The 72,089-nt window shown below is 36.9% G+C and overlaps 1 protein-coding gene across 1 annotated transcript; it reads right to left on the bottom strand.

The window, feature by feature from the left end:
- Positions 1-22,729: 22,729 nt before the first annotated feature.
- LOC145067333 (uncharacterized) lies at positions 22,730-24,810 on the bottom strand. The gene is made up of 4 exons (XM_079014500.1): positions 24,131-24,810; positions 23,692-24,037; positions 23,126-23,592; positions 22,730-22,973 (listed from the first exon to the last, which is right to left on the bottom strand). Exons 1-4 carry the CDS (start codon positions 24,808-24,810, stop codon positions 22,730-22,732), a joined length of 1,737 nt encoding a protein of 578 aa, XP_078870626.1.
- Positions 24,811-72,089: the final 47,279 nt, after the last annotated feature.

Raw genomic sequence — 72,089 nt, 5'->3', positions numbered from 1 at the left:
ATTCTTTCACTTGTGAAAAGGATTAGGAGTTGTGAAATGAGTATGATTGGAAATGTGTTCATTTGATCTATTTCACAAAGTAAGAACCATAGGTAAACATTGTGTGTATGCTAGGAGCATGGGACAAGTGTTGTAATAATTCAAGTAAGAAGTTGATTACAACAAATAATGAGTAATCGATATGGTGATAAATAAAAGGTGTTTTATTTATGCTCAAAGGTTTGAGGCCATATGGGACTAGTATTATTCTTGTGTTTCACTTTGCATGTTTTGACTTCCTAAATAATTTAAGAACAGTCAAATTATTCGAACGGACCACAGTCGTTCATATGTTGGAAGTAGGTATGAATGAAGACTGTCATGAATTGGTGTGTGGAATGTCTAAAGAGTATTAGACATAAGCAAATGTTTGCTGCAACGTTCATGAGTGCTTATGAATATGATTTGAGCATTGGATTAAACCCATGCTCACTTGGATCACTCCATGGATTGTATCACGAGTGATTGGTGAGACGATAACATCTTATATTCTTGAAACCGAGATGTGTGAGTTGTATCTTGCGAGTCGGTTGCATATTGATAATATGTAAACGCACCAGTAACTTGGTGTCATAAAACATATTGTTGTGTGTAATTCGGTGAGTGAGTGCAAGCAAGCATTGTATCAAAGTTTATCCGTTCCTTTTATCCAAAGTAGGATAAAAGCGATATCGTTGGGCCCCTCGATGATTTAGTGATGACAAACGTAAATGCTCGGCCGGGCTAGGGCTAATTTGATTTGTTCAATTAGTCAGTCGTCATAATTCGGAAGTCGAGAAATAGTATAGAGAGAATGATTAGAAATCATGTCTCATACGATATCTAGAACGGAGGAATATATGATCCCTTATCTAAAGGACATGCGTATCTGATAGGATCAGAGTTGACAGCGGCTTTGGAAAGCTACGATTGCAGATCAGGATCTAAAGTCATAAGCATAATAGTTATTAGACTTATCCAAGTGGGAGACTGTTGGATTAGTGTCTAAGTCCATAACTATTTTGGTATGTACTTGACCCGATGGTGCATGGTCCTTTTGGGTTGCCTTCACCAAAGCAACTTGATTGGGTGATTTATGGAGAGAAAGGATTAAATATAATTTATTAATATATTATGGGAATAATATATTAAAGGAGAAATCATATTGTTTAATTAATATTAGTCAATAATTAATTGGTAATTAGTTTTGTGACTAAAAGAGATTAATTAAACTTAAGAGACTAGAATTGTAATTATAAGATAATTGCAAATTGGGCTATGGATTGCCATATATTGAGGAGTGGACGAATTCTATGGGGAAACTCATAAGAAATCGTCCAAGGCCTTAATTAAAGGAGTCCATGGGTTGCTTAGGGCTTAAGCATCCAAATTAGGGTTTCCTTGTTCTATAACCCTAATAGCCTCACTATATATAGAACCCTTAAGGCTCAAAAACGTGGAGAACTTCTCTTCTAGGGTTAGAACACGTTTTGGGCAGCCTCCATCCTCTCTCCTCCTCATCCTCTTGCTCTTGGTGTTTGTGAACCATTAGAGGAGTGACATTTGTGACTCTAAGCTTTCTAAAGTCAATACAAGAAGGATTTGGGATTGTTATTACTATATAACAATCAAGGTAATAACTTAAACCCATTCTTATGTTAATATGATTACTTGTATGCTAGAATTAGGGTTTATAGCCTTGGATAACTTGCATGTACAATAGAGAAACCTAGATCCAAGCATTAGGGTTTGTATGAGCACATAGGATGTTCTTATAGCCATAACCCATCATGTTTTTCTAAGTAAACATACAACATTGAATAACAAAGCAATAAACCCTAATTGACTAGCATACAAATCTAAAATTAACATATGATTAGGGTTAGAATCATTACCTTGATTGTTATGTAGCAATAACAATCACAAACCTCCTTGATCCTGACTTCTGAAAGCTTAGTGCCTCAAGTGTTGCACCTCTAATAGAGTCACAAACACCATATGCAACAAGACGACTTAGGAGAGGGAGGAGGAGGCACCAAAAACGTCTAGGGTTACTCTTAGAATGTTAGCCACGTTCTTAGGAGCCTTTGGACGATTTCTATATGGACTCTCATATAGAGTTCGTCCATTGCTTCCTTGTGGACTCTCATATAGAGGTCCTCCGCAGGTACTTAATCTCTTTTGACCACAAAATTAATTCTAGATTAATATTAATTAAATAATATGATTTCTCTTTTAATATATTATTCATATAATATATTAATAAATCATAATTAATCCTCTCTCTCCTTAGTTCATCGTATCAGTTGCTATGGTGAAGGTAACCCAAAAGGACCATGCTCATAATCGGGTCAAGTACATACCAAAATAGTTTTGGGATTAGACACCTAATCCAATAGTCTCCCACTTGGATAAGTCTAATAAATATTTTGCATATGACTTCAAAACCTGATCAGCAATCGTAGCTTTCAAAAGTCGTTGTCAACTCTGATCTTATCAGTAATGCGCCCTTTAGATAAGGGATCATATATTCCTCCATTCTAGATATCGTATGAACCGAGACATGGATTTTAATTATACTTTCTGTTCATGTGTTGTTTCCCAATTTCTGACTTATGTTGACTGACAATAGAATACAATTGAACACTTCAACTTAGTCTAGGCTTGGCCAAGCGCTTAGGGGTGTCATCACTAAATCATTGAGGGGCCCACATATATCGCTTTTATCCCACTTTGGGTAAAAGGAATGGATAAACTTCGACTAAAATGCTCGCTTGTACCTATTCATCAAATCACACACAACAATATGTTTTATAACACCAAGTTACTGGTGCGTTTACATATTATCAATGTTCAACTGACTTGCAAACTACAACTCACACGTCTCGGTTTCAAGAATATAAGTGTAACAACGTAAAATTTTCAAAACAAATTTTTCTCATTTAAAAAAAATATATCTCAAATCATCATTCTCAAATCCACAAGTGTCTCAAATGTCAACAATAAAACATAAATCCCATAATCATAAAACAACTCCTCGCCAATGTGTACAATCACGTCGGTGTCTTGCCGCGATCCTCAGAACTACCTGAAACACATAACACGGTAAGCGCACAGCTTAGTGAGTTCCTCAAAATACCACAGGCAACTCGTTAGCCACTCGAGGCTATAACTCAATAAGACCCTCCGGTCAATGTGTCTCAGTGGGACCCTCCGGTCCCACAACTCAGATGGACCCTCCGGTGCCTCAACTCATCATCTCAATATAATACACAGAAAGCATAACACAAAGCAAATAGCAGGATATCTCATTACATAGCTCATACACATAAGACCCTCTGGTCACACATAAAAATTACCACCCAAGGTAAGTATAGTGAGAAGACTCACCTCGTCAGCTAATGGATGAAAATCTTGCACTCGGGATCTCGATCTCTACCCACCGGTCTAGCCTCCGCCTAACACATAATAATTATCCCTAATTAATATTGGCCCACAAGAAGCTAGACTAACCCTTCTGCAACTCACAGAAGGGTAAAAGACCATTTTACCCCCAAGGCTTAATAGTCCTTAATCTTGACCAAACCCTGAAAGTCAACAAAACTCAACAACAGGGAGTACACTGCATGTTCCAACTCCCTATGTTGGGCGAACTCGGCTGCTTACAGAATTAGGGGTGCTCGACCCCAACGTTGCGTGTATTGAGGTTACGCCCAACGTACGTTGTAGATTCACTCTTCTCACATTTTTGGTCTTAATCAGTTAAGACATAAGCTCATATCTCATATCTGGACCTTCTAATGTCTCTTACTCCATAAAGTCACTGACTTTAAGCCTTTGCAGAGCTGGAAAGTCACCATCCTCCAAAAATACACTCTTTTGTCCCAAAGGCCTCATAACTCATGCATGGAATGATTTCACCAACCAAGATTGGATTTTTATGGCATCACACTACTCATACACATAAAAGGAGTTGGTCCTAGAATCTGGAGTTCAAGATCTCATCAAGACTCCACCTTTATGGGACAAAACCCTAAAATGCTCAACATAACAAGCTCCTAAGAAGGAAAGGCAAAGTCTGAAACTTTATACCTCAAAGAGAAGCTTCACACCCAGATTTGCTCAAATCTAGAAGCTTGGACTCCAACTCTCCTTCTTCAAGGTCTTCTCTTCTCTTCAAAACCACACAAACACTCTTTCAAATCTCAAACACACACACACAAGCTCTAGAATGGAGATTAGGGCACTCTTAGGGTTCTCTCTCTGGAAATGATGGCCAGAAATGAGGCCATTATGTTCCTTATATAGGGGACTCACCCTAAATTGGGGTTGCATTATGTGCCTAGTACGCCCGACGTACTCACGGGGATGCCCAGCGTATTGGGTGGTCTCCACGTTGCATGCATGCTGACGAGTACGCTAAGCGTACCCTCAGGTACACCTCATGTACTCGTTTCTCACTCTTTATTTAATTAAGGCCAATAATGACAATAGCTCAAAGATTAAGGTTATCGAGGCATACCTGGACTCGGGATGTTACAATAAGATATTATCATCTCACTAATCACTTGTGATAAAATCTATGAAGTGATTCTAGTAAGCGTAGGTTTAATCCAATACTCAAATATTATTTCAGGAGTACACATGAACACTCCAGCAGACTTTTGCTATGTCTAAAACGCTTCAGACAATCTACAGTCGGTTTCATGACAGTCTAGCTTCAATACCTACTTCCAAAGTATTTATCGACTGTGGATGGTTTGAATAATCTTATTATTCGGGAAGTCAAAACATGCAAAGTGAAACACAAGAATAATCGAATCCAATATGGCCCCAAACTTTTAAGTATAAATAAAACTCTTTTTATTTAGTCACCATATTGATTACACATTATTCATGGTATAATGTTTTGGATAATCAACTTATTACTTGAATTATAACAACAGTTGTCCCATGCTCCAAGCATACATACTATGTTTACCTATTGTCCTTACTTTGTGAAATAGATCAATTGAACACATTTCCAACGATACTCATTTGATAACTCCTAATCCTTATCATTAGTGTAAGAATACCAAATTCTTGCCATTGTTAGAATATGTTAGATTCTAACATTTTATGCAACGATCCCTTCGTAATGTCACAACATCAAAGCCACCAAGACTTTGCCAATGATATTACAAAGTGCTCTATTGGATATTGCTACAAGGCAATTCCATAGATATGAAGTCTCACATTCAAACTACATTCCTTTGAACATCCTTCTTACATAAAAGTTTCTAATCTAGACATAGATTCTAGATATCCAACTCCCAATATGGAAACATTTCCATATTTGCCATACGACAACTCGTTATTAATAGAATCATATCTAATCATAATAATGTCATTATGGTCCATTCGTTACTATACTTCCAACTGCCCACAAGTGACCAATCCTTGGCAAACCTTAGATTGTCCTTGACAGTTGTTTAATTAATTTAGTCAAATCCGATTCTAGTCCTTTTTCCCTCTTAATGCCTTAGGCATTTGGAAAAGTAAGAACATTCGAATATTACATCATATGTCATCGATCCTATACCCGAAGCGTATGGATACGATACGCAATGGAAATGTGATACTTTACTAGTCTCTTGCCATAATATTGTCATATATAGAATTTCCTTATGTTGAATCTTTTCAACATATCATTTATATATGTCTTTTTAACTAAATTTGATTAAAATTTCTCGATCTAAGATTTTAGATTTGAAACAAAGTATAATATTCTCTCCCTTAATTATAGCAAAACAACTTTGGAAAGTGAAACTTTTGTTTTCTATAATTAATATTGCTAACTTGCAACACTTAAAATAATAATCATGCTTCCACTAACATGATAATTATATCCATACCAGCATAACGTTTATGCTCCCACTAGCTTTGACATGTATTCAGAAAACAGCTAGACTTCTAGAAATCAATACTTATTGACTTCTAAAGTTCATATTTCTAATAAGAGAAGCTTCAATAAACCTTTATCAAGCTTCTCAAACTCATACACCTTTCCTTAGAAAGCTCATATGTGTGTCTAAACCATTTTAGAACTTATAGGAATAAGTCTAAATGCTCAAACTAGTTTCCAAATCTCACAATTTGAACTATGAAGAGGGATGCCGTAATCATACTCGAATTTTAGAATGCAATTTACACAACAACTAACTCCTTAAAATCGTCCAAGTGAAAAAGTTTCCTCACAACCATTTTCATGAAATGAGAGAGAAACCTTATGACACTTAGATTTTATGGTGTATGTGCTCCTGTCCATGTGAATTATTCATAACCACAATCATAAGATAATTTTTGTGACAAATCCAAACTCTTATGGATAGAGCTTGTTCATTCTTAATTTTTTGCCATCAAGGGTCCCACCATTGCTTCCAAGTTATTGAGCAGCTCACCCCTACCTATCAATGTACTTTCCATTGATCATGGTGCCTTGCCTCTTTGCAATCAATTGAGAACTCATAGGGCTCACATGCATAGTTGACCAAACTGGAATGGCACAGAAACAAGAATATGTCAACACAATAGGTTACAAATCTCAAGTCGTGTGCTAGTGTTTAATAATAGGTTTACTCTTGATTAGTTCTTGAAACTTTTCAAGATCATTTAGACTCCCACTGACCTCTTGACATATAAGATTCTCTTGTCAAGAAACATTTCTTGACAGACAAATATTCAAGAGTTAGTGCGGATTCTTATCAAGAGAAACACTACACACAATTGGTCTCAGTTGGTCTTTGTCTTATCCAAGACATCACAACTTACTAATTTCAAATGTGCAAGAGTAAGAAAAAAACATTTTTCTACTCCACGTTTGATGAGTGTGTTAAAAACTTCTTAATATGTGTTACTCAAGTCACAATCTTGGAGTATGACTCTAAGACTTGATTTTGGAACGAAGTATGATTCTCCTTTTGATTTAACCATCTCAATAATTCCCGATTCCTCTTCTTTGCCATACTAGTGCACTAAGATTTACTTAGAGGATCAATTGTGATATGGTTTCATAATAAATGAGACGATCATAAAACATGATACTTAAGTACTCTCCCATCTTTTTAGATTCGAGAAACTTTTATCTTTCTGCCTAGTTGATTCTTCTTATTCGTTCTGCCATTCATTAAAACTTTTCAATGATTCAGAATTACACTTAATCTTGTAAGCATAATCACATTTACCAGACTTTTAGTAAATCATGACGAATAATCTTATTGTTCTTTGTGGCGGACTTGACCAATGCACAACATTGTGTTTTAGTCCTTTAGTCCTTCACTTGACTCACATACTTATCTGAACAAGGAATTAGTTTTAATTTCCTAAGTACCAAGATTTCCATACATCACGTGATTCAAATCATATGATTCCAAGCTTCTGTCCAATTGAAACTTGGGCGATGGGAATCTTTCCTTACTTAGAAATTTTCAACACTACCATAAATAACATAACTAAGAATCACATCCACTTAATATTGCTTATAATAGAAAGACACAAGCATCAATTTTCACAAATGATATTGCAAGGAGATATAAATAAGACAAAACTCAAACTTTATTTTATTTACAGAAGGTGCGGAAAACTTGTCCTTACAACATAAATTCGAATGAAAACTATGCTATTACATATTCCTAAGAAATCTATCATAACTCTAAGCAACATCTCAAAAATCCGATCATCAAATCATGCGATCGAAATCCATTTCTTCGCGATTAGACTAAGCTCACCTCTTCCTTTAAGCTTCCTTTCTTTTCTTTGATCCTACAACAAATCAAAATGTAATCTTATCACATCATGTATTAAGAATCTACAAATAAGAACTTAATATAGTTAGGTAGTGGATTTTACGTGAAGAAGAGTCATACATCTTGACTCTCCCATCTCTTAGATCTCTTAGGTAGTCAGGGCAGCTTCGTAACCAATGCCCCTTCTTTTGGCAGTAGAAACATATGGATTCTTCTGGAATGGTACATGGGACTATCTCAGAATCAACCTTTCTCTTGCATAGAGAAAACTTTTCTGTACTTCTAATGTTGTCATTTTCCATATAGCGATGGGACATTGATTTACCAGACAATTTGCTTGACCAGTGCGCCAAATCATCGTTGATTCAGCAGCAATAAGCAAATAAGTCAAATCAATGAGGGTCACATCATCGTCCATCATATTGTACTCTCCAATGAACTCACTATATGATTCGGGAAGTGACTGAAGAACCAAGTTAACAACCAACTTCCTTGAGACATCGTCTCCCAACATTCCCAATCTATCAATATGTAACTTTATATCCAAGACATGAGCACATACAGACTTTCCATCTTTGTGTCTTTTTGTCAATAGGGCTTGAGTGACCTTGAACTTTTCAAGTCTTCGAACACGTGGGTCAAGGAGAATTATTGGATGAGGTGGAGGAAGTGAAGAATGATTTCCATTTCCACAATCCAATCGTGGAACATCATCCTCAAGTGGAAAACCTTTTCCAATGGATCCAGGAAGACGATAGTTGTTAGATTTTGACATCTACAAAACGGGAGAAATTCAAGTTAGTTGATAAAATCCTCAATATAGCACCCAAATGAAATATTGAGGCTAGGATCCAATACAATATTCTACAATTTGGAATAGGGATGCCGTAATCCAAATTGCAGAACATTTGACGGTAGGTAAATGACAATTTACCAATTTCCACCATGAAAAACAGAAATTGAAAATTAGGTTTTAAATGAATTAAAACTCCTAGATCCTTTGAGATTCATTGAACTTTTCAATGACATGTTTAAATCTCGATTGTGCCTCCAAGTTTGTGACTTGGATGCCGAGGATCACAAATAAGGTGTGGATACCCATTGTCATCCTTCATTGTCCCATATTAGTGTGTCGGTTACCACACACGCTCCACTAAAGACCAACAAGGTGCAATGTGCAATTTCATGGATTAGTACCAACTCCACATTTTTTCTAAAATAACTAAGATTTGGGAATTTTATAAAAGTGTTTAGTTACTTCATATTTTATTATACTTATAATGGAAGGTTGTGTCCTATCCTATCCGTTCGGATAACGATCCTCTACTAGTCAAGAGTGCGGTGGGTAAGAGTGGATACCCATTCAATCACCATTTTATAGGCAATTTCCTTAAACACCCCTTATAGACCGGCTTCGTGAATGAGACCTACTAACGCTAAGACTGATATTTAGTTATACATATATAATATTAAACTATTAATTCTATATAGTATAAGGGTGTATTTTACACTTTTAAAATACTAATTGGTTTAATTTATTAACAAATTATACTTTAATTTGATTAACTTAAACCATATAATTATGGATTTACTAATTATCTCTTTTAATTAAAATCTAAATTAAATTAATAAAACCATAAGGGTGTAATTTGAACTTTTCAAAATACTAGGGTCTTAGAATTTGATATTTCAAAATTAATACCTTTTAATTAAATTTTAAATTCCAAAACTTGAGGACAAGTTTTGAAACCTTTCAAAACATTAGGGTTTAACTATTTAAATTTCAAAAACTAAAACTTTTAAGTTTAAATTTAAACTATAAAACCTAAATGGTGTAAATTGAAATTTTCAATCTTACTATGTCAAATATTTGACTAATAATAAGCATATATTATCTATATCTAACCAAATCTATTCATTTTGATGAGGATAACCATTCCAAACTTAAAAAATCGGATTTTGGCAAGAAAAACAAGTTTTGGCAATTATCCTCAACAAAATCTGGTAGAAAAATCGAAAATCCCGGCACCAGAGCCCTGGACTCGTCGAGTAGGACCTACTTGTCGAGTCCATTCATGGACTCGGCGAGTCTACCAGTCATAAGGAAAAAATTTCGATTTTCTTGAACTTTGGTGGTTCACTTTTGCATCTATTCACTAGAAAAACGACCTAGGCTATGATACCACTGATGAGTTATGAGCATAACATCATTCCTATGGTGTTCATGTTATCCTAATTGCTTTGATCTAGTTTTATATAAGTAAACATACAACATTAGATACCAAAGCAATAAACCCTAATTGACTAGCATACAAATATGAAATTAACATATGATTAGGGTTAGAATCATTAACTTGATTGTTTTGTAGCAATAACAATCACAAACCTCCTTGATCGTGACTTCTGATAGCTTAGTGTTTCTAGTGTTGCACCTCTAATGGATTCATAAACACCATAAGCAACAAGACGACTTAGGAGAGGGAGGAGGAGGCACCAAAAATGTCTAGGGTTTCTCTTATAAGGTTAGCCACATTTTTGGGAGCCTTATGGGTTCTTATATAGTTGGGGTTACTAGGGTTTTCAACTTGGAAACCCTAATCCAGTTGCTTAGGCCCTAAGCAGCCCAAAGATCCTTCTAGAAAGCCCCTTTGGACGATTTCTATATGGACTCTCATATAGAGTTTGTCGATTGCTTCCTTGTAGATCTTAGACGCAACTCTACAACTATCTTATAATTACAGTATCAGTCCCCTTGATTTAATTAATCTCTTTTGACCACAAAATTAATTATAAATTAATTCTTGATCAATATTAATTAAATAATATGATTTCTCTTTTAATATATTATTCATATAATATATTAATAATCATAATTAATTCTCTTTCTCCTTATTTTATCCTATCAGTTGCTATGGTGAAGGCAACCCAAAAGGACCATGCTCATAATCGGGTCAAGTACATACCAAAATAGTTATGGGCTTAGACACCTAATCCAACAAGTTATTCCTACAACATCTCGGAAAACTATTCCTCCGAGAAAAGTAGTATCCAAAGAACTATTGGTTGAATATGACTTTTAGATAAATAAAAAGACCCTGTCATTCAACTTTTTTCTAAAAGAATCTCGGAAATAGTCTTTCGAGATTCCAACTACTCAGAAATCACAAACCAAGTCCAAAGCCCATGCTAAAGTCCATAAATCTAACTTGGAGGCTTAAAACTCCAAATCTCACTGATTTTGAAGGCATTTTGTGCTCCCGAACATGATACAATATGGTATATTGATAGTGCTTGTTCCATGCACATGACTGGGAAGAAAGACTTTATGTCTCTAATATGGTGTATGTAGCTGATCTCAAGCATAATCTGATAAGTGTGGCTCAAATCTCTGATGCAAACCAGAGAGTTGAATTCTTCAAGAAGCATAGCTATGTTATGACAGAAGACCGGAATGAATGTCTTATCAAATCAAATCGCATCAAAAATATGTATCCTTTAGACATCAATATGATCATTGGAAAGTCTCAACTTTGTCTTCTTTCAAAGGCCATTCCTGACATAAGTTGTCTTTGGCATTGAAGGCTCGCTCATCTCAACTTCCTGCTAGAACGACAAACGAGATAACAAGTGCGGAATCTGAAGAATAACCATGAAACAATCATCATAAAGTTGCAAGTGATCTGTCAAATTTTTTGTATATCATTGATTTTGAAATTGGATATACAAAGAAATTTTATGAGGAAAAATCTTACCTAACAAGCTAAGCTAATGACTATATATAGGGAAAATAAAACATTTACCAAAAATACAAAACCCTATCAATGCTAAAATGTCTTCAGAAATGCCAAATCAGTTTCAATATCTCAAATACTCAACAATCTCCCCCTAGATGTTGAAAGTGATGAAGATCATGATTTCCAATCTTCTACGCATTACCCCCCCCCCCCCTCTAAATTGTGAGACTCATCGGAACATTGGGTCTTAAAAGAGAGAGAATCAAATATCGTCTTCCAAATGCGAACTCCCCCTTAAATAATCAACACTCCCATTGAATCTTCAACAAATACAATGGAGAGAATCCGGAAAGTTAAGAAGAATCACCAACAACCTACTTTATCACAAAGAGCAAGTTCGCTAATATAGATCTCTAGCAACCTACTCTATCTCAAAGAGCAAGTTCGTTAATATGGGTCTTCAAAACGCATCAAATTTGAACAAATGATGAAATAAATTCTTTTTGGATTTTCAGGTTTTTGAGGTTTAGACAAAAAGAAAGGAATAAGAAACAAATATTAGAAGGGTTTGGAAAGAATTTGACCAAGAAAAAAATAAGAAATAAAAAATATTTTGGGTACAAAAGGTAAAAGTGGTAAAACCCATAAAATTGTAAAGAATTTAGAAAATGGGTTAAAACAGCCAAGATTATAAAACTTTGAGGAGTGAACTTGAAAAATTACCCATCTTCTTCATCTGATCTGATTAAGAACATGCGAATTTGACTGAAAAAGTCAAACTCGAAAAAACAAACTTCCGATTCGCTGAATTGATCTATGTTTGTTCCGATTTCCTGTGTAATTCTCATTATAAGACTTCGATTTGTGTTGTAATTCCGATCTCCATTAGAATTCCGAATCAATCGCGAAGATGAAATATGAAGAATCGAAAACGAAAACAGTTAGCCCTGAAGTTCCGATCACTCCTTCAAGTTCCGATTACGATTTACCTGTAATTCTGAATTCGGTTTTGATTATGAAAGACTTCCGATTACAAATCTCCAATTCCGAAATCCTATCTCCGTTAAAAGTTCCGATTAATCCAATTGAAGAACCTACGATTTTATAATCAATTCCGATTGCAAATATTAGGTTGCGACATTCAATTCCATTTGTGAAACTAACGTCTGAACCGAACATGCTTCATCATCCGATGAATTCCGATTCTTAGAAGATGAATAGTAGAAACTTTAATTGGGATTTTGATATACCAATACCTATTTCGGTTTTTGATGATGATCTTCCGAAACTAACACCATATTATCCAATTCGGAACAATATTCAAGCTAGAAACAATAAAAGATCAATATGAGATGAATTAAAGACAAGAAATGACAATGATCAAAAAGGTATTGAATGATTATTAATCACATCAATAGAATACTTCTTGGAGGCGGAAGCCGAACTATTCTGAAGTTGCTTCAAAAGTTGTTAACCCTAGAAGATACATGCACGTTATTTATAGACTAAACCATACATCAATTCCGAACATGGACAGGCCCATTTAGAGTCCGAATCTAAACATAAATCTGAAACAAAACATTTGACACAACCCATAAGTTAGGCTTAACAATCTCCCTCTTTGTGTCAAATTGGAAAGAGTTCTTCATTGTTGTCTTTGCGCATCAAAAATCTTTGGCATAATCTTCAGAAGTGAGCCTCGGATAGAAGATTCATCCCACACCGACAACCGCATTCCAACCCCACTATCCAAACCCCATCTTAGCATAAATCACTTATCCCTCCGAAAGAATGAACCTTAACACTTTGCCCTCAGCCAATGAAAGAAACCGAACTGCTCTGGCTAAGAACTGAAACAACTACCTTACTCTACCCAACTGGAAGACCTCAAATCACAACGAAAACCACTCAAAGTAGGAAACTTTACAAAAACTGGAACCCATCAGTTTAAACCCCAAAACTATTCCCTAATACTATAGATCATTCATTCGTCGTATCCGCCCCTAGCCCCTGACTAGGGACACCACTCAACCATGTACAAGAAATACTCAAAATATACCGATCATGAATTTCACCCAATCCCAATCCAGAGATTGTGCCCAATAACCTTAAATATGTACTTGATTTTCTGACAAGACATCACCAACCCATTGATCCCACGAGCATAAGGATGGTCAATCCAAAAATTCTCATGTTGCATTGAAATCCCTCATCAGCTCGGGTGTACATCCACCTGAAAATACACTCGAGACATTTACAACGAACTCCATGACTTGATATTTCAAAACTAATACCCGATGTTCGTAACTAAGCTCCTAATTGATGGCCTACAAGAAAACAGGGTTCATAAAGCAAACATTCAACAAGAGACTTCGATGCACCATTTATACTCCCAAAAAACTTTTATTATCTCCATGATCCAAACCAGCTGGTCACTGAGTCACCTAACTCCCAATCAATGCACTAACACCCAAACATGCCAATAAGACAAACGGTCCAAGACCTAAAATTCTCAATCAAATGACTATCGGGTCCTACCCATATGAATCATACAATTGATGGTTCACGATACATTGTGGCACCTTCTAACCAACAAAACAACTGGCTTATGGTACTACACCGATTTTTATGACATTATATCATTGACCTAAAGACTCACGACCAGCACCACATGGGTCTAAAGATACACAACCATCAACCCACCGACTTGAATGAACCTAATATGTAACACCATGTTTTGAGTCGTTTCATGATTTGGGGTTGTGACCCGAAGATCAAGTATCATAAGGCTTTAGGATTTGGGTAAAGAGATGTTTAGACCCATTTGGAAGTGGGTAATGTGGATTACGTGATCCAAGAGGTCGGTTTGTGCTTTGGAGCCCAAGGGTATAATGGGAAAAGTGGTGTTTCAGACTTCATTTATGAATTAATGATTTGAGTTAGATGTTTTTAAGTTAAAACGAATTAGATGGGGTTGTAGAGCTCCTCAATGCCTTTCTGTGGATATAAATATCGTCGAAATCGGTGTTGAAATGAAGAAGTTATGACCGTTTGAAGTTAGGAAGGTTTTGGGTTAAGTCGAGTACGTTGGGCGTACATGGAAGTACGTTGGGCATACTAGGGTATTCCTGAGTACGTTGGGCATACGTGATTAGTGCCTAAACCTTATTTATGTGGTTTGAACCCTATTTAAGCTCTTTAACTTCCCCAAACTCATTCCATCCTCAGCCTACACCTATCCAACACCCTCCTTTGAAACCCTAACCCTAGTTTGAGTCTTGTGAGAAAAAGAAGGTGTTTTTAAGTGCTTTGGAGTGTTCTTGGTGCATCTTCGCGAAGAAAGAGCTATATGGAGAAGTTTTGGTTGCATTGGATCTTGTAGATCCAGAATTTGTTCACTTTGTTCTTTCTTCTAGAAGTATTAAGTCTGAATCTTGATGATGCATTTGATAGATCTAGCTAGTCTTGGGTGTTATGAGCTTTTGGTCGCTTTAGTGCATAAAGTTTAGATTTTAAAAGTTTACGACCTTGTTATGGATAAAGTTAGAAACTTTATCCATCTAAACATCAGATAGATTCAGATATAAAGGTTTGAGACTTGGACTTAATGGAATAAGTTGAAAAAGATGCTCTTTTGGTCCCTTTGAGACTTAAATACTAGATCTTGGTTGTTTGGACCTTTCTAATGGATAAAGTTGGAAACTTTATCCATTATAAAGCTATTAGGAACCATAAAAATGTAATCTTGGTCCTTAGTACTCCTCCATGCATGTTCTAGGATGCCTTAATGAGTTAAGAAGTTAGGGTTTTTAGTATTGAGCATATCCTAGCCATGCAAAGTCATTAAGTTGGAAACTTTATGACTTAAGATGTTATTTCAGGACTAGATCTGCCTTTGGTCGAAACTACTTAATGGATCTTGAGAGTCCTGATTGTGGATCTTGAGTACACCAAGCGTACAAGATGAGTACTCTGGTGTACTCAGTTGAGTCAACTCAAATGACTTTTAACCTTTTAACTTTTTTTTACTTTTGACTTGACCAAGGTTTTGACTAAGTTGACCTAAGGGTATTTTGGGTATGTTAACATGTTGTCTGAGTTTTGGTCATTATTTATTGTAAAGGTGATCGGTAGGGTTGGTATTTGAAGCAGTGTGTGGTAGCAGTTATTTCATCTGACTGTAAGATGAGTCTCCTCACTATACCCGTGGGTCGAAGGCACCAATGCCTGTCCGCTAGGATCTGTTATGCTAGTTGTCTTTGTGACTCTTGCATGGTATGTTGGGCTAGGCCCATTTATATGTTGGGTTGGGCCCATGGATCAGGAAGGGCTAGGCCCAATCTATGTTATATAGGATGATAACTGTCTCTTTGACTCTTGCATGGTATGTGAGGTTGGGCCCATTATATGAGGGCTAGGCCCATTATGTTGGGTTGGACCCAATGTGAGGATAGGCTTAATGGTATGTATGGTATGTGGTATTTTGGAGAACTCACTAAGCTTTGTGCTTATAGTTTTATGGTTATGGTTTCAGGTACTTCCGGTTTGAAAGGGAAGGGTCCGACTTGACCGCAGCTCATCCACCCATGTTTCCACAACTAGATGGTTTTGGGATTGTACTCTAATAGCTGTCTTTATTCTGAAATACATATTAATGATTGGAAAAAGGATAATTGGTGTTTTTGGTTGAATTAAAAATGAAATTTTTTCTGTATAATTTTTGACAAGTTACACAATAAACATCTCTCTTAACACTAACCAAACACCCCATGAGTCACACCCTTCAATAATGCACAATTCCTTTCACAAAATAGGCTACAACCAACACAAAATCAAACGAAAACATGATCACACACGACCAGAGAATGAGATAGGTTGTTGTATGCAAAATCATAGATAGTGACATCCCAATCCATCCGCCAATCACTCAGCCTCCAGCTGTAATCCTCGACCTGATCATAACAATCGCTTCCTTCTAGATTCTCACGACTTAACTGGCACTACCTCAAGAAAGGCCCTCTAGGTATGCACCATTAACCCAAACTGACATGGCCACTAAGGCCCAAAAAATCACCAGGCTCATCCTCAGCCTGAACAACCTATACTGATAAACCGAATATAACGGAAACATAATGCATGGAATCATGGTACCAAACCATACAGTCTACCCTCAATCAGCTCCTTAGAATCCTCGAAATTTTCCTCGATTCAAGTACGGATCATGTGCTTTCAATAGTACATGCCCAATACTACCTTCTACACTTATCTGTACCTTCCTTAATAATCATTTCGGGTCCTCTAAGTAACTACTTATGTCCACTGCCATCCGATCTAATTACATATACCCACTCCCAACAAATACACACCGCTAAAAAACGCACCAATTCCTTTAAGGCACATCTTTGGCTCTCCCAGGATTCCCACCTCTCTTTATCATCAACTACTAAAGAACCCTACTAATATCAGCTAACTACTTGATGAATACAATTGCATGCAACAAAACTTAAATAATCTTTCGAATAAAAGACCCAACCCTACAACGGTTAGACTTGAACGAGAGTTGCGCAATATGGCCAAATCAATCATTCGAGAATTATTTAACCTTTGCAGCATACTGTTGGATTTAGCATCTAAGCCCATAAAAATAATTGATATGTACTTGACCCGAGAGTAACATGGTCCATTTAGGTTGCATGGCACCGGAACAATTTGTAAGGATGGACTTTCGAAAAGAGGATATACATGATTTATTAATATATTATAAGTTCTAATATATTAATATGAAATCATATTATTTAATTAGTATTGATCAAGAATTAATTTGGAATTAATTTTGTGATCAAAAGAGACTAATTAAATATAAGGGGTTGATTTGGTAAATCATTCATTCTTATGGTGTGGGCCAATGATCCATGATTCCTTATGTTTAACTAAACCCATGTGACAACCCATTGATGATCCATGGAGGTTTAAACCCATGGAGCATAAGGAATATGGAAGGTCATGCACATTAGGGTTTACATGGTGTAACCCTAGTTTTGTCACACTATATAAGAGACCCTATGGCTCCTAAAATAGGCACCGTAGTGTTCTTGGAAGAGCCATAACCGATTTTTGGTTGCAAGTATCCTCTCTCAAGTCCTCCATTGTTGGTGGTGTTGTGTGATGCATTTGAGGCATCACATTTGGGGTGCTAGGCTCTTAGAGGTCCAATGAATCAAGCTACAAGAAAAGGTATGTCTTCTAACTAGATTTTTGTTATACAAGTACCCATGTTTGTATGCTAGATAGGGAAATGCTTATGAAAATCAAGTTGCATGTATAATTAGAGAAAACATAGATCCAAAGCATCAGGGCTGTATGTGCACCTTAAGGTTGTTAGGATGCTCAAAACCCTTCAGTGGTATCAGAGACAAGTTTGTTTTCTATTATACTTGATGTTTTATTGATTTACAAAGTGAAAAAAAAAATCGAGTTTCTGCCTTTTGCCCAGTGAACTCGCCGAGTCCCCTTGTAAAATGACCAACTCGACGAGTCCAGTTCATGTACTCGCCGAGTTGGTGCTCCATTGGGCAGATTTTCGACTTTTGGCCGGAAATTGGATTAGGATCATTACCCCAAACTGTTTTTTGAACCGTGAAATCTGTTTTTTCATAAGGTAATGATCATGCTTGTCTAATTAGAAGATAATTGTCAAAGTTTCAAGATTTGTATTAGTTTATATGATTAGCTAATTTCTTGAAAATTGTTGATGTAAATTATCTTTGCTTATGAGTTTGGGCTAATGGCATAAAAACCCTCATATTTGCACAAAATTGAGGGATTTGCCCAAAGTTCAAATTTAGGTCCGTATTTGCCTCAAACTTGCTTTTAATTTGTTGTTTTTGCCAAGTAGTCAGTTTCCCTTTAATCAACCAGTTACCACTTTCTTAGGTGGAAGATACGTGGCATTTATCATTTAAAACCCCATTTACAGACATCCTCATGTGCAATTGATCCCTTCGACCCCCACCGTTAGTCACAAAGCTACAACGGAAAAATGGCAACTTCATCTTCAAGATCAAGCTTCAACGATGGTACAAGAATGAGGAACAAGAAGGTAATAAGATGCGACTGTGGTGATGTTTGTGGTGAATCAATCTCACGAACACCTGATAACCTAGAAAGAAAATTTTGGGGCTGCCCTAATTATCAGGTAAAAATTTATTTATTTTTGTACTAATTTCTCCCTAAAATTTTAGGGCTGCTCTAACTTCCCAAAGAGGAACGTATGTAATAGAACCCTAATTTTTTTTGTTGTAGGTGGAAGGAGGTAACTGTGGTTTTTTCAAATGGGCAGATGAAGAACTAGATCAAAATATGGAGATGTGTCATACAGAGGAGATCAAGCCATTGTTAGAATTGATCATAGGGTTATTAGTGGTTATATAGTTGATGCTAGCAATAGTGGTTATTAAGATGTAGTTTTGTTGGTTTTTCCTGTGTTAGTAATATATTAAGGGTAATGAAGAATTGTTACATCTTTGTAATGTTTTTTTTGAACGGCTGAATGTTACATGTTTGTAATGTATTAAGGGTATTAATGGTAATGTCATTAATGGTAGTTAATTGCTATCTCATGTATATGTTGCATGAATGGAAGTACATTGCATAAAAGGAAGGCTAATGAATGGAAGTACATTAGTTACATTCACAATGAAAGTAAACTTTGCATGAATGGAATTGCACTAACTTGCATAAAAGGAATTGCACTAATGAAATGAAGAATTGTTACATCTTTGTAATGTTTTTTTTGAACGGATGAATGTTACATGTTTGTAATGTATTAAGGGTATTAATGGTAGTTAATTGCTATCTCATGTATATGTTTCATAAATGGAAGTACATTGCATAAAAGGAAGGGCTGATGAATGGAAGTATAATGAAAGTACATTAGTTACATTCACAATGAAAGTAAACTTTGCATGAATGGAATTGCACTAACTTGCATAAAAGGAATTGCACTAATGAAAGTACATTGTTAATGCTTAACATTTACTAGAAAATAAAATAAAAACATCATGGTTACCATAATAGGGGTCATCCATTATAAACCTTAATATAAAGCATCCATTACATATGTTTTACTAGCATGTAGCAGCCATCCATTTTGTATACCAAAACATGTACCCCAAAAGCCTAAAAAATATCCAAAAAAGGCAAACCATAAACAAATGGATGTATGCTGCAAGTAGTGGGTGTATATCAAAAAATAACCAAAAAGGGCTACCTATACAATTGCCCAATGATACCATCCCCACTTTTGCCCCCATATACCTAGGTAACTACTCTAAATCTACTGGATAGCGAGATGTGGAACCCCTTCCATCTTTGTCAAAACAAGGTTTCTTCAGCTTTTGCAGGATGATCCTTTCTGAGGGCTTTCTTGTCCTTCTAGGTGGTACATTCCCTTCATCATCAGCATCATTTCCCTCCAAATCTGCTGCATCATCCTCACCAGCACCATCACCTTCATCCTTAATATCACCATCACCATCTCCATCATCCTCACCAGCACCATCACCCTCTCCATCACTTCACCAGCACCATCACCCTCACCAGCACCATGACCATCACCTCACCCTCATCCTCACCTGCTACTTCACCAGCATCATCAGCATCACCCTCACCCTCATTTCCTTCCATCTCACCATCAACATATGGAATATCCTCAACTTCATTGACATCCTATTAATAAAAATTTGAAAAATACTTATTAATAAAAGATATAAACATGTTTGTTACTAATGTTAGCAATTATAAAATGATGAAGTCAAACTAACCATCTCAACTGGTGGCATATCATCCAATTCAACTTGAACCCCTCTCATGCTCTCTATTTCAACCATGCTATATACTGCCCCAAGTAGGTCTGCTACACTTTCTAGATCTAGCATCACCATCTCTGGGAGAACATCACTTCCATTTCCTTCAGTGAATTCAGGTTCAAGATTACCCTCATTCTCAGATTGACTTTTGTCATCAGTACCTTTAAGAATAGCATCCATTGCATCTTCAACCTCATCAAGTGTTTTTGTTAGGTCAGGTCAACATCCTCAACACCTTTTTCATCATTAGCATGATGAATACTTTGAATAATAGCATCCATTGCATCTTGGAATCCATCACCTTTCTGATAATTATACTTTGATTGGCTAAGAGAAGCTTCAAAAGTGCACATCATATAAACCAAACTGTCATCACCAATATCTTCTTTGTCAAACAAATCTTTCATTTGTTGCTCACATCCCTACCTTCAACATGACCATCTAAACCATCATGCTCATCAAGTAGAACTCTATCTTCAACAATGTCACCACCTCTTTTTATCCCCAACTTCCTTTTGCTTTTAACAAATTTAGAACATGATGCTTGATTTGGGTAAGATTGGACCTTTTTCCTTGGCCTTCCTTTATTCTTTGGTAGCATAGGAACTGCTTCCTGCCTCTCAGACCTATCACATGATGCTTGATTGGGTTCAAATTGTTCCTTCCTTGGCCTTCCTTTCTTCTTTGGTGGCATAGGGACAGGTTCCTGCCTCTCAGACCTATCACATGATGCTTGACTGGGTTCACATTGTTCCTTCCTTGGCCTTCCTTTCTTCTTTAGTGGCATAGGGACAGGTTCACTGGTTGCATTCTTACATCCCTTTTGGTTATGGCCATACTTAAAGCATTTACCACACCTTACAGTTCTTGGGGTGTGTCCTCTTCCATCATTTCATTTACATGTCTCCTTCTATTGACCTTTGGCCTACCAGGCATTCTCCTTGTCACTGGTGGCAAGGTCTTTATGAATTCAGTTTGAGGCCATAGATTTGAACCATTCACTGGACTAATGTTAGCAAAGTAACATGATATTGCCATATTTACACTTATTTTTAGGCAGTATTTAAGTACATTTTTATTAATAAATTGATAATATGTTTAGAATAATGATACTTATGAGTTTAAATTGTTATTTTCAGTCAATACAAAGGATTTTCGAAGAAAGGGACCAAAGGTGACAAAATGGGGAACATGGGAGGCTTGGGAGACAAGAAAATAATAAATTCACGATAAGAGCTAAATTCACGACGTGGCGATGAAGCCCACGACGTGGCACGGGTGTTCCAGAAGATAAGCATCGCGACGCGGAGGATTTCCTTGAAGAATACGGATTTCTTAAAGCCCACGACGTGGCGAAACCTGGCCACGACGTGGCGCGAGTTTTTAAGTATTATATAAGTTCTTTTGATTATTACGAAAAGAAAGACTTTTGGCAGAAGAAAAAGAGTTCCAGAAGACGAATAAGAACGAAAGAAGGGTTCTGGAAGAGGGTTTTCAACACCAAAAGAAGTAAAGGTTTATTTTTAGAACATGTCTTTCATTAGTTTTAGTTGTGTTAGTTTAATTACTATGATGAGCAGCTGAATCTAGCTACTCTTGTTTAGCTAGATGAAGCTTTGAACTTATGAATAGTTATATGATTATGGATTAAGCTTAGTTGGTGAAAATTTGCTTGTGTTTGATTTGTATGACCTAGCATGTTAATATTTGTTTATCTAATTGTTTAATTACATGTTCTGTGTAGCTTAGTGACCATTAAACTGCATGAACCTGTTTACCTAATAATTTAGTGAACATTGAATTGTTAGAGCTAGGATTGACCAATTTTAGTTAATAATTAGAATAAATAAAGTTTAGCTGTGCTAGAGAACGAGAATTGTGATCATAATTGCGTTTACACAACAAATCTTATATAGCGTATTTACAACTATAATTAGTTATGTGTTTAATTATGTGTGAACATACATGGTTTGACATGAATTAGTTAAATATTGGTGAGATAGAACTAAATTACTAATATAATTAAAAACCAACTTAGTAATCCGTAATTGTTAGCTAGCCATAAGGGAGAAGTGGATTCAATCTAAACAAGAGTGTGTGTTTTTACTTATTGAATTGGATTTAAGTTCATCTGATCTTGTAAAATCAGATAAAACCCTTTATTAAATTTGTTAATAAATTAGGTTAATTTAATAGTAAGTAAATTAATTAGAACACCGTTCCCTGTGATCGACACCCGACTTACCCAAGCTATACTGTAATCTGACTAGGTACACTGCCTATAAGTGCATAGATAGTTAAGTTTGTTAGGTTATAAATATTAAAATTAGTGGGTACTTTTGTGCACATCATAACACTTAAGATATTGTTCCTTAGAAAACATGTGATCAATGTACTCATTAGGTGTTTGCTGGATATAGATGATGGTTGCAATGGCATGAACACATGGGATCCCTGCCAGATCCCATAACCTGCAGGTATAATGCCTTCCATCTAAATCCACCATGTAGCTATCACATCCTCTCCTTGCCTCAAACACATGTTGTTGACTATGAATTACTAACCAAAACCTACATCCACAAGTTACATGTTAAAGTTTTACCTAATGAAATTAAAAGAAAAGTTACATGTTAAAGGTCTACCTAATGAAATTAAAAGAAAAGTTACATGTTAAAATTTTACCTAATAAATTTAAAACAAAAGTTACATGTTAAAGTGTTACCTCATGTTCTTCCCAAAAAGCTTCATCTTCTTTAACACTGCGGGACATATACGGGTATTCCATTTAGTGCTTTCCTTAATCATGTGAGCAAACCTGTCCATGATGTATATCCTTATTTCTTCAAGCATTGTGATCAATGGCTTTTTCCTAGAATCCACAATGATGGAGTTGAAGCACTCTGATATACCATTCTCCACTGCCTCACATGCATACCCTGTACTCATGTAAGCTCTACACCATGTTTGGGGTTCTTTGGACATGAGATGCTCATATGCACCAGGATTGAGCTTTTTAATTGTGTCCATATGTCTCTTGAAATCACCTTTAACACAGCTCATACCTGCAGCCCATAACAGCTTCTTCAACTCCACCCCGGTGTAAGCTTTTCTAAAATTTGCATACATGTGTCGGGTACATTGCCTGTGCTCCACATGTGGCAATATATATTTAACAGACTGTAACAAACCCTATACAAAAACCTGCATACATGTAAGTGTTTATAAGCAGTTTGAAAAGGATTAATATGTTACAAAGAAACTTACTTTATGTTGATTTGATATAACTACCAAGCCCCTTCCATCAATAAGGTCTAGATCACCACTGAGTAGTTCAAGGAACCATGTCCAGTTGGACTTATTTTCCACATCAACAACAGCCCAAGCAATTGGATAAACCTGGTTGTTGGCATCTCTGCCAATGGCTATTAGTAGTTCACCCTTCACTTGCCCCTTCAGAAAGCACCCATCAAGCCCAATTGCTTTCCTACACCCTTTTTTCCAGCGATCACTTAGTGCTTTGAAACAAATGTAAAACCAGTGAAAATAATTCTTTCCATCTGGATTCGTTGTTACACCAATTTGACATGTTGACCCCGGGTTTGACCTTAACAATTCATGGGCATAATCCCATATCCTTGCATAATGCTCAGTGAGTTTACCTTCTATTAAATTTTTGGCCTATTTCCTTGCCCTTCTAACCTTTCCTATAGATACCACACACCTATACCTTTGTCTGATGTCATCAATCATTTCCTGAAGTTTCATCTTTGGCTTATTTGCAATTTTAGTCACATAATGTCTTCCAATCCATTCAAGGGACACAATGGACCCAAACTTAAACTGCCTACAACATTTATGGTCACCATTCATAGCTTTGATCTGAAAACATCTTTCTTTGTACATCCATGCAGCATAAATTCTGAAAGGGCATTTATTCTCTTCCTTCCTATTGCCACATCTAGCTACAATTCTTTTACTATCACATTTTTCAAAGTATATTCTATAGCCATGTGACACTGCATAATTGGTGACACAAAACTTCAGTTGGGCATGGGATTCAAAGATGTCACCAAGCTTTGGTACCATCTTGTCCCACTTGATGGTTGGGTCATGAATTCTATAGTTGTTTTTCAATACCTCCTGTTCATCTTCATCACTCTGCCAATCAGTAGCATGGTACACTTGTGCTCTGACTTCATCTGCCATACTAGAATTTCGTAGGTTTTCATCACTTAATAGAACATTTAGGAAGATATCCTTACATTTATCGAGTGAGGACACAAATTCTTCCACTGGTTCGTGGTCCATGTAAATGTCGTGGAATTCCAAATCCATTTCACTCAAGCCAGCAAATGGCTCATGTATGCCAGCAAAGGGGTCAGCGTACCCTTCATCTGATGAAGACATTACACCCTCCTGCATCAACACACTAACTTTAGGAACACATTTCAACAAATGTTGACTGTAAACGTAATTTCAGTCAACCTGTAAAAACCTTACCTTTCGAAGAAACTTTTACCCTAATCGTCTCCAAGAAAACCCTTTTTTCTCTCTGTGTATACAGTCGATGAAATGGGAAAAGTTGAAGAGTGATCGGGTTATAGAGGGAGATGAGATGTGACAGTTTAACGTATGTAATGGAATTGGAGTTTTTTTTGCCAAACGACGTTAATGAGCCTTCCACCTAAGCAAGTGGTAACCGGTTGATTGAAGGGGAACCGGCTACTTGGCAAAAACAACAAATTAAATGCAAGTTTGAGTCAAATACGGACCTAAATTTGAACTTTGGGCAAATCCGTCAATTTTGTGCAAATATGAGGGTTTTTATGCCATTAGCCCTATGATTTTGTCTAGATCATAGATATTATTTGACACTTCTTGTTAGTTTAATTGTTGATCTAAATGCCTTTTATTGGATTCCATAACTTGTCCTCAAGTTATGGAAAACCAAAAGTCTTTTCTTTAAAAGTCATTAAAACTCATAAGTTATGGAAATGAAAAGTTTTGAATAGTTTTAAAACATGCCCTCAAGTTTTGGAATTTGTAATGTCGCTTAAGATACTTTAATTCTAAACCCTAAAAAATTTTAAAGTTTAAAATTCAACCCTTATAATTTATAGTATTATAAGTTTAGTTTTATATATATATATATATATATATATATATATATATATATATATATATATATATATATATATATATATATGTTGTGACATCCCCAAAATCTCAGCCAGAAAAGACCGGCTTCATTTATGCTTTTTAAAATAATTTCAGAGTAAATCCTTTTGATTTAAAAGAGTTGCGGAATTTGTTCCCAAAAAAAATATGATAAAATAAAGTTTATCAAATCATTTCATCAAGAGATGCATTTTCATTATATAACAATGTTCGGGATGCCATGTTCCGATAAAAAGACCAAAAGCATAAACAACAAAAGATAGATCATACAACAGTTACATATAACAACTGGTCTAATATCAAAAGATCTTGATAAGTCATCCAACTTATGCTCTTGCGCGACTACCTATAACACAATAAAATTTAGTGGGTCAGGCTTGGGAGCCTGGTGAGCATATAGGGTTTTTAACCCACAATAAATAATTATATTTAATTTCACCAACCAACAATAACTCGATTACCCATTCCCGTTATCCTCACTTTACGTCCCTAAAGCAACATCCATCTTAAGGGACCTAATCTAGGATTTTCATTGGTACAAACATTATTGTTAAGGGGTTTCCTCAACAATAGATATCCTAAAGGCAACCATGACGGGGGTAGGGTACACCGGTGAACACATCGTTCACAAAACCTACCGGTTATGAACATGCTAGCGTTCCACATGACCGTCTAGAAGGAGTCTGTGGTCGTTATCCATACTCCGCTGAATAACTAGATCAACAACAACATCGAGGCCTCTCATCTGTTTATCACACATCAACTATCTACCCATGTTTTACCCAACATATTAGTAGATAAAAAAATATATTTATATACATAGTTTAAAACTTGTATAGCATTCTCATTCAATACATATTTCAAACAACAGATGAGACACATACACATAACACGTATTTCATAAAGAATAAATCATATCTATGAGATAGAAGAAAGTGAATATACATTCACACATATAGCAACAAAATATACACATAACACGTATTTTGTATAAAATACTTCATAATTATGCGTTAGAAGAAGGTAACTACACACTCACTTGATCAGAAGATGATCGGACAGCACTACAGCTCTAAGAGTAGTATTCTTCGGTCAAACTGGGTTCACTTCACTCACCAGGCTTCTTACGGGCAGAGCTTCGGCTCGGACACTCTTTTCTTCACGGGATCTTCGAGCTTCGGGACTTGCTTCGGGTCTCGGGATGATACCAGGGCTTCGGGGGTACTTCTTTGCATGTAAATCGAGGTAATATGAGTGAGAGGAGAGAATTTGAGCAACCAAACTCGGTTGGCCCTTCAAATCTATTTATAGGGCAAATTTTGCCTTTGCCACGTTGTGGTACGGTTTACCACGTCGTGGTGGTTGGGTCGTCACTGCATGCGTCATTGCAAGTGGGTCTGACAGACTCCAGAGCTCCTGCCACGTCGTGGTGGCTGACAGTTTTGGGGTTTCGCGCCCGAATTTCAGAAATTCATAACTTTCGCATACGAACTCCGTTTTCGACGTTCTTTATATTGACGCGTAGGTGAGAATACGATCTACAACTCTCATTTAGACTTCGTTGACTAATTTTGACTTTATTTTTAATATATTATAAATATATTACTTTTATATTATTTTTAGTAGGTCGAGACAGGAAAACTCCGTTATAAATTCATAACTTCTTTATCTGACATCCGTTTTCACCTATATTTTTATCGTTTCACTACTATTAACGAGATCTTCGATTCTCGTTTAGATTGTTTCTGCTAAAAATCACTCGATCTCAAATCGAGGATTCGGGTTGCATAGTTCTAAGTCGAAACTTCGGAAAAATCATAACTTCCTCATACGAAGTCAGATTTGGGCATTCTTTTCATGAACGTTCGCGATTTAACAAATTCTACGACTTTTGTTTAGATTACTAGGGCTAAATATCGCTCTATCTTAATTTCACATTTTATGTCATTCAGTGTTGTGTCGGTTCTGTCGCGAAACTTCGACATGTCATAACTTCTTCGTTATAACTCGGATTTCAGCAATCTTTATATAATCGGAAACCTCGTTTCAAATACTACAACATTTTCCATAGATATCAACTTTATCTCACATTTCATTTTGACGCTTATTCTCATCCTTAATTTATTTAAGTAACACAGTTAAGCACAAAACACATAATACTCAAATAATACACTTCTATTATTTCAAAACAGGTTACAAAGGTTAACCTAGACTATTATATCAACATTAATGACAAGCCTAGAAACACAGGCGTTATATATATATATATATATATATATATATATATATATATATATATATATATATATATATATAAGATCAAGTCTGTCTTACCGTTAGTAGGCCTCATTCACGAAGCCGGTCTAGAAGGGGTATAAGGTTGTTGCCTTTAAAATTGTGGTTTAATGGATGTCCACTCTCACCCACCACTTCGTTGACTGGTGGAGGGTTGTTAGCCGAACGGGTAGGATAGGACTATAATTCTCATTAAAAGTATAATGATAATAATAAAGTAACTAAATGTTTTATTAAAATTCTCAATCTTAGTTACTTTAGGAAAATGTGAAATTGATGATAATCCATGAAATTGCACTTTGCACCTTGCCAAGTCGTTAATGGAGCGTGTGTGGCTAACCGGCACATTTGCATGGTTATTCACACATTGTTTGTGATCCTCGGTATCCCAGTCACAAACCTGAAGGGCATAATCGAGATTAAAACAGCCCATTGAATTGTTCAATGAATCTCAAAGGATCTAGGAATTTCAATCCAATTAAAACTTAATAACTATTTCATTTTTCATGGTGGAAATTGGTAAATCGTCATTTACCTACCTTCAAATATTTTGCAAGTTGGATTACGGTATCCCTCTTCCAAATTGTAAAATATTGTGTTGGGTCCTAGCTTTAATATTTCATTTTGGGTGTTATATTAAGGACTCTTTATCTAATCTAAACTTTGTCTTTCTTTCTTTTCAGATGTCTTCCAACACTGCTTCTAGCTTAAACCCTATTGGCTCCTTCTATCTCATGAACTTGTGTGTGAGAGTCATCTTTGATTGGTCCAACTTCAATGACTAGATTAGGAGCACCAGGATGCTCACTCGCTATGAGGACAAGGAATATGTCCTAGACAAGGAGCTTAAGAAAATTGATGAGGCTTTTGCTACTCCTGAGGAGATCGTTGAGTTTAGGACTCATGAGAAGGATGCCACCAAGGTGTCTTTTATCATGTTGTCCACCATGATAGCTGAACTCCAAAAGTCCTATGAGGACTTCTACCCTTTCGAGATGCACCAGGACCTGATGGAAAGATACCATCAGAGTGCTCTTCAAGAGAGGTATGCAGTCATCTCTTCCATGATAATAACTAAGATGAAGGATGGTGAATCCATCACGGGCCGCTTGCAGAAAATGCAAAGGTTTGTGGACCGGTTGCTAAAGTTAAATGTGAACTTCCTTGAGGAGCTTCCTATAGATATCATTCTACACTCCTTACATCCATGTTATGATCAGTTCCGCATGACCTATTATATGAACAAGGAGGAGGTCACACTTAGCAAACTTCAAGGGCTTTTGAGGACTGCCGAAAGTGGTGTCAAAGGTAAAAATGTTGTTTCTACTCCTACCGCAACTGTCCCTGTTCTGGCAATTGGACAAGGGAAAGGGAAGAAGAGGAAGGCTCTCTCAAAGAGCCGAAAGGGAAAGTCTCTTGATGGATCCTCTTCAAGTGGGACCAAGGCTGGTTCTGTTGCTCCCTCTTCCATTCCTAAGGAAGCAGAGCGTTTCTACTGTCATGAGAAAGGGCACTGAAAGCGAAGCTGCCCCAAATACTTGCAGGATGTCAAGGATAGGAAGTTTAAACCCACCCATGCAGGTAGTTATACTATTCTATCTAAAAACTCATCACATTCTAACTCTTGGGTCCTTGATACAGGTTGTGGATTTCACATTTGTTCTGATGTGCAGGGCCTAAAAGGAAGTAAGGATGTGGAGCACGGGAAGATAAACTTGATCATGGGGAATAGGAAGGTTTCACTTGTCACCAAGATTGGAGTTTACTCTTTATTTCTTAGTAGTGGGTTAGAGTTAGATTTGAATAATTGTTTCTACTCGTCTGAAATGGCGAGAAGTATTATTTCCTTTCATGGTTTATACAAACAAGGTTTTAGTTTTTCATTTGATAATAAAATTGGTGCTATTAATGCTTATTATAATGGTGTTTTTTTATTTTAAAGCATTAGCTTGTAATGGTGTATACGAAACTGTGATGGTTGTAGACAACTTAGAAAATAATGTGTTGTACATTGATTCTTCCAATGAATTGGATAATGCATGCTTGTGGCATTGTCATCTTGGACATATTAACAAGAAGTGCATATGCCAACTTCAAAAGGATGGAGTTTTGGAATCATTCGAATTAAGGTCGGATGACACTTGCGAATCTTACTTACTTAGAAAGACAACTAAGTCACCCTTCACTAGTACTTGTGAAAGGGGTGAAGGTTTGTTGGATCTCATACACACCGATGTGTGTAGGCCCTTCAGAACCGCCACAAGGGATGCTAACCGCTTCTTTGTGACTTTTACTGATGATTACAGTAGATATGGCTATGTCTACTTAATCAAACATAAGTCAAAAACCTTTGAGAAATTCAAAGAGTTTAAACAAAAAGTAGAGAATTAGTTGGACAGGAAGATAAAGATGTTTCGATCCGATCAGGGTGGTGAGTATCTTAGTATCGAGTTCATTGACTATTTTAGGGAATGTGGAATTGTTTCATAGTTGACGCCACCTAGGACACCACAACTTAATGGTGTGGCTGAGAGGTGCAATCGGACCTTGTTGGACATGTTTCGTTCCGTGATGAGTCGAACTTTGTTACTTATCTCATTCTCGGGGTATGCCTTAAAGACTGCCGCCCATATCCTTAATCTAGTCCCAACTAAAAGGTTACCAAAACACCTCATGAGATGTGGAAAGGGAAGGTTCCCTCGTTAGCACACATCTAGATTTGGGGTTGCGAGGCTTTCGTGAGACACGAGACTCATGACAAGCTCGAACCTCATAGTGAGCAGTGTATTTTCCTCGGCTACCCACAAAAATCCTTTGGTTATCTCTTCTACAAACCAAGTGACAATGTTGTCTTCGTTGCGAGGAGAGGACACTTTCGTGAGAGAGATCTCATAGGCCAAGGAGACAGTGGGAGTCATATTGAACTTGAAGAGCTTCAAGAATCAAGCAGTGAAGGAACCTCAAACACTAGCGATCAACCTAAGGAGGAAACTCATGTTGAGCCGATTGACGAGTTTCTACCTCTGAGGCGTTCCAGTAGAATTAGAGTTCCACCTGAGTTTTATGGTTTCCATATTACTATAGAAGGTGATACATTTATCAGTGATAGCACACTGGTAAATCTGGATGAACCTAAAAATTACAAGGAAGCCATGTCATGCCGCGAGTCTGGTAAATGGAAAGAGGCTATGGACAGTGAGATTCAGTCCATGTATGACAATCAAGTTTGGAACTTGGTTGACAATGTACCGGGTCGTAAGACAGTCGGGTGCAAATGGATCTTCCAGAAGAAGAACGACATGGATGGGAAGGTACACACTTATAAGGCGCGATTGGTTGCAAAGGGCTTTACTCAAACTCCGGGAGTTGATTATGATGATACCTTCTCACCAGTGGCGAAGATTAATTCTATTAGGGTTATGCTAGCCATAGCTGCGTTTCATGATTATAAAATTTGGAAAATGGATGTCAAAACCATTTTCCTTAATGGAAAGTTGGATGAGGATGTATACATGAATCAGGCAGTGGGTTTTGTCGATGCAAAGTAACCTAATAGAGTGTGTAAGCTTAAGAAATCCATTTATTGATTAAAAAAAGCATCTCGCAGATGGAATCTTTGTTTCAATGAGAAAGTCAAAGAGTTTGGTTTTTCGAGAAGCGAGGATGAGTCCTGTGTATATGTCAAAGCTAGTGAGAGCAAAGTTAGCTTTCTGGTATTGTATGTGGATGAAATACTACTCATAGGAAATGATATCCCAACCATGCAGGAGGTTAAGTCCTGGCTTGGGAAGTGTTTCGCTATGAAGGACCTCGGAGAAGCTGCCTATATTCTGGGGATAAGGATATTGAGAGATAGGAGTAAGAGACTAATTGGACTTAGTCAAAGTACCTACTTGGATAAGGTATTGAAAAGATTCAGCATGCAGGATTCCAAGAAAGGTGAATTACTGATGCATAGAAATGCCAAACTGAGTAAAACTCAGAGTCCGAGTATAGAGGCTGAGATAGTTGAGATGAGTCGAGTACCATATGCTTCCACTGTTGGATCGATCATGTATGCTATGACTTGTACTCGCCCTGATGTGGCCTTTGCTTTGAGCATGGTCAGCAGATATTAAGGGAATCCAGGCAAGGCTCACTGGACTGCGGTAAAGAACATTCTCAAGTACCCGTGGAGGACTAAGGACTGGGTCCTTACCCTCGGTGGGAGTGATGACTTGAGAGTGATGGGGTATAGCGACGCCAGCTTCCAGACCAACAGAGATAATTTCCGTTATCACTCGGGTTGAGTCTTTACCCCGAATGGAAGAGCAATAACTTGGAAAAGTTCCAAGCAGGAGACAGTAGCTGATTCAACATGCGAATCAGAGTACATAACAGTAAGCGAGGAAGCGAAGGAGGCAATATGGCTGAAGAGCTTCATCGAAGACCATGGAGTTGTACCAGCTACAAAGGAGCCTATGGATATTTTCTATGACAACGAGAGTGCATTTGCCTTAGCCAAGGAACCAAGGAATCATGGCAGATCTAGACCCATCGACAGAAAATATCACTTCATAAGACATCGAATAGAAGAAGGACTCCTCGTGGCAAAGAGGGTATTGTCTAAGGAGAACCCAGCAGATCCCCTCACGAAGGGACTGAGTAGGGTTAAGCATCTACAGTATGCGAGACGCATCAGGATGAAGGACGATATAAGTTTTAATGATTAGATAGTTGTTTTGAAACTTGTAAAAGTTGAAATGTAATTGAAATTTGATGATAAATAAAAGGTGTTTTTTATTTATAAGTAATGTTACAATCTTGTGTCAATCATTTACTATTGTTTCACTTTGCATGTTTTGACTTCCAGAATAATTATATCATTCAAACTATCCGCAGTTGATCATATGTTGGAAGTAGGTATTGAGGCAAGACAGTCATGAATTTAGCTTGTAGCAAAGTTTGCTGCAGCATTCATGAGTTCTTATAAGGTCTGAATATTGGATTAAACCCACGCTCACTTGTATCTCTTCATGGAATTTATCTCAAGTGATCGTGAGACGATAATATCATATAAGTCTTCAAACCAAGAGATATGAGTTGTTGACTATGAGTTAGTTGGTTGTGCATTGATAGTCCGAAACCGCTTCAATAACTTGATGCTATAAAACGTGTTGTTTTGTACAATTTGATGAGTAGTTAGTACAAGCATATGAGTTGAAGTTTATCTGTTCCTTTTAGTCCTTGGAGGATTAAAAGTGATATTTTGGGCCCCTCGATGATTTTGTTTTGACTTATTTGTCGGGCCCGGTCAGAACTCAATTGATGTGTTTGATTACGTTCTATGTCAAAAAAATCGGAAATCGGGAAACAAACTATTGGACAATAAGTATGACGTTGTTCCATGTATTTGTCCAGCTGATATCTTAAGAACAAAGGATTATATGATCACTTATCTAAAATGGAGCGTCTCAGTTCGACAAAGGCTTTTAAGAGCTACAATTGCTATTCGGTGTTTTAAGCCGTACTTGCAGTTATAGTTATTAGACTTATCCAAGTGGGAGACTGTTGGAATTAGTGTCTAAACCCATAAATATAATTGGTATGTACTTGACCCGAGAGTAGCATGGTCCATTTGGGTTGCATGGTACCAGAACAAGTTGTAAGGATGGACTTTTGAGAAGAGGATATACATGATTTATTAATATATTATAAGTTCTAATATATTAATATGAAATTTTATTATTTAATTAGTATTGGTCAAGAATTAATTTGGAATTAATTTTGTGATCAAAAGATACTAATTAAACATAAGGGGTTAATTTGGTAAATCATTCATTCTTATGGTGTGGGCCAATGATCCATGATTCCTTATGTTAGGCTAAACCCATGTGACAACCGATGGATGATCCATAGAGGTTTAAACCCATGGAGCATAAGGAATATGGATACATGGTGTAACCCTAGTTTTGCCACACTATATAAGAGACTTTATGGCTCCTAAAATCGGCACCCTAGTGTTTTTGGAAAAGCCATCACATTTGGGGTGCTAGGCTCTTAAAGGTCTAAGGAATCAAGATATAAGAAAAGTTATGTCTTCTAACTAGATTTTGTTATACAAGTACCCATGTTTGTATGCTAGATAGGGAAATGCTTTGGAAAAGAAAATTGCATGTATAATTAGAGAAAACATAGATCCAAAGCATTTAGGGTTGTATACGCACCTTAAGGTTGTTAGGATGCTCAAAACCCTTCACATACAACTTAAAAAATTCATTTAATAGTTAGCTCACATCAATATGGGTCCCAAAAAGCACAAAGCAAGCAGGATTCAGGCAGTAACACTCAATAGGCCATAAAACATAAAAATAAACCATCCAACTAAATCGCTTCTGCGATGCCAAGAACTTCTACCAACGTTCTCGTTTGCCTTATGCATGTAAATTATACACAAAGCGGGATCAAATAGGCTATCAAATGAATGATTCTACCTTAAGTCCACAACCATACAAGGAATAGGAAATAAGGCCAAATCAGTCCTTCTAGGGCTATATGATCCTAATCGTATACAATTTTAAAGCATACATTTAGCAATCAATTTCACCAACATAGATTCCAAATATGACATAGCATCTAATTCCTCCTAGGCTACAAGGTATCACAAAGCATGTCATTCTATCCAACATCTAAAATCCATACAAGCATGTAGTTCTAAAACCTCAATCAATAGGCATATACAGGCATCGCCTGTAACGACCCGTCTCCGGTATGATAATTCCTTGGTATTTATTTTGAAGTTTTGCAAGAGGGACTCGGCGAGTTCATAGCCTGACTCGCCGAGTAGGGTTGGGATTTCGAGCACGTGTTAGCTGGCGACTCGGCGAGTCCATATTCTGGACTCGGCGAGTCTGTCCGTTTGGGAGAAACCCTAAATCCCCGGGTTGCCCACTATTTAAGCCACCTTATAGCCCCCAATCTCGCCTCCTTCACCCTCAAAAGCTGTGAGAAAACCCTAATTCGATCTTGAGTGTTTTAAGTGATCTTGTGTGCATTTGTGAAGGCTTGAAGAGGGAGAAGAAGAAAGGAGCAAGGAGAAGGATTGTAGAGCAGAGATTCAAGGGAAAGCAAGAGCTCTTTGAGGTATTCTTCAGATTTCCTTCCCTTTTATGCTTTAAAACCCTTTCTAGATCTTGTTGATGCTTTTCTCAAGCCTTATGTTGATATGGAAGCTCTTTTATGCCGAGATATCCTTAGATCTGTTCATTTAGGAGTTGTAGAGCCCAGATCTATTGCCTTTATGGAGCTATTTTGCATATTAACCCTAGATCTACCCCTTTTAAGCATCTTTTAGCCTTTATTCCCTTGTTCATGTGTTTGTACACGTAAAGTTGGAAACTTTACGTGGTAAATCAGCTTATTGGACTCAGATCTATCATTTGTATGTATTGGATTCGAGCAGAATCGAGTGTAGAATAGTTGCATGGCGGTGACTCGGCGAGTCGAAAGAACGACTCGGCGAGTCGAGTCGCGAGTCCCCGATTTCTTCCTTTTGAGCGGTGTCGAGTGGGACCAGTGAGTAGTGGAGTGGACTCAGCGAGTTTGAGGGTAGACTCAGTAATGGAGGGACTCGGCGAGTTGTTCATACAACTCGGCGAGTCCAAGGCAATCTTCTTAAGCTCAAGAACAACTCGTCGAGTTGTTCATATGACTCGGCGAGTCGGATGAAGATTGTCTGAGTTCTTGGATCGGGAGAGTACTCGTCGAGTCAATGCCATACTCGACGAGTAGCAGCGAGTAGGGTCGAGGAGTGAGAATAGGGACTCGGCGAGTTGGCGGCCCAACTCGGCGAGTCAGGTCAACTGTGGGTTGACTTTGACCGAGGGTTGACTTTGACCAAGGGTAAAAGAGTCATTTTACCCAGTGCAGTGTTTAGTATTTGATTGAGTGTGTTTATGGACTTGTAGCCGGGGAGATACCGGAGCAGCAGCAGTTAGCTTCTAGAGCCATACACACAGCATCTAGTTCACGAGGTGAGTTTCCTTTCAGTAGGAACGGGTCTAAGGCCACAATGCCGGCCCATTTAGCTAGCAGTAGTATCCGGATTTTGATCCGATGCAGTAGTTAGCATGTTTGATGCCTTCGTGGCTCAGACAGGATTATGTGTGTTCATGTTAGTGATATATTTATGCTATGATCAGTCAGCTTCGGACTTCGGTCCGATGTCAGCTTCGGACTTCGGTTCGATGTAGGGGACAAGGTCCCAGTCAGCTTCGGACTTCGGTTCGATGTAGGGGACAAGGTCCCAGTCAGCTTCAGACTTCGGTCCGATGTCAGCTTCAGACTTCGGTTCGATGTAGGGGACAAGGTCCCAGTCAGCTTCGGACTTCGGTCCGATGTCAGCTTCAGACTTCGGTTCGATGTAGGGGACAAGGTCCCAGTCAGCTTCGGACTTCGGTCTGATGTTAGCTTCGGACTTCGGTCCGATGTAGGGGACAAGGTCCCAGTCAGTCAGCTTCAGACTTCGGTCCGATGGAGGGGGCAAGGCCCCAGTATGTGCTTGATATGTTATTGTATGGTATGTGGTAGTTTGGGGGAGCTCACTAAGCTTCGTGCTTACAGTTTCAGTTTTGGTTTCAGGTACTTCCGCTAGCAGAGGGAAGAGCTCGGGATGATGGCATCGCACACACCACAGCTTCAGCTTTTATCCTGGGAGTTGATTTAGTTTTTGATTTTGATATGACATGGATATGATACAGTTTTCCGCACAGTGTTTTTATTATGTTTGGGATACATCACATATGGTTTTTATGATATGACACTCAGATTATGGTTTTTGGTTATATTGAAAAATGAAATTTTTGGGTCGTATTTTTGGGTCGTTTCATCGCCCTTATAATTATATCATGCAATCCTGAGCAGATCCTTATCCTTAATCTACCATGAAATCCTCATATACTCATACCAAAACAATAAGCATAACACATGTATGGGTATTTTGAGAAATACTTACTTGAGCTCGGCTGATTACACGCATCACACCCCTTTTCTTTGTAGAAACATTTTTAGAAAAAATATTTTCCTTCAAAAAGTTTACCAATTCCTTAGTTTGAGTTCAGCCACACCCAAGAGTGTGTCCGAATCCCTCAAACCAAGGCTCTCATACCAAATCGTAACGTACCAAAAATATTGAGTAAAATTTTCATTTTATTGAGTCAAAACCATTCATTCATTATTCCAAAAGATGATCAGAGTAAAATTATTCTCAAAACATCAGAGTAAAATCATAAACAATCATTGTGGAATAATCTTCAAGGGATGCAGTGCGATCAAGTCGGGCTCTTCATTTTGAAACCAAAAGTACCTGAAATTTTTTTTAGATAAAAACCATAAACACAAAGCTTAGTGAGTTTCCCAAAATACCACATACCACATGTATACAAATATAACAGCATGTGGCTGCGTCGGGTCCATATCAACCCCGAGTCCATAATGACTCTATGTAACAACTTGTAGTTGTGTTGGTCCGTATCAAACCCCAGGTCTATATCAACTCGAAGTCCGTATATGTCACACCCCAAAACCGGAACGGCGGAAACGTTCGGGGGCGGAGGACGTCATGTCAAGTATCACGAGATATGTATATGGTAAGCAAGTAATGAACAACCAGTTCATTTAGAAAGAAAGTGTTTACAATGTATGTGTTCACAAAACATAGAAGTCATAAACGAATAACAAAACAAGACTTGAAGCTAAAATGCTCCATCTTCTGAATCCCAGCACGAGCACCTGTCTAAACTCACAAGCCTTTCTATGCGTACTAAATGGGTACAAGTTATATATATACTTAGAGTAAACAAACAATCGATTGTGCGCATCTTCCCTAAACTCACAACCCAACGGGGAACAGTAAGTAAGGCGGATAACACACATTCCATTGGTTGTTAGATCGTGGTCATATATAACCTTGGTGTATTCACTTGTTACTCATGGAGTTATTTGTAGTGGTTCCTTTATATCTAATGGAGAGTTCTTTTAAGAAAACCTATATATCTTATAGTAAAATAATGACTACGGTGATTACTTTTATAATAGCTTTGTTTATACTGCTATATATAATATGATATCGGATAGATAGTTAATTGGGGGAATCTTCCCTAAGCCCACAATCCAACGAGAACAGGACGTCGGGGGAAAACACACATTTAACTAGCTATCGGATATTAGTTCTATATATAAACATGGTGTATAAAATAAGGTATTATAGAGTTAACTCACTTAAAGTCTTTTAAAACCGTAGTGCTTAATAACATGGATTAAGCCCTTTCTGGGAAATCTCTAGTTTTGTCTATCAAAAACACTGACTTTGATAAGTAAGTTCTGTACTAGAAAAACTGTGTTTTGACTCTGTGTCCTATAACCTGATCCATACTTGGTACCCTTATGATGACTTAATGTATACTAAGCATATATATATATATATATATATATATATATATATATATATATATATATATATATATATATATCGGATAGATAATAGATTGGGGGAACTCGGTTCAAGACCACATCAAACGAGAACAGGAAATGAAGCGAAGGCACACATCCTATTAGCTGTCGGAATATATTGGCATATACGTAGTCTATAGTGTATACATTAAGGAATCATAAAGCTAGCATCATGGTCCTAACTTTTAAAAGTAGCCTTCTACCAAGACTCGATTGTTTCGAAAGCAGTCTTCTACCAAGACCCTACTGTTTTGAAAGCAGTCTTCTACCAAGACTCTACTGTTATGAAAGCAGTCTTCTACCAAGACTCTACTGTTCCTTTGTCAACTGAAAAGTACATTCTCCCTAGTTTATAACCTATCTCGAATAGAGAATAGATTAACCTTCAAGTGTTACTGACACTTTATGAAAGTAATGGGAGAAATAAGTACCCTGATGTTGTTTATAATGACATACGGAGGTACTAACAACCTAAAAACATATGTGTTTTATTAAGGTCATAATGTGATAAGAAATTCCCATACTAAACGTTCTCCCTACAAGAGATTCTGGGAATCAAGGTTGACTTTCGCAACGAGTTACTAGGCCACGTTATCCACATTAAAGTTATGTGATCACGTATACCCAATATAACTACCACAAGGTGTTGTGATTCATTGGTATAGTTAGATCTTGAAATTGTTCCATGCTATAGCACCTTATTGTGTTGTGTTCTGTTCTGTTCTGTTTGTTCTGTTCAATTCTGTTCTGTGTGTGCTTCATTGTACTAGAATTAATGAATGGCATTCTCTTAAACTATACCTATAATAGCTTACTAATGCTCTAATTGGACTGTTACTAAAAAGACTCATTTATCTAAAAGTTATGCTTATACTTTAAAAATGGAGTTTTGTATAACTATAAAGTAACATAACCTTGAAAAGAGTTTTTTTAAAATGTTTTAACAACTTATAAATAACATAAGTAACATTTTGAAAGATGTTTATAACAAACATTTACACAATTATCATTGTGTTCAACTTGTATTCCCCCCTTGAAACAATTAAAATAGTTAAAAGATTCATTACGGGGTATGAACTCACCTGATGTAGGTGATTCAAACGGGTATGCGTGTAAGGATGAGAAGTTCCACGAATGAAGTCCCGAGACACAATAAGCCCTAAATGACATATAAGGACACATATTGACATAAATATAGTGTTTACAACAACTATATGAAAGGAAACACCTTCCGAGACTAGGAAACACCTTAACCAAGTGTTGGAATCACATGTGATTCAACATAGGAAGGTATAAAGGCACTTATATGAGTTTACTACCATGAGTTCACGGCCCAAGGGAGTTTACGGCCGTAAACTCATGGTTACTCATGGGTTAGTGCAAGTTTGAAGTCTAGGGGGTGATTTAGGGACATTAGCTCTACCCTAGGATGAGACCACTTCTTTTGGCACTTTTGGGGTGTTCACGGCCCAAATGAGTTTACTACCGTAAACTTATGGCTAAATATTCATATGAGGGTCCTAAAGGTCATAAAGAAGCATTCTAAATTCATGCCTAAGCCCTTGGAAGTGTTTGTGGCATCAAAACACCCCTAACTTGAGTTTTCGGCACATAGACCATTTGGTCATGTGTTTGCAGCCGTAAACACTTGTGGGTGTTGGTATTTTGGTTGTTTTGGGTCTTAGACACATCAAGGTAAAAAGCTATGCTAGTCTCTTGGCTTAAGGGTGGCATTTAGGGCATTTTGACACCCTAAAATGGAGTTCACGGCCCAAGAACTTCCTTGGCCGTGAACTCACTTTTGGTCCTTGATTTTTAATGATTTTAATGCCTAAACATGTTAAGGTTTGTTCCATGTTTGGTTTCCAAGGTCTAGGGGGACATTGGGCACACTTTGGCCCTTAAAATGGAGTTTACTCCCCAAGGTGTTCTTGGGCGGTAAACTCACAGATCTTGGTGGTTTCCTATGATTTCTAGTGTATTAAGCATATATGAAGCTTTAAAACAACACTAGATAGAAGTACTCACTTTCCAGAACAAAAGTCCGAAGATCCTTGAGAGAGAATTCGGCTTTTCTCTAGTTGGAATTGTAACTAATGAATAATTTGGTTCAGAATCCTATATATAGTCCTGGGATTTTTGGCATAAAATATTTTATTCCCGGAATGAACTCTAATATCATAGAGTTTTGGAATAACAGAGTTGCATAAAACCCAAGTGCAACCTCTCTCCTGATATCTCCTTAAGTGTAAATCCTGAATTGCTCGAACTTATCCCAAAAGTTTGAAAGTTAGCAGAAACAGACTTGGCTTCTATTGACGTGGTTGGTTTCACTGAATGTAAATTTTTGGGTTGTCAGAGTATACATACATTTAAACATGATTCACAAAGACACCAAGCACATACAGGCATATCAGCAAGTGTCACTGAGACAACCATCATCCAATAACATAATCAAGTGGGTCGGCATTGGTGCCTGCGACCCAAGAGTACAGTGAAGAGACTCACCTCAACGATAACGGATAAAATTCACAGCTGAGCTACTGGTACGAGAACCTCCTCACACTATACATATCTAGTACAACCCTAATTATCCATTAAGGTAATTATTCCAATTTAGCAAGTCCGAAATACCAAGGCAAATCCTTATTTGGGCAAAAGACCGCTTTGCCCTTCCAAGCCTTAAACCCCTCACAGTGACTAAAGTCAAATTGGTCAAAAAGTCAATTGTCAATCTTTTGTTAACCTACATGTTGTGTACTCTATCTCTACGTTGGGCGTAGATCCTTAATCTTGAAAGACAGGTGGGAACCAGGCTAGGCTGGGCATAGCCCGGATTAAGCACCAGGTACAGAGCCTCAAGACAAACTTCATTTTAAGCACTTAATATATTAAGACCTATCACTCCTAGCTCATATCTGATTTCTAATAACTCCATAGTGGATAGATTTTCCAACTTTATCCATTAGGAAGGTCCAAACAACCAAGATCTAGTCTTTAAGTTTCAAAGGGACCAAAAATACATCTTTCTCAACTTAATCCATTAAGTCTAAGTCTCCAACCTTCAAATCTGAATCAATATGATGTTTAGATGGATAAAGTTTCCAACTTTATCCATAACAAGGTCACAAACTTTCATGACCTAAATTTTATGCACTAAAGTGACCAAAAAGTGACAAATATGAAAATTAACAAGATCTATGAAATTGATGAGCAAGTTTGAAGCTTTTTACTCACAAAGGTCCAAAAATGATGTAATATTGCTGGATCTATGCTTGAATCCTTCTGCCAAACACTTTGTCACCACCTTGTTCCTCAAGCTTCCACCTTCTAATGGAGAAATAAGCTCATAAATGATACAAGACTCAAAATACGTGAGAGGAAGCTAGGGTTTCGAGTTAGAGGCCCAAGAGGGTGGAGGTTGATGATAGGAAGGACCCCCAAGGGGTTAGAGACCTTAAACAAGGCTCAAAACCCTGAAATTAGGGTTTTGACACTGCAAAATTATGTCCTGTGTACTCCACTAAAAACGCGTCCCACCCTCAGTATGTACACCCTGCGTACTCCCTTGCGTATGTCTTGCATACTACCATACTCCCTTTGTCTAACTTCAAAGTTTCATAACTTCTTCGTTTTAACTCCGTTTTCGATGATCTTTATATCCATGAAAATATGTCAATGAGCCCCATTACTATATCTAGTTACTTATGACTAAAAACATCTCGAACTAAAATTTTTAATTTATACAAGAAGTTTGAAACAAGATGTTACGATAAAATGTAATAATTATAGGCTCAATTGGTTTAGAAACTCTCTGAACTTTTTGTAATCTCGTTCTAGCTTCTTGCTAGTTCATTTTCTTTTTCCTTTTTATAATATCTTAAATAAAATAAACAAATAAACAAATAAAATAAAATAAAAAATCTTACCATATATGCCTCTTGTATCAAACGGTTGGTTCAATGGACGGATTATCCACAATTAATACACCATCTCCTCTCAATAGTCGTTATGATGGTGAAGGATCGTCACAAGGTTTAAGGTTTTATGGAGATTACACAGCATAATGAAATAGACGAAATGTGTAGGGGCTACGAAATGATATTACATCTTGTGTATTTCATAATGGCGGTAAGGAGCCTGCAACATCAAATAACGTTTTACCCTCACGTAGGTCTCACATGGGGGTGTTAATGGATGGATACCAACAAGTATTAAACAAAGGGACTAATTCCACATTTGAGATTGGGCAAAAGGACCATAACCACATAAATCAACAAACCACAAGAACCAAATTTGCAGTTTAATCTCTCTCTCTCTCTCTCTCTCTCTCTCTCTCTATATATATATATATATATATATATATATATATATATATATATACTAGTCGTTTACCCGCACTAAACGACGGGTGAATATAATTTCTTGAAGAAATTAATTTAAAGAAGCTATTAGTTTTTTTAGAGTTTACTCGTAATGCTAAACCTAATACTAATGTTCATAGCCATATGAAAATCACCACAATCAAACAGATTATATAATTAGTTACCGGTGTTTCAAATTACCCAAATCCATTAATCTTGTAGGAAATTTATTTGAATTTTTCTAATATGCATAGTTTGGTTCTATTCATTTTTATTATATCAAAAACCCAACTAAAAAATTTACGTTTTTTCATTTTTTGTAAGAACTAAATTGTTGTTTTTTACGGTTTTAATTCTTTGGTTTCTAGTTTTATTTTTTATTTTATGTCAATAATATTTGTGACCATATGTGGTATCATTTTTTATTTGTATTTTTACCTTTACATATTACAAAAGTAAAATTCAAGAAAAAATTGTAAAATGCTAGGAATCGTAAACCAGTTAGTAAATTTTGGTTATAGATAAATTATAAAATGTAAATATGATTTTGACATTTACATATAACAAAACTAAGTTTCTTATTTTGAATTTAATTCTCGGAAAGATGTTTCATAATATGTGTTTCTAGTGATAGCTTTTTTGATAGTTGGCTACTAATTATTTAAAATTTTAAAAACAGGAAGACGCATAATATGGAATGGTTCAACTATTTATGACTCGTTTTTACAATTTTAATATACAAATACATTAAAAAAAAGTATAATATTTACACTGTACATACTTTTGTTGGACATATTTTCTTCATCAATAAACCATCAACCTTCAAAAAGATTATAAAAATAAATAAATTATCATATTTGCTATGTCATTATGCCTTACCCAAAACTGTTAATTTCCATATGCTCCATGATACTTTCTTTGGTTGCAAAGATACATTCATTCCACTTTCTTTGAACTTCCATTTCCTCAGGACAAAAAAAAAAGAACCAAAAAAGTGCAATTCACACAAATATACTCCCATAAGTTTAAGTTTGTAGATGACGAGTTTAAAACCAATTGCTAAAAAGAAATCAGTGTCACGCTTCTATAACTTCTTCATAAATATTACATGTCAAAGAAAAAAAGTTCATTGTTATTATGAGTTAAAAAAGTAAACATAAGAAAGAAAGTTGAAACATTTTGTTGCAAAATAAATAACGAGTAAATGAATGTCATTATTCGCCTCCAGGGTTGATAACTGAGTAACCAAAATAAAAGGGATTAAGAAATGTGGATAGTTTGGTTTTGAACTCATAGCAAGATGTTCAACCGTCCACAAAAGTAATAAAAAAAACATCTTTTACCTTTAGTTTTCCACACAATAGGTCTTTTGAAGCATATATCATTGTTTTGAACCTTTTACTATAGATCGAAATCAATTGAAATCATCTCTTATAAAACAATGTGTTACATTATTAAATTAAAGTGAAAATCAATATTTAACTGAATATTACCTCCCTTAAAATCATGTTGGACATTCCAATATAATCACTATTGTTTCCATGTATTTGACCCTGTCTATACAAACTCAATCAACTTGAGATAGTAAAACTTAAATCAAATAATACAACAAAAATCAGAAAAATTAGAATGAAACCTTTAGCAACCACAATAAACACATTGAAATATATTAAATTGGAACACGTAACAACAATTAGAAAAAATAGCAAAGTGATTAACAATTCAACAACCAAAAGAAACAAAAAAAAGTCAAATCAGTAAAAAAAATGAACTTAATTGGAGTTTTTACTGAGGTTATAAACCTTACATGACAGATTCCAAACAGAAAAGGCCCTTCTTTGTGCTTGAGTTCCTATATTAGTGAAATCTGTGTCGCTTTTGGTCTTAAAGATCTTAGAAAAAGTGAATATCAATTAAGAAATATGATTGATTTAAGATTTCAATAAGATATAATTGTGTAAAGTATCCAGACAAAGTGAATGTCAAATAAGGTGTAGAAGAATGTATGTGATAGAAACCTTATGTAAAAGCTTACCTTGAGGGCGTTTCAAGGGGTAGAGTTCCGAATCCAAATCAATGACAGCTCAATGTGACATGTGTGTGAGTAAAAGAACAACAACATATATGGTTGCAAAGAAGAATATCAACAGTGTTTATTGTTGGTGGCTAAGATTAGGGTTAGAGTGTTTAGAGAGAAGAAGATGGAAGTTGGTTAGAAGAGACGACAATAAATGTTGTGTCTAGGGTTTTAAGAGAGGGTTGAGTGGTGTTAGAGACGGATGTCTCTAGGGTTTTCGGATGGGTGATGGTTCACTGGTGGTGCAATGGTGGTGGGGTTGAGAGAAGAAGGGAGCACCAGTTTGAGGTAGGGATTGCAGGCAATACTGGCGAAGGAGGCCAATTATTGAGGCAAATGGTGGAGAAAAAGGGTTTTCTAATGTAGATATGGTAACCATAAGTCGAATATGAGGGATATGGTGCAGTGATGGTTGAAAGCTGGAAGATGGATTCAACATGGAAACGTTATTCATGATGACCAAGGCAAATGGTTGCGATATATATCCAAGATTTATGAACAGAAACTGCAAAATATGGGGAAATACCAGAGATAAGGAATGAGTCAAGTCAAAACACCTTGATAATAGGGATAAATCTTCATTCTTATCTTTGACTTTTTCAAATATTGACCAAACCAATATCCATGATTTGTCACTGCATAAAATGATTATAAACAGTGCATAAGAGCTTGTACAACTTAAAATTCAGCATTTGACTAAAAATGATTTATAAGGTAATAAACTATTCATTTATTAGAATAGGGATATATATATATATATATATATATATATATTCTAATAAATGAATAGTGTTAATCTACTTTTGCCAAGTGTCACTCTAATACAACTCCTCATTAATATTATGTCATGTGTCATTTAGATATATTAGACAACTCATTTCAAAACAAAAATTTATATATTTTAATTATATATTAAATTTGAATTTATAATAACTTTAAAATTTTGATATATATATATATATATATATATATATATATATATATATATATATATATATATCTCAATTAATAATTTATTTAAAATGACTAGTTAAAATAAGTGATCAATAATTATAAATTTTTATTATAAAAGTTTAATTAATTTTATAATCGTAGTTCCTATGGGTTATATATATATATATATATATATATATATATATATATATATATATATATATATATATATATATATATATATATATATATATATATAAGACATGAGAGCTTATTGAGAAGCCTTTAGAATAGTGTTAATATTCCAATACTGTTTTTAGGAATTAGGAATGTAATTAGAACTTCTTTCAAACGACTTAGCAATGCGATACATATAAGGATTTTGAGATTTCTCAAGTAAGGTTTTGATCCCGTAAACAATCAACGGTGGCCGATAAACATCGTTTATAAAATAAAAATTATAAAAATGTCATTTTATCCCTTTAACAAATCTAAATAGCCGTAAGAACCGCTTATAAAGACGTTTTTTTTGGTAAAACGTGAAAATCCTTTGCATTCTGACAACAAAATCAAGTTCGAACAAATGCAATGCAAGTGGGAAAAATATTTTTTTGGACCGGATGTTTTTTATAAGCCGATTTCTAAAATATCTACAACCGAAACGATCATATTGCATATTTCAGAGTCAAAACCACATTTTTGGCAAAACCATATCGACTATTTAGGATAAAATCCAAACAATATTTTTTAAATCCAGCCTATATGCACCTCTACAGTTTGTACCAATAAAATCGAAGATCCAAACAAGAAAAAACAATATAGAAAAATTATATATATATTTTGTATTTTTCAGAATTGGTATTGATCCTAAAGACGAGTAGGGCACATGACTTTTGAAAGAGTTTTTAACTTTAGGATTTAAGAAAGAAAAAAAAATTTAAAAAAAGAATTGTTCGCTAGTAGCTTTTAGTTTTTATTTTAACCAAAAAAAATCATACTCAAAAAACTACTAGTAGGGTTAAACAAATAATAAATTTATGATTACCTTTAAAAATATGTTTATATATTTATCTTTCCTAAACAAATATCACTCTTTATGTAATTTATACATTTTCAAAAGTTTTTAATATTTTTGCCAAATATTCGTATGTCAATAAAAACTACACTTTATAGCTAACAACTACCAATTATAACTTTAAATTAATTTTGTCAAACACACCTTAATATTTGACAAAGCTGTTTATACATGCACTTTTAATGTTTGAATATAAAATTTGAGAGTTGAGACTGTTTTATTTTAGTTTTAAAATTTTCAAATTACAAAGTCATAATTTATATTCAAGTTACAACATAACGGAATAGATTGATCCAATAATAATTTTCATTATTTTGTCCATACCTAAAACTCAAGATTTAAAGTGACGTCAGACGTGACCTAACATGGAAAGTTTGTCATTTGAGGGCGAATACGGAATGCATTTACATTGTGTAAGTACACACATACAAGTGGACAACTTGGATAATTCCAACCCATAATTGGGAAAAAGTAACTGGTCTTTCTTTCTATATTTTCAATAACTTCACTTTCAGAGGATCTAAGGCATATTAAAAAAATATAAATAATATGCATACGAAGAACAAATTTTATTTTGTTTTAACTTAAGACTTTTCGGTATCGTTACTCGTTACCATCGAGTCACATCATCATCGACCCTTTAACGCTGTTGTGGGGATGCTGTTTAAATATCCTCAAAGACCCAGAGTAAATAAGTACAAACAAAATGTCTTTGTTGTTATTATAAGTTATTAGTTTTAAATAAAAATATATAATAAAAAAATTAGGCTATGTGCGGCTGCGAACTTTGCCCCTTAAGACTTTTCGGTATGGTTACTCTTTACCATCGAGTCACATCATCATCGACCCTTTAACGCTGTTGTGGGGATGCTGTTTAAATATCCTCAAAGACTCATAGTAAATAAGTACAAACAAAATGTCTTTGTTGTTATTATAAGTTATTAGTTTTAAATAAAAATATATAATAAAAAAATTAGGTTATGTGCGGCTGCGAACTTTGCCCCCCCCCCCCCCCCCCCCCCCCCCCCGGTATTTGTCCATGAAAACACAGTCGTGAGGCCAACACATAGAGAGAGAGAGAGAGAAACTGACGTTTATGGGCGTTGAAGTGGCAACAGAAAGAGACGGGGGGGGGGGGGGGGGGGGGGCATTTCTCCTTAACGGTGTTAAGGGAGGCCACATAGGTCTCTCAATGTGGTTGAGAGACCCATACCGATCACTCTAAAGAAACCAATGTTGAAAATTTTAAATTATAAGAAATTGTAAGGGCATGTTCGGCAAAGCTAACTTGTAGTTGGTAGCATTTTGTTAAACGCTACGTGAAGTAGTATTTGGAATTGGGACGTTTTGTTTAAATTAAACACTAAAAGCTTGTAGTGTCAAACAAGATTTTTGTTCAAAACGGAACTTTTGTCAAACGGTAGAAGTTAGAAGTTCTCAAACGTTTCCAAACGTTCCGTGCCTAACACGCTATAACACTATCAGTTATAAAGTAAAATATATATAATAGAAACTTAAAAGTTGATTTCAAAACGTATATTCTATAGAATATGAATTTATTGAAAATATACCTAATTTATGAACCTTTTATTTTACCCGGTATACAATGTAACTCATACAATCATACTAGTATGTTTTCCACTTTCTAACAGTATGTAATGATTTATGTGATATTTGGAAGTAATTGTAATAATTTTCGACCTTATATACATAAGTGCTTTGGTGACGCATCTATTAGGTGATTTTTAGCTTTGGAAAGAAAATTTATCATCTCGACAAAAGCATAATTTTTTTTAACAATTATGAAATTGTTTGTATTGGTCCTTGAAACAAGATCTTCCATGTTCATCGATCTCTCCAAGTGAATCTTAATGGGTTCTTTTTTCAATGTAAAATGAAACCAAATCTAAATATTAAAGTATTAATAGAATATTCCGAACATGTTTAGCAAAAATAATTGTTGGTGGTAGCTTTTATTGAAGTTTTTATTTGTATACAAGTGTTTGGCTAAAGTAAATGTTAAGTTTTAAAAAAAATATCTAAAATAGCAACCAATAATATAAAATTTACTCATTAGGTAATTGAAGTTTTAATTGCACCTAATTAACAAACACAACTATTTTTTTTGTTCTATTATGCCATTGATACCGGCAGACTAATATGGAGTCCACGTCACCAGTTGTGTCTACATAATTGATGGTATAACATAACCAAAAAGAAAAGTTTGTTGATCAATTGGATACAGTTATATATCTTTAGTGACTTAAAAAGCAAATAAAATGTTATTGGTTTCCTTTTAAGAAATTTTCCTAGAAAATATTTTAAAAAAAATAAACACCATTTATATATCTAAAATGTCAATTTTGTTTCAACTTACTTGTCTTAAAAATATTTAGTTCAATTATAAGACAATTAAGATTTTTTTCAATGAGAATTTTTCATTATCTTCTAGCTTCATTGTTAAATCCATATAATCACTTCTAACACTTAACAATTTATATGTAGTGGATTGTTCGGGAAAAGAAATAATGTAATGAATAAAATAATTTTTAATACTTTGAATATATAATGCTTAAATTGTTAAGTCTTAAAGTATAGTTATATGAATTTAACAATGAAGCTAGAAGAAAATGAAAAATTCTTGTTGAAAAAGATCTTAATTATCTTATGGTTGGTTTGAATATTTTTAAAATTAGTAAGTTGAGGCAAAATCGAAGATTTCTCCTTAACGGTGTTAAGGGAGGCCACATAGGTCTCTCAATGTGGTTGAGAGACCCATACCGATCACTCTAAAGAAACCAATGTTGAAAATTTTAAATTATAAGAAATTGTAAGGGCATGTTCGGCAAAGCTAACTTGTAGTTGGTAGCATTTTGTTAAACGCTACGTGAAGTAGTATTTGGAATTGGGACGTTTTGTTTAAATTAAACACTAAAAGCTTGTAGTGTCAAACAAGATTTTTGTTCAAAACGGAACTTTTGTCAAACGGTAGAAGTTAGAAGTTCTCAAACGTTTCCAAACGTTCCGTGCCTAACACGCTATAACACTATCAGTTATAAAGTAAAATATATATAATAGAAACTTAAAAGTTGATTTCAAAACGTATATTCTATAGAATATGAATTTATTGAAAATATACCTAATTTATGAACCTTTTATTTTACCCGGTATACAATGTAACTCATACAATCATACTAGTATGTTTTCCACTTTCTAACAGTATGTAATGATTTATGTGATATTTGGAAGTAATTGTAATAATTTTCGACCTTATATACATAAGTGCTTTGGTGACGCATCTATTAGGTGATTTTTAGCTTTGGAAAGAAAATTTATCATCTCGACAAAAGCATAATTTTTTTTAACAATTATGAAATTGTTTGTATTGGTCCTTGAAACAAGATCTTCCATGTTCATCGATCTCTCCAAGTGAATCTTAATGGGTTCTTTTTTCAATGTAAAATGAAACCAAATCTAAATATTAAAGTATTAATAGAATATTCCGAACATGTTTAGCAAAAATAATTGTTGGTGGTAGCTTTTATTGAAGTTTTTATTTGTATACAAGTGTTTGGCTAAAGTAAATGTTAAGTTTTAAAAAAAATATCTAAAATAGCAACCAATAATATAAAATTTACTCATTAGGTAATTGAAGTTTTAATTGCACCTAATTAACAAACACAACTATTTTTTTTGTTCTATTATGCCATTGATACCGGCAGACTAATATGGAGTCCACGTCACCAGTTGTGTCTACATAATTGATGGTATAACATAACCAAAAAGAAAAGTTTGTTGATCAATTGGATACAGTTATATATCTTTAGTGACTTAAAAAGCAAATAAAATGTTATTGGTTTCCTTTTAAGAAATTTTCCTAGAAAATATTTTAAAAAAAATAAACACCATTTATATATCTAAAATGTCAATTTTGTTTCAACTTACTTGTCTTAAAAATATTTAGTTCAATTATAAGACAATTAAGATTTTTTTCAATGAGAATTTTTCATTATCTTCTAGCTTCATTGTTAAATCCATATAATCACTTCTAACACTTAACAATTTATATGTAGTGGATTGTTCGGGAAAAGAAATAATGTAATGAATAAAATAATTTTTAATACTTTGAATATATAATGCTTAAATTGTTAAGTCTTAAAGTATAGTTATATGAATTTAACAATGAAGCTAGAAGAAAATGAAAAATTCTTGTTGAAAAAGATCTTAATTATCTTATGGTTGGTTTGAATATTTTTAAAATTAGTAAGTTGAGGCAAAATCGAAGATTTCTCCTTAACGGTGTTAAGGGAGGCCACATAGGTCTCTCAATGTGGTTGAGAGACCCATACCGATCACTCTAAAGAAACCAATGTTGAAAATTTTAAATTATAAGAAATTGTAAGGGCATGTTCGGCAAAGCTAACTTGTAGTTGGTAGCATTTTGTTAAACGCTACGTGAAGTAGTATTTGGAATTGGGACGTTTTGTTTAAATTAAACACTAAAAGCTTGTAGTGTCAAACAAGATTTTTGTTCAAAACGGAACTTTTGTCAAACGGTAGAAGTTAGAAGTTCTCAAACGTTTCCAAACGTTCCGTGCCTAACACGCTATAACACTATCAGTTATAAAGTAAAATATATATAATAGAAACTTAAAAGTTGATTTCAAAACGTATATTCTATAGAATATGAATTTATTGAAAATATACCTAATTTATGAACCTTTTATTTTACCCGGTATACAATGTAACTCATACAATCATACTAGTATGTTTTCCACTTTCTAACAGTATGTAATGATTTATGTGATATTTGGAAGTAATTGTAATAATTTTCGACCTTATATACATAAGTGCTTTGGTGACGCATCTATTAGGTGATTTTTAGCTTTGGAAAGAAAATTTATCATCTCGACAAAAGCATAATTTTTTTTAACAATTATGAAATTGTTTGTATTGGTCCTTGAAACAAGATCTTCCATGTTCATCGATCTCTCCAAGTGAATCTTAATGGGTTCTTTTTTCAATGTAAAATGAAACCAAATCTAAATATTAAAGTATTAATAGAATATTCCGAACATGTTTAGCAAAAATAATTGTTGGTGGTAGCTTTTATTGAAGTTTTTATTTGTATACAAGTGTTTGGCTAAAGTAAATGTTAAGTTTTAAAAAAAATATCTAAAATAGCAACCAATAATATAAAATTTACTCATTAGGTAATTGAAGTTTTAATTGCACCTAATTAACAAACACAACTATTTTTTTTGTTCTATTATGCCATTGATACCGGCAGACTAATATGGAGTCCACGTCACCAGTTGTGTCTACATAATTGATGGTATAACATAACCAAAAAGAAAAGTTTGTTGATCAATTGGATACAGTTATATATCTTTAGTGACTTAAAAAGCAAATAAAATGTTATTGGTTTCCTTTTAAGAAATTTTCCTAGAAAATATTTTAAAAAAAATAAACACCATTTATATATCTAAAATGTCAATTTTGTTTCAACTTACTTGTCTTAAAAATATTTAGTTCAATTATAAGACAATTAAGATTTTTTTCAATGAGAATTTTTCATTATCTTCTAGCTTCATTGTTAAATCCATATAATCACTTCTAACACTTAACAATTTATATGTAGTGGATTGTTCGGGAAAAGAAATAATGTAATGAATAAAATAATTTTTAATACTTTGAATATATAATGCTTAAATTGTTAAGTCTTAAAGTATAGTTATATGAATTTAACAATGAAGCTAGAAGAAAATGAAAAATTCTTGTTGAAAAAGATCTTAATTATCTTATGGTTGGTTTGAATATTTTTAAAATTAGTAAGTTGAGGCAAAATCGAAGATTTCTCCTTAACGGTGTTAAGGGAGGCCACATAGGTCTCTCAATGTGGTTGAGAGACCCATACCGATCACTCTAAAGAAACCAATGTTGAAAATTTTAAATTATAAGAAATTGTAAGGGCATGTTCGGCAAAGCTAACTTGTAGTTGGTAGCATTTTGTTAAACGCTACGTGAAGTAGTATTTGGAATTGGGACGTTTTGTTTAAATTAAACACTAAAAGCTTGTAGTGTCAAACAAGATTTTTGTTCAAAACGGAACTTTTGTCAAACGGTAGAAGTTAGAAGTTCTCAAACGTTTCCAAACGTTCCGTGCCTAACACGCTATAACACTATCAGTTATAAAGTAAAATATATATAATAGAAACTTAAAAGTTGATTTCAAAACGTATATTCTATAGAATATGAATTTATTGAAAATATACCTAATTTATGAACCTTTTATTTTACCCGGTATACAATGTAACTCATACAATCATACTAGTATGTTTTCCACTTTCTAACAGTATGTAATGATTTATGTGATATTTGGAAGTAATTGTAATAATTTTCGACCTTATATACATAAGTGCTTTGGTGACGCATCTATTAGGTGATTTTTAGCTTTGGAAAGAAAATTTATCATCTCGACAAAAGCATAATTTTTTTTAACAATTATGAAATTGTTTGTATTGGTCCTTGAAACAAGATCTTCCATGTTCATCGATCTCTCCAAGTGAATCTTAATGGGTTCTTTTTTCAATGTAAAATGAAACCAAATCTAAATATTAAAGTATTAATAGAATATTCCGAACATGTTTAGCAAAAATAATTGTTGGTGGTAGCTTTTATTGAAGTTTTTATTTGTATACAAGTGTTTGGCTAAAGTAAATGTTAAGTTTTAAAAAAAATATCTAAAATAGCAACCAATAATATAAAATTTACTCATTAGGTAATTGAAGTTTTAATTGCACCTAATTAACAAACACAACTATTTTTTTTGTTCTATTATGCCATTGATACCGGCAGACTAATATGGAGTCCACGTCACCAGTTGTGTCTACATAATTGATGGTATAACATAACCAAAAAGAAAAGTTTGTTGATCAATTGGATACAGTTATATATCTTTAGTGACTTAAAAAGCAAATAAAATGTTATTGGTTTCCTTTTAAGAAATTTTCCTAGAAAATATTTTAAAAAAAATAAACACCATTTATATATCTAAAATGTCAATTTTGTTTCAACTTACTTGTCTTAAAAATATTTAGTTCAATTATAAGACAATTAAGATTTTTTTCAATGAGAATTTTTCATTATCTTCTAGCTTCATTGTTAAATCCATATAATCACTTCTAACACTTAACAATTTATATGTAGTGGATTGTTCGGGAAAAGAAATAATGTAATGAATAAAATAATTTTTAATACTTTGAATATATAATGCTTAAATTGTTAAGTCTTAAAGTATAGTTATATGAATTTAACAATGAAGCTAGAAGAAAATGAAAAATTCTTGTTGAAAAAGATCTTAATTATCTTATGGTTGGTTTGAATATTTTTAAAATTAGTAAGTTGAGGCAAAATCGAAGATTTTGGATATATAAATGTTGTTTAAAAGTTTTTCAATATTTTAATTTCATAAAATGGCAACCAATAACATTTTATTTGCTTTTTAAATCACTAAACTTATATAATTGTATCCAATTGACCAACAAACTTTTCTTTCAGGTTCTATTATACTATCGATTACGTAGACACAACCGGTAACATCGACTCCACATGTGTTGGTAATCAACTATCACCGATATCAATGGTATAATAGAAGCAAAAAAAAAATTATAGATCAATTGGGTGCATTAAAATTTCAGTAACCTAATGGGTAAATTTTGTATTATTTGTTGTCATTTTGGATCATTTTCTCTAAGTTTTAAAAATGTAAAATTATATAAAAAAAAAACTACTTGAAGTAGTTTTTGGATTATAAGTTTTTTGTTTAAATTAAAATTAAATTTTTTATTGCCATTTGGAAACATTTTTTCGAACTTTTACTTAAAATCTAAAAACTTTGTTTTTTTTCAAGCTTTTACTTAAAAAATAAAATCTTTGCGTCAAACGCATAAGATCAAAGTAAAAACTATCCAAAGGAAAAAGAAAGTACAAATTCAAAGGTTTTTAATAGCGATCTTCCTTCTAATAAAATTCAAATATTTTTTGCTGTAAAAATAAAGTTTAAGGTGTAACTTTAACAAGAACTCCTAACTTTAACAAGGAGTCATTAAGTCCGAACCAATCTTTTGATAGACCAAGGGGTCGGGTGAGGGTCCTATGCTAGACCCATCAATCCATCATGTCTACCAGTTGACGAAGAAAAATACACATAGCTTATAATTAATATTTAAAATGTGATGCCATTTTGAAAACTTAGGTGTGACATCTCCAAAATCATGGCCAGAAAAGACCGGTTTCATTTATGCTTTTTAAAATAATTTCAGAGTAAATCATTTTGATTTAAAAGAGTTCCGAAATTTGTTCCCAAAACAAAATATGATAAAATAAAGTTTATCAAAGCATTTCATCAAGAGATGCATTTTCATTATATAACAATATTTGGGATGTCATGTTTCGATAAACAGACCAAAAGCATAAACAACAAAAGATAGACCATACAACAGTTACATATAACAACTGGTCTAATATCAAAAGACCTTGATATGTCATCCAATTTATGCTCTCGCGCCACTAGCTGTAATACAACAAAACTGAGTGGGTCAGGCTTGGGAGCCTGGTGAGCATATAGGGTTTTTAACCCACAATAAATAATTATATTTAATTTCACTAACCAACAATAACCCAATTACCCATTCCCGTTATCCTCACTTTACGTCCCTAAAGCAACATCTATCTTAAGGGACCTAATCTAGGATTTTCATCGGTACAGACATTATTGCTAAGGGGTTTCCTCAACAATAGATATCCTAAAGGCAACCATGACGGGGATAGAGTACACGGTGAACACATCGTTCACAAAACCTATCGGTTATGAACCTGCTAGCGTTCCACATGACTGTCTAGAAAGAGTCTGTGGTCATTATCCATACTCCGCTGAATAACTAGATCAACAACAACAACATCGAGACCTCTCATCTGTTTATCACACATCAACTATCTACCCATGTTTTACCCAACATATTAGTAGGTAAATATATATATATATATATATATATATATATATATATATATATATACATAGTTTAAAACCTGTATATCATTCTCATTCAATCCATATTTCAAACAGATGAGACACATACACATAACACGTATTTCGTATAAAATACTTCGTAATTATGCACTAGAAGAAACTAACTACACACTCACTTGATCAGAAGATGATTAGACGACACTACGACTTGCAGAAGTAGTATTCTTCAGTAGATCTGGAAGATCTTCACACACCGGGCTTCTCGCAGGCAGAGCTTCGGCTCGGAAACTCTTTTCTTCGCGGGATCTTCGAGCTTCGGGACTCGCTTCGGGTCTCGGGATGATACAAGGGCTTCGTGGGGGGGGGGGGGGGGGGTTAGAATAGGGCTTAGAGAGAGTATCGGGAGTGAGAGAGCAAGGGAGGAGCAACCAAAATCGGCTAACCCTTGATTTCTATTTATAGGGTGAATTTTCTGGGTTCATGTCGTGAGTTTCTAATTCTCACATCGTGGGGATTGATCGTCATTGCATGCCTCATCGTCCACTTGCTTTGTTAGGCTTCAGAAGGTGTCAGAAGTGAGTTCACATCGTGAACACTGTTTTCACGTCGTGAACTCTGACACAGCTTTGGGGTTCGCGCCCCGAACTTCAGAAATTCATAACTTTTGCATACGAACTCCGTTTTTGACGTTCTTTATATGCACGTGTAGGTAAAAACAAGATCTATAACTTTTGTTTAGACTCCGTTGGCTAATTTTGACTTTATTTTTATTATATATTTATTATATTCTTTTTAGCGGGCAGAGACAGACAAACTCCGTTAGAAAATCATAACTCCTTCGTCTGACGCCCGTTTTCGTCTGTCTTTCCGTCGTTGCACTACTATTGATGAGATCTTCAATTCTCAATTAAAAAGTCTTGGCTAAATATCGCTCGATCTCATATTCGAACTTCAGGATATCTACTGCTAAGCTGAAACTTCGAAAAATCATAACTTCTTCATACGAAGTCAGATTTGGGCGTTCTTTTTATGTAAGCTCTTGGTTTAACGTATTCTACGATTTTAATTTAGATTGCTAAGGCTAGATATCACTCTATCTTAAATTCGTATTTTACGTCATGCAGTGTCGTGCCGGTTCTGTCGCGAAACTTCGACAGGTCATAACTTTTTCGTTATAACTCGAATTTTAGCATTCTTTATATATTCGGAAACCTCGTCATGACCACTACCACATCCTTCATAGATATCGAGATTATCTAACATTTCATTTTGACGCTTATTTTTATCCTTAATTCATTTAAGTCACACAACTAAGCACAAAACACATAATACTCAAATAATACATCTTTATTATTTCAAGACGGGTTACAAAGGTTAACCTAGACTATTACATCGCTATTAACGAAAAGCCCAGAAACAAGGGTGTTACAATTCTCTCCACCTAAGAATGATTCCATCCCCGGAATCACACATCAACAAACAAATGCGGATAGCGACTCATCATGTCACTCTCTATCTCCCAGGTGAGATTTGGCTCATTCGTATGTTTCAAACGGACAAGCACTAACTTGACCATCTTGCATCGCAACTTCTTAGTCTTTCGGTCAACGATTGCCTCTGGTTCTTCAATCAACCTTTTGTTCTCATCGATTCTCAACTCCGAAAGTGGAATCATGTCGGGAACTTCTCCCGTGAACTTCCTCAAATAACACACATGGAAAGTGTTAAGAATTCCATTCAGTTCTTCTGGTAGTTCAAGCTTGTAAGCTTGGTTCCCAATCCTCTGAAGAACTTTAAATGGTCCAATAAACCTTGGACTTAATTTTCCCCTTTTACCAAATCTTATAAGTCCCTTCCACGGCGAGACTTTAAGCAAAACCGAATCTCCAACTTCAAAAGTCATCGGTCTTCGCTTGTTGTCAGCATAGCTCTTTTGACGATCCTGAGCTGCTAACATTCTCTCCCTAATTGTTTTCAACTTTTCAGCAGTTTGATGGACTATCTCCGGTCCCATAAATTGCTTTTCCCCAGCCTCAAGCCAACAAGACGGCGTACGACACTTCTGCCCGTACAAAGCTTGATAAGGTGCCATCTTAATGCTCGAGTGGAAACTATTATTGTAGGAAAATTCTACCAAAGGTAAATGTTCATCCCAATTACCTTGAAATTCCAGTGTACATGCTCTCATCATATCTTCAAGTGTTTGTATCATCTGTTCGCTCTGACCATCAGTCTGTGGATGGTAAGCTGTACTCAAACACAACTTGGTACCCAATTCCTCTTGTAGACTTTTCCAAAATCGTGAGGTGAAACGACTGTCATGATCTGACACAATCGTTAACGAAACACCGTGAAGCCTCACAATTTCCTTCACGTAAGAATTCACAAGCTTATCCATAGACCCTTTCTCCTTGGTTGCTATGAAATGCGCACTCTTAGTGAATCAATCAACGACCACCCAAATCATGTTGTAACCATTCTTTGTTTTAGGTAGTTTAGTGACAAAATCCATAGCAATGTCTTCCCATTTACCCATAGGAACACGTAAAGGTTCTAAACTCCCATATGGTTTCTGATGTTGTGTCTTGACTCTCGCACAAGTCACACACTCGGCCACATACTTTGCAAAATCAAGCTTCATCGTCGGCCACCAGTAGTAGGGTTTTAGGTCCCTATACATTTTAGTGCTACCGGGATGAATCGAGTACACGGTTTTGTGAGCTTCTTCCATCAGAAGATCTCTGACTCCTCCCGTATTAGGTATCCAAATCTGATCTTGGAACACCTTCAGTCCATGACTGTTTACACCGAACACCAATGTTTTGCCCAAACGTTCCTCTTTTCGGTCATTCTTCCCAGAAGCTTCCTCTTGAGCTTTCTTTATACTCTCCATAATTGTCGAGACAACTTCTATTCTCAACGCTCTTGGCCTTTTTCTTTCAAGATTGACTTTCCGACTGAGAGCATCAACAACAACATTTGCTTTACCGGGGTGGTAAAGTATCTCGCAGTCGTAGTCCTTGAGTAATTCCAGCCAGCGTCGTTGCCTCATATTCAATTCCTTCTGATTAAAGAGATATTGGAGACTTTTATGATCAGTGAAAAGTTTGCACTTCGTTCCATAGAGGTAATGTCTCCATATCTTTAGAGCGAAAACTACCGCCGCCAACTCCAAGTCATGAGTCGGGTAGTTCTTTTCATGCTCTTTCAACTGCCGAGACGCATATGCGATCACCTTTTCCCTTTGGGTCAAAACACAACCCAACCCAACACCTGACGCATCGCTATAAACAACGAAGTCTTCAACTCCATCGGGTAGAGAAAGTATCGGTGCCTCGCATAGTTTCTTCTTTAACTTCTCGAATGCTTCTTTATGCTTATCACTCCAAGCATAAGTAGCTCCTTTGTGGGTCAAAGCTGTCAATGGAGTAGCGATCAAAGAAAAACCTTGGATAAACCTTCGGTAATATCTGGCTAATCCCAAAAAGCTTCGGATCTCTGTGGGACTTTGTGGTTGTTCCCACTTCATTACAGCTTCAATCTTTGCTGGATCAACCATTATCCCTTCTTGATTGACCACGTGACCCAAGAATTGGACTTCTCGAATCCAAAAATCACATTTGGAGAACTTAGCATATAGTTTCTCCTTCTTGAAGACTTCTAACACTTCTCGCAAGTGTCTGCCATGCTCCTCTTGGCTTTTCGAATAATCAGAATGTCATCTATGAACACTATCACAGATTTATCTAGGAACGGATTACAAACCCTGTTCATTAAATCCATGAATGCTGCTGGAGCATTGGTTAGTCCAAACGACATAACCAAAAACTCGTAGCGTCCATATCGTGTTCTGAATGCAGTCTTCTCTATATCCTGCTCTCTTACTTTCAGCTGATGATATCCTGACCTAAGATCGATCTTCGAGAAATAGCTCGAACCTTGTAGTTGATCGAACAGGTCATCAATCCTCGGCAACGGATATCTATTCTTTATTGTTGCCTTGTTCAGCTCTCTTTAATCGATGCGCATTCTCATACTTCCATCTTTCTTCTTTACGAATAACACCGGAGCTCCACAGGGTGATGAACTAGGTCTTATGAAACCTTTGTCCAATAATTCCTGAAGTTGCATCATCAGCTCCTTCATCTCCGTTGGTGCTAACCGGTAAGGTACTTTTGCTATTGGCGTCGTCCCTGGTAACAAGTCTATTCTAAACTCCACTTGTCTATCAGGCGGTAATCCGGGAAGATCTTTGGGAAATACTTCCGGATACTCACATACGACATGAATGCTCTGCATCGCCTTTTTCTCCTTCTTAGCATCTATCACAAATGCTAGATACGACGTACATCCTTTGGCTAAACACTTTCTGGCTTTCATCAATGAAATGATTCCAGAATTTACTTAGCATTTATCTCCATACACCATAAACGACTCTTTCCCTGACGGGTTTACTTTGACTATCTTCTTCTTGCACAATATCTCGGCGTCATTGACGCTAAGCCAATCCATTCCAAGCACGATGTCGAAACCGTTAAGTTCGATAAGCAATAGTTCCTCGTGAAACTTATTCCCATTCAAGTCAATTAAGATGTTTTTCATACGATGGATAACAGGTACAAACTTGCCAATAGAAACTTCGACTAATAAAGCATTATCTAGTCTATCGACAGGCAAAACTAGTTTTCTACCAAATTCATGCAAAATAAAGGAGTAGTTGGCTCCATAATCAAATAAAATTTGGGCAGGCAATTTGTTAACGAGAAAGGTACCTGAAGCAACATCAGCTTCATCTTTAGCAGCTTCCAGTGTCATCTGGAAGGCTCTCGCCTTCGGCTTTGGCAGAATGTTGGGTCTTGCTGCCTCCTTCTTTTTTGGGCAGTCCCTAAACATGTGTCCCTCATCACCACAACCATAGCAAACTTTCTTGGTGAGATTGCATTCATTGGCATAGTGCCCTGGCTTTCCACATTTAAAACATGTGGCCACTACCTCACAAACAACCATGTGCACATAAACATTCAAACATATAACAATTCGCATCCAATCAAACCGATCTAGCAGATCACAAAGCATAACATCGTCCTAACCAGCATACCGACCTAACCGGTCACTAGCATAGCATCATCCTATATACCAGGATTCCGACCTTAACCAGGTCTCTAACATATACCATCCTAACTACCAGGATGCAACATAGCAAAGCAATAACATAACAATGATACCCGGATCACAATCCGATAGAGGGCCGGCCTTGGTGCCGTAGACCCTGTTGATATAGTGAGGATAACTCACCTCCCAACTGCCAACTGAACAGATAAACCCAAGCTGCTCCGACCACTAATACGATCTCCACCACTGGCCAACCACCAAAACATTGAACTCAAAACAAATGCCAACAATTACCAAAATGCCCCTGGAAATCAACTGGTCAACCCTTGGTCAAAGTCAAAGTCAAAGTCAACCCCTGACTGACTCTACTCGCCGAGTCAACCCGATGAATCGCCGAGTCCCCAAGCACAGAACTTCCCCAATCCACGACTTAACTCGCAGAGTCACCTTGAGACTCGTCGAGTCCAACAACTCTGAGTCCTTTCATAGTCGACTCACTGATTCACAGCTCAACCAAAAGAAAGGTTAGGACCTCACGACCAAACTCGCCGAGTCCAAGAACAAACTCGCTGAGTCCAAGGCTATCTGCAACCAACTCGCCGAGTTGTTCTTCCAACTTGCCGAGTTCCTGCCTATCTTCATCCAACTCGCCGAGTTGTTCTTCCAACTCGTCGAGTTCCAGCCTATCTTCAAACAACTCGTCGAGTACACCCTTGTGACTCGCCGAGTACCCCTAGATCTGAAACCATAGAGGCTTTCCAAGCCATGCAGAAGCTCTAAACCATAGATCTACCCTTCTACAAGCCATCAATCATGTAAAGTGGCAAACTTTATGTGGATCCAAGGAGATCTAGGCATTTTACACTCTAGGGCTAGGGTTTGGGAAAAAAGAACTTCACCAACAACTCTTAAGCATGGACTTTATGGCTTTCTGGATCATTAACAACCTAGATCTGAGGTAGCAAGCTCAGATCTTATACCAAACTTGAGATGGACATCATTTATGCCCCAAAACCCCCCACAAATGATAGATCTAGATGCACAAATGCTCAAACAGAAGATTATTACCTCAAATGAAGGCTCCCACTGATGAATGAACCAATTCTCTGCAAAGCCCCTTGCTCCACTCTTCTTGCTCTTCAATTTCCTTCCAAGATTACCTCCTCCAAGGCTCTAATCTCTCACCAAGGAAGGCCCACACGAATTTAGGGTTTCTGGACCTCAAAGGGAAGGTAAGGAGGCTGGGGAAGAAGTGTTATGTTCTTTATATAGGGCTCATCCCCTGAAATTAGGGTTTTCTCCACTCAGCACCAACTCGCCGAGTCCACCCAAGCTACTCGCCGAGTTGGTCACTTAACACGCGACTAGAGTCGCGACCCTACTCGTCGAGTCCACTCGTGGACTCGCCGAGTTGCCCTCTTACACTTACACTTTTAGCCCTTCAACTCTACTCTTGATATTCCGGGATGTTATAGTTCTCCCCCACTTAAATTAGGCTTCGTCCTCGAAGCCTGCGGTAACACAACTTCAGAACTACTCTCACAATGCACCACCTGGCATTAACCAGACCAGGTTCCTCAAAGCACAACCACCGAAACCCAAACCCAATTTCCTTCCTGTGGTGTTCTGACCACCGCTTCAAGCCAGCCACTGGCCTCATCCTCTGATAACCACACTTATCAACTGAGTATTACCCCATGATGCATCACTCGCTCCAAATCACAACAATCACTCGACTCATACGAGCTAGAAATAACCATGAACCACCAGAATTCCCAGCCTGAGCCCAAATTTATCCATTCCATGCTGACATGATGAAACATCCTTCAGCCTCAGAGCAACTCCCATGAGTTTCGCCACCGTAGTCTCATACCCATGCTGAACTGGCTCTAGCATCTTCGGGTTGGGAAAACCCAATACACTGACAACACCTCCAAACATCCCCCAGGATGAATTTCCACCACATACATAAATCCTTGATCAAAATCAAACTGGAAATCCAAGATTCCATCCCTGCATTCCTTCCGAGCATTTTGGCTCTACCCTCGGAAATTCCTTCCGTGACCTCAGCAAACATGCAACCGGATGCGATCCCATACCACAGTCGCAGACACACTGCTCATCAACCATGATTAGGACACCCCAATCATAACTCTGCACTACTGCTTTCACTTCCATGAATTTACACTCCATCTCGGAGCTACATTCCTCTCCCTTTCCTTACCAAGGAAATCCACTTGGCCGTCTTGTCACTAAAACAAATGCCATGATGCTCACCCAATACTACACCATTCTCTTATAGCATAACCACTATTCTATGCACCACACAAGCCCTGGATCCGCTCGCAAGGAATCTCAAGTCCATGCTCTACCTTCCACTCACCATGATCAATACCCGGGGCCAGAACTTCTGACGCTAACACGCCGCGACATACTCAATTCATTTTCTCTTACCGATCTATCAACACATGTAGAGTCTTCAGCATGACTGGACCGCCTTTCCAGGCTTTCAGCCCATCTGGACCACTCTCGGAACCTTCAGCAGGTCTGGACCGCCCTCCAGGGCCTTCAGCCTGTCTGGACCGTTCTCCGAGCCTTCGGCCTGACTGGTACGCCCACCGGCCTTCAGTCTATTTGGACCGCTCAACCAACATCCATCATCCCGAATTATCCCTCCAGGAAAACTCTCCCATGCATATTGTTCTAGCCCTCTAGGGGTTCCAAACTCTATCTCCACCCTACATACTCAATCCCGACCCAATCTTCGGCCTTCCATAATCAATCACCCTTGGTCTGTATCCCGCCCCACATGCCTGCCACTTACTCATACCAGCCTACACTCTTGGTTGTCAGAACCACTGCTAAATCCCAAGCAGCTAAACAACCTCTCATGACCATCGATCTTTCGCAGAATTTTCCAATTCTCCCCCACTTAGAGCACTGACTATCAACCACCGGTCGCCATTACCGACCTCCCTTATCAACCCTACACAACACAATCCCTTACAGGCGATCTGGTTCCCACTAGAACGAGCAACCTTCACAAAATCACATATTATCACGGATCATCACGGCTCGAAAGAAACCCGACCTTCAGCTAACCACTCCTCAGACTGCATATGTTGCCCAACATTCAGACCAAAACGCCAAATTCCCACTAATAACCCTCATGAAAGATAACCAACGAAATTCCTAGCACCAAACCGTAAACCATACTATAACCTTCAAGGAAGAACGAATACAATACCAGAAACCACACAACGAGACTAGCAGATATACAATACTCCAAAATAATCACAAGATAACAAGACATCAAGAAAGAAACATACCCGCAGCTGCATCCGACACTGCCCTGACCTCCTATGCTGTAAGCTGAAAAGCATGACCTTGAGCCCTTGGGGGCTCCGCTCCACCCTGACCTCCACCCGTAATCCTCAAAGTGGCCGGTGCTGGAGCCTGAACCGATCCTGCAGCAAGTTGTGGACAGTTGACCCTCAAGTGTCCAACCTGATGACAATGATAACAAATCCTCAAATCCCGACCCGGGGCTGCCTGCCGACAATCCCTCGCATAGTGCCCCACCTTTCTGCACTTGCGGCATGCACCACCAGACCTACAAACCCCGGTGTGACCCTTCCCACACTTCCCACAAGTGTGGCTGCTCTGATCTCCCAATCTAGAATCAACGATCCTGGACCGTTTCGGCGCCGGCTGCGACTGCACCAGAGCCTGCCTCTGCTCTCGCAACTGCACCTCAATCTCCAACTCACGCCGCCTGGCGGCCTCCTGCAACTCCAACAAGGTCTCGCACCTCTGCGTAGACACAAACTGCCTGATATCCCTCTTGAGCATACTCAGATATCGGGACATCTAAGCCTGCTCTGAAGCGAACTCTAGGAAAAACATTGCCCTCTCAGTGAACATCCTGGTGATCTCCGTCACCGACTCCGAATCCTGCTTCAGCTCCAACAACTCCTGAGCGAATCTCTCCCTCTCAACCTGCGGAACATAACAAGTGCTGAACATCTCCCGGAACTGATCCCATGAAACCGCAGCCCTCTGCGCATCCGAATATGACCCCGTGGTCAATCTCCACCAATCCTTTGCCCCGAGCCTCAACAGGTTCAGAGCACACCTCACCCTTTGATCAGCAGGGCATGAACACGTGAAGAAACACCCCTCCACGTCCGACAACCATGTCATAGCAACAATCGGGTCCTGAACTCCATCAAATGTAGGAGGCTTCGTATTATCAAAGTCCCGATACTGAAAACCCCGACCAGATCCTCCCCCTGCCGCTGCTACAGCCATTGTAGCCGCCGCGGCAGCCATCTCTATAAGAGCCGCATAGCGCTCATCAAAATACTCAACCATGGCGGTCTTGATCGACCCAAACAGTTCCGGCGACTCAGCCCAGAACAACACAGCAACCTCATCATGCAGGATCTCACGAATCCTCGCATCCAACTCGCACGTGCTCATCTGACCAATAACCTTGGGCGGTACTGACCCTCCCTGACCTCCCTCTCCTGCTCCCGATCCTGACTCGGATCCGCTCCCAGCATGCCTCGTAACCACCATACTGAAAAACACCACAAGATCTCAGATACTTCCCACAAACCCGGGAACCAACTCCCAACCCAACCCTAGAGGTCATGGTTTCTTTGATACGCGTATGGGTCCTGTGCTTTCAGTAGTACGGGCCCATACTACCTTCCACACCTACCCATATTTGTATCAATTATACCATAACACCCTAGTAAAGAACATACATAACAAGCACTCAACCCTCACTCCTCGAGGAACACTGGAAATCTCCCACAAAGGAAACCCTAGGCGAACAGGCATCATAAATCAGGCAACATTATCATGAAATCCTGAAGATCCCTAGCCTAGTACTAGCATGCTGTTCTATCAAAGCTCAAAACAAATATCATGTATGGTATTTTGGGGTTACTTACTGGCTCCGACTGATCGTACCTCCACGTCCTCCTTTACTCATTTTGAAAACCATTTTAAATTCTCTTTTGAAAACCTTCCTCGATTTGAGACTGGATTCACACAAATCTTCCTCCAATTCACTCAAACCAAGGCTCTAATACCAACTTGTAACGACCATAAAATTTCAACCAATTTAAACTTTTCGAAAACAACCCGATTTCATAAAATTATTACAAAAAGGTTTTCAATACAATTATTTTAGAGTCTTCCCAGAATCAAATCACAAAACATAATCATGAGGAGCAGTACGATCATGCCTTTGCCTTGCTACGGTCTCCTGAAGAACCTGAAAAACATTAAACCACAACTGTAAGCCTGAAAGCTTAGTGAGATATCCCCAAAATACGAACCACAAATACCATACACGCACAACATGCCAGAACGTAACAGATCACATAACAGCCATGCACTTCGGGTCTACTGGGTGACTGGACCGCCGCACCGGCCATCAGTCCACCTGGTCCACCCTCCGAGTCTGACCATCTACATCGAGTCTACAGTGTGATTGGTCCGCCCGCATCGGGCCTTCAATCCACCTGGTCCACTCCCTGAGTCTACAGTATGACTGGTCCGCCCGCACTTGGCCTTCAGTCGGCCTGGTCCACTCTCCGCGCCTCGGCACGTCTGGTCCGCATCCGGACCGCTCGCTGGGCCTACGGGATAACCGGTCCGCCCTGGGTATGTTGGCCTACAGCACAAAGCAGGTCCCGCCTCAACCCAACCCCAGTCCAAACAACCATGTGCACATAAACATTCAAACATATAACAATTCGCATCCAATCAAACCGATCTAGCAAATAACAAAGCATAACATCGTCCTAACCAGGATACCAACCTAACCGGTCACTAGCATAGCATCATCCTATATACCAGGATTCCGACCTTAACCAGGTCTCTAACATATACCATCCTAACTACTAGGATGCAACATAGCAAAGCAATAACATAACAACGATACCCGGATCACAATCCGATAGAGGGCCGGCCTTGGTGCCGTAGACCCTGTTGATATAGTGAGGATAACTCACCTCGCAACTACCGACTGAACAGATAAACCCAAGCTGCTCCGACCACTAATACGATCTCCACCACTGGCCAACCACCAAAACATTGAACTCAAAACAAATTCCAACAATTACCAAAATGCCCCTGGAAATGAACTGGTCAACCCTTGGTCAAAGTCAAATTCAAATTCAACCCCTGACTGACTCTACTCGCTGAGTCAACCCGATGACTCGCCGAGTCCCCAAGCACAAAACTTCCCCAATCCACGACTTAACTCGCCGCTCTTAGTCCTTTCACAGTCGACTCACCAAGTCATCCATTGACTCACCGATTCACAGCTCAACCAAAAGAAAGGTTAGGACTGATGGGTTTTAGCCATAAGAACTTTCCTATGTGCGCATGCAAAACCCTAATGCTTGGATCTAGGCTTTCAAATAAACATGCTTTGAATCCAAGTCTTCTAATGCCTAATTAGGTTAAATAACAATATTAAAACAGATCTAGAATCATACCATTGAGTTCCTTGTTGATCTTGAGGTCTTGGAGCTTCTAGAGTCACAAATGTCACTCCTCTAATGGCTTAGAAACACCAATAGCAAGAAGAATGATTTAGGAGAGAGGAGAGGGGAGGAATTCGGCCAGGGTTCTCTTACTTTATGAGATGTATCGAATTCCCTATGCCATGGGGTCTATTTATACTTGTAGACTCCTTAAGGGTTACAACCTAAACCCTAATTAGATAACTTAGACTTTAAGTTAATCCATATCCTTTCCTTGATAACCCTTTGGACGATTTTGGCTTATCCTAGCCCTAGAAATCGTCCAATCCTATATCAATAAGGATTTACAGTCTAAAGTTTAACTATCAAACAATTGACAGTTTATACCCCTTTATTTAATTAATCTCTTTAAGACACCAAATTAATTCTAATTAATTCTATGACTTATATTAATCAAATAACAAATATATTATTCATTATATTATTCTCATAATATATTAATAATATTTACTCTCTCTTAATAAATCATCCTATCAAGTAGCTATGGTGAAGGCAACCCAAAAGGACCATGCACAACCGGGTCAAATACTTGTCTAATATAGTTGCAGCCTTAGACACTATTCCAACAGTCTCCCAGTTGGATAAGTCTAGTAACTATATTTACATGTACAATTCGGTTTGCAATCGTAGCTCTCAAAGATGCTGTCAACTCTGATCTAATCAATCTTGTCCTTTAGATAAGGGAACGTACAGTCCTCTGTTAGATATCATGCTGACAATCCTATGGAATGGTTAGTCAAGCATTTAGGTTTCTCGATCTCTGATTTATTTGACATAGAACTTAATCGAACACATCAATTCAGTTCTGACCGGGCCCGACACATAAGTCAAATCAAATCATCGAGCGGCCGAGATATCGCTTTTACCTTCTTAGATAAAAGTTACAGATAAACTTTGACTTATATGCATTTACTTATTCATTAACCAACTATTCACAACAATACGTTTTATAACACCAAGTTACTGATGCGTTTTCGTATTATCAATGTACAATCAATTAACAAATAACAAACCATATATCTAGGTTTTAAGACTATATGATATTATCGTCTTGCGATCACCTTTTATATCGTATTCCATAAGGTGATTCCAGCAAGCGCTGGTTTATTCCAATGCTCAAAACGAGTTCATAAGCACTCATGAACGTTACAGCAATCCTTTGCTATGTCTAACACCATTTAGACATTCTACACACCAATTCATGACAATCTTCATTCATATCTACTCCCAACATATGAACGATTGTGGACCATTTGAACAATTCGATTATTCCTAATAAACTCAATTATTCTGGAAGTCAAAACATGCAAAGTGAAACAATAGCTAAACAATTAACATAAGATAGTAACATTAATCATAAATAAAACTTCTTTATTTAATCATCAAATGTCAATTACATTTATCTATTACACGTTTCTAATACTATCTAATCTATGCTAATATCATCCTTCAGCCCAATACTCCTAGCATGCTGCAAGTGCTTAACCCTACTCAGTCCCTTCGTAAGCGAATCTGCTGGGTTATCTTCTGATGATATCCTCTTCACTACGAGTTGTCCTTCTTCTACACGATGTCTAATGAAGTGATACTTTCTGTCGATATGTCTTGATCTACCATGATCCCTCGGTTCCTTGGTCAAGGCAACCGCGCCTTCGTTATCACAGAAAATCTCCATTGGCTCCTTTATGGAAGGTACAACTCCAAGATCACCGATGAAGTTCTTTAGCCATATTGCCTCCTTCGACGCTTCGCTCGCTGCAATGTACTCTGATTCGCACGTTGAATCAGCTACGATCTCCTGTTTGGAACTCTTCCATGTCACTGCTCCTCCATTTAGAGTAAAGACCCAGCCCGACTGCGAACGGTAATTGTCCCTGTCGGTCTGAAAGCTGGCGTCGCTATACCCTCGCACCTTCAAGTCATCACTCCCTCCGAGGACTAAGAACCATTCCTTCGTCCTCTGAAGGTACTTAAGGATGTTTTTCACCGCAATCCAATGTGCTTTGCCAGGATTCCCTTGATATCTGCTAACCATGCTCAAAGCGAAAGCTACATCAGGGCGAGTACAAGTCATAGCGTACATGATTGAGCCAACTGCGGAAGCGTATGGTACTCGGCTCATTTCTGCTATCTCAGCTTCGGTACTCGGACTTTGAGTCTTACTCAATTTGGCATTACTTTGTATCGGTAGTTCTCCCTTCTTTGAGTTTTCCATACTAAAACGTTTTAGTACCTTCTCTAAGTAAGTATTCTGACTAAGTCCAATTAGTCTCTTACTTCTTTCTCTTACTATCCTTATTCCCAAAATGTAAGAAGCCTCTCCGAGGTCCTTCATAGCGAAGCACTTCCCGAGCCAGGACTTAACTTCCTGCAGAGTCGGGATGTCGTTTCCTATGAGTAATATGTCATCGACAGATAGAACGAGGAAGCTTACTATACTCCCACTGGCTTTGACATATACACAAGATTCGTCTTCGCTTCGTACAAATCCAAACTCTTTGACTTTCTCATCGAAGCAAAGATTCCATCTGCGAGACGCTTGCTTAAGTCCATAAATGGACTTCTCAAGCTTACACACTCTATTCGGATGCTTCGGATCCACAAACCCCTCTGGCTGAGCCATGTAAACATCCTCGGCCAACTTTCCGTTAAGGAAAGCGGTCTTGACATCCATTTGCCAAATCTCATAATCATGAAATGCGGCAATTGCTAGCATCACTCTAATAGATTTAATCTTCGCAACTGGTGAGAAGGTCTCATCATAGTCAACTCCGGGAGTTTGAGTAAAGCCCTTCGCAACCAATCACACTTTATATGTGTGTACGTTCCCATCCACGTCGGTCTTCTTCTTGAAGATCCATTTGCACCCAACGGTCTTACGTTCGGGCACGTATGTCACACCCCGAAAACCGAAGGCGGAAACATTTCCGGGGTTGACTCCACGTTGAATATCAAATCCAATGCACATAGTAAGTAAAGTAAAACAACCATTACATTACATAATAAAGTTTTTACAGTTGTTTCAAAAGTAAAGTTTATACAGTTGTGATACATAGTATATATAGACAAAATGAAACGGGTCTTCATGTACTCCATCTTCTGATCAAAAGAAATCTTCGGGTACCTGTTCTATCGCTGACCTGAGAACACAAGCGGTTTGAAAATCAGCATAAAGCTGGTGAGTTCATAAGCGGTTTTTGTTTGTAAACATGATTCGAGTTTCCTTTCTGTTTCTGAAATGTCGTATGTACAAAGAAAATCCCATATTTTCTTAATAGTTAGTTTTTGATTCACAATTGAAAGGTATGATAAGTTTGTACATTGAAAACATGTTTATTCATGTGAAAATGTATAGTTGGTTATCTGACTGATTAAACTAATATGTTTGCTTATCATGTGTTACCAGGAAAGTCCCATACTTTCCTTATTGTGTATTACAAATTGTAAAAGATGTAATGTTATCCAGTTTGTTACTCTTCTAGTTAGGTAAGTGTTACCCAGAAAAGCCCCATGCTTTCCTGCATTTTGGTTTCAAATGTAAACGATGAAAAGATGTAAAAGATGTAACTGTGATTTGGTTCCCATGTTTTCCCCAGGAAAGTCCCATACTTTCCTGAATGTTAGTTACAGTGTTGTGAAAGATGTAAAAGATGTAAAAGATGTATAAAGTGATTCATTATTACTATAAGTAAATCTCTGTTATCCTAATTGCGAGTTCCATAACCATACAATAGACTAAAACCTGTGGCAATAAGTAGTCCACATGTGGCAATAAGTCGTCCACATACTTATGACTTTCGTCACCCTTGAACCATTTCGGTTCGGCTGTAGCTAGTAGCCAGGTGTGGGGTAGTCAGCCCCGTATAGATCTATACACTTAAGTCACGCTCTCTAAATACCAGAGATTCTGGTTATGGGTGTAGTCCTCCACTCGCGTACCTTGGTGGAGTGTTCTCCAAGGACGTGTCTCCAATTATACATGATTAACAAATTTACTAGTAATAATATGATAGTCCTCCACTCGCGTATATATGTGGAGTGTTACCGAGGACAAAACAGTGTACAGGTATTATATTCAAGTGTCTTATGTAATGCTTTTAACTAATAAAATGTGGAAAATCATTTGTGAAATATATGTAAAACATAACAGTTTAAAGACCTATTTCACAAATATATGTTACGTGATCTGCATGTTCAAATGCTTATCAGTTGTGGTAATCAGTAACAAAAGCATATGAATTAATAAACACGCATCTGAAAACATGTTTTGAGTACAAGAATTCCCTTGTACTTTGCTTGTGTTCCCCCCTAAAACAGTGAAAACAGTGAAAAAGGGTAGGGGTATGAACTCACCGGACTCGGAAACGTGTCGGTTTTGAATGCTAGTCGTTGCTTCGGGGTTTGATTACTCGCGATGACCCTATGTAAAATGAAATAATGTCCATATATATACAATTAGGGATACATTCACTAATCATATGGAACATTACACTCCAATGAGGTTAAACACCTTAAAATGAGCGTTTGGAGTGACCTGGGTGGCGTTTAAGGACTTGTAAAGGCACTA

The sequence above is a fragment of the Lactuca serriola genome, chromosome 8, assembly GCF_051521515.1.
Source record: "Lactuca serriola cultivar US96UC23 chromosome 8, Lser_US96UC23_V15, whole genome shotgun sequence".
NCBI lineage: Eukaryota > Viridiplantae > Streptophyta > Magnoliopsida > Asterales > Asteraceae > Lactuca > Lactuca serriola.
Note: the sequence above shows the minus strand (reverse complement) of the source record. Positions and strands in the feature narration are given on the sequence as shown.

Coding starts and splice junctions, on each gene's coding strand:
- LOC145067333 (XM_079014500.1), bottom strand. CDS start 24,810: ATGTCTTCATCAGATGAAGGGTACGCTGACCCCTTTGCTGGCATACAT. Junction 24,038..24,130: donor ATTGATGACATCAGACAAAG/GTATAGGTGTGT, acceptor GCATTATGCAAG/GATATGGGATTATGCCCATG. Junction 22,974..23,125: donor CTTTTTGGGAAGAACATGAG/GTAACACTTTAA, acceptor TTGTGGATGTAG/GTTTTGGTTAGTAATTCATA.